The sequence below is a fragment of the Castanea sativa genome, chromosome 5, assembly GCF_040712315.1.
Source record: "Castanea sativa cultivar Marrone di Chiusa Pesio chromosome 5, ASM4071231v1".
Classification (NCBI taxonomy): Eukaryota; Viridiplantae; Streptophyta; class Magnoliopsida; order Fagales; family Fagaceae; genus Castanea; species Castanea sativa.
The window spans coordinates 80,741,182-80,802,129 of NC_134017.1; the positions used below are offsets into that span (position 1 = coordinate 80,741,182).

At 33.1% G+C, this 60,948-nt stretch overlaps 2 protein-coding genes and 2 pseudogenes across 2 annotated transcripts; all 4 read right to left on the reverse strand.

Moving 5' to 3' along the window:
- Positions 1–19,041: 19,041 nt before the first annotated feature.
- Positions 19,042–21,213, reverse strand: LOC142635918 (uncharacterized). Its single transcript, XM_075809965.1, has one exon. It carries the CDS (start codon positions 21,211–21,213, stop codon positions 19,042–19,044), a length of 2,172 nt encoding a protein of 723 aa, XP_075666080.1.
- Positions 21,214–30,172: 8,959 nt separating this feature from the next.
- On the reverse strand, positions 30,173–37,680 carry LOC142635919 (receptor-like protein EIX2; annotated as a pseudogene).
- A 1,599-nt stretch (positions 37,681–39,279) lies between these two features.
- On the reverse strand, positions 39,280–49,493 carry LOC142633740 (cycloartenol synthase-like; annotated as a pseudogene).
- An 8,267-nt stretch (positions 49,494–57,760) lies between these two features.
- Positions 57,761–59,905, reverse strand: LOC142635920 (uncharacterized). Its single transcript, XM_075809967.1, has one exon. It carries the CDS (start codon positions 59,903–59,905, stop codon positions 57,761–57,763), a length of 2,145 nt encoding a protein of 714 aa, XP_075666082.1.
- Between the last annotated feature and the right edge of the window lie 1,043 nt (positions 59,906–60,948).

Sequence of the window (60,948 nt, forward strand, 5' to 3'; positions counted from 1 at the left end):
TTTTTTTTTTTTTTTTTAAAAATTTAATTTTTGGGTTTGTGATCTTAGATCTGGGTTTGTCTTCTTGTTGTTCTTATTCAAGCACTCTTAGATATCAATTAATGTGATTTTTTGTTTTTAATTTTGTTTATTTAATTAAAATTATTTTTTTTTTTAATTTAGATGCTGACGTGGCAATTTTTTAATGCCAAAATAGATTTTTTTAATTATTATTTTACTGTGCCGTTTGCCACATCAGCAATTTCTGTTAAGTGAGTAACGATAATGACCAAAATGGAACGCGTTAATTGATTTAGGGACTAAAAGTGGTGAAATGAAAATGTAGGGACCAAAATAGAAATGACTCCAAAATGTAGGGACCAAAATTGCATTTATGTCTAAATGATTTATTTTACACTACATTTCATTCCTCAATCTAAATTATTTTCTTAAACATTCATTTGCATAGCTACAGTTATTGTGGAAATTTTCCTAATCAAGCCCAAAATACACTCACATCAGTTTATGTAGGGTAAACTACGTATTTAGTCCCTATTCTATACACCATATTTCAATTTGGTCCATAACATTTCAATTTTGTCACTAACCTTTTAATACTGTGTCAATTTAGTCCTAGGCATTATTTTGGGAAGAAAATTGATGACGTGTCTAATGGCAAAAATAAAAAATTAGCTTTCATTAATGTGAAAATAAACTAAAATTTTATTTTGGTCTTTTTCATATCATCAATTTTCATCCAACATATAACGACAAGAACTAAATTGACATAACACTGAAAGATTAGGGATCAAATAAACATAATTAAAAAGTTAGGGACCAAATTGAAATGTGGTGTAAAGGATAGGGACCAAATATGTAGTTTACCCGTTTATATATCATTATACTAAAATATATTTATGCTATAGTAATGTGTAAATTTGCAAAAATATATTTGTGCTACAGTAATTGTGTAAATTTACATAGTTACTGTAGCACGAATGTATTTTTCCATAATGATACATAGATTGATATGGGTGTATTTTAGGGTTGATTGGACAAATTTGGGGCCTTATATTATTTTAAAAATGATGCAAATGCTATTACAATAAAATCGATATAAAATTGTAGGGGAGGAGGGCCCAAAACTTTTGATAGATGGGGCCCAAATAGAAAATAGTAATATATATATATATATATATATATATATATATATATATATTTTTTTTTTTTTTTTTGTTCCCCCCCTTAAGACTAGGCAGAGCCGGGACCTCTTGGGCCCCATCTGATTCCATTCAAGCCGGGTATACATTAGTAAACCATTTTAGAATGCTTTTTATAAAAAAATGTAAAAGTAATTAACTTTTTTTTACAATTTTTTCAATTTCCTATAAAACTTTTCCTAAAATAAATGATTAATATATAACATAAATGCATACATTAACGGGACATTTCCAATAATGCTCCAGACACCATTTTTTGGAAAAGAATTGCTGATTAGTCCATGAAAGTGATGGACATAACTACCATAATGCTCCAGACACCATTCTTTAGATGTTAACAATATTTAGCCGAATCGGGTGATCACATCTCATCCGTTTCATTGTGTGCTGCATTTATTTATTTATTTTTTTTTGTGGATTGGTTGTTTCCTCTCTCTTTTTTTATTGGATATGATTTTTGTTAATTAATGTTTGCCCTCTTTTTTTCTTGTTTTAGTTGGCATAATTTTTTTAATAAGGAAATATGAGTCAATTTATATAATTTACTTTTTTTATTCCCTCACTTTTTTCTTTAACTAAACATTATAGTTTTTCATCCTCCCAACCAACTACACATAGGAGAAAATTAAATAATTTTTATCTCCTATTTATCCATCCTCCAACCAAATTAATTGAAACCTAAGGGTGGTTGATTCAGCAGATTACTAAGAGAGTAGTAATGCTATAGAAAAACTTTTCCACGGTAGATTTTACAATTATTAAGTTGTTCTCACATGAGTGAAGGAAAAAAAAAATTGGGTCCGTGAATGGTTGTTATGTCCATCACTTTCATGTACTAATCTGCAATTTAAAAAAGGGTCCGGTCAAAAAAAATTTCAAATCCTGATAGAAATTTTTCTAAAAATGATATATTATTGTGTGCCCTTAGGGCACACGTTAGTAAAATCTTTTAAAAAAATTTTGGTGTCTCGATCATTATTGGAAAGAGAGCAATGAAGACTTTTTTGTGTATTTTTAGTTAATTTCCATGGGACATGGTGTGACATGTGTAAGAGTGGAGGAAAATGACATGTGAATGGAAGAAAGAAAATTTGGGGTTTTTATTTTTTATTTTTTGTGTGAGTGTGTTTGTAAACTAAATCGAGGCATGATGTGATAAGTGATATGTTTAAGAGCATTAGCATTGATGGTGGTATAATAGTTAAATTTCTATTATAACACCCAAAACACTAAAAGGTAGGCCAGATTGATGGTGTTATAGTTAAAAAAATTGGTAAATTACGATTTTTTACATGTGGTTTGACTGAAATTTAAGTTGCTTATCTGTGATTTGAAATTTGACACTACACACATCAGGTTAGCTCAATTAGATTTTCTTTAACTCACATTTGTTAAAAACATGGCTAAAATGTAATTTTACTCCACTTTTATGTATTTCTCTCCTTCAAAAACACAAGAAACATAAAATACAAGATCAAATAAAATCGAAAAGAATTCAGTCAAACACTTGCATCGTGGGATTTCAAATCATAGGTAGGTAACTTTTGGTCAAATCATAAATGAGTAAGTTGTAATTTTGCCTTAAAAAATTTGCCAATGAGCTATAGTGAGCTGCCATCTTTGGCAGCTTAACATAGCCACAAGTTATTGAAAAAAAAAAACAATTTTTTATTCCAAAAGTATCTTGACTCTTGCTACATAGACAAGAATCTTGACTCTTGCTACAAAATTAAAAAAGATAAAGTAATAAAGAGTGAGAAAGAAAGGATAAAATAAATAAATAAATAAAGAATATTCAAATGAAGTGGTAAAAAAATAGAACCATTAATGTTGAGTGAATTGTAAAGTGAGGTGTTAAAATAAATAAAATAATTTTTTGGATTGCTAAAAACTAAAAATTTGAACTTCCAATGCTAATGCTCAAAGAGGCACCATTTCTGTTAATTTCAGATGTGCATTTTTCATTATCAGTTTGATGATTTATCCATTCTTTTACTTTTATTTTATTATTTTTATTTTTAATTTGATTCATCTGTCCTCTAATTTGATTGTTTTTTGCGTCGCTACAAAGATTGTATAGTGATTTTTTTATAATTCATTTTACAAGATGATTAGATAGTGATTCTAAAAGTGTTTATTTGTAAACAACTTGCATATTTTTTTACAAAAATTACTGTAAATAATAATTAAATCAAATATGTTTATTATTATTAGTTTTTTACTTATGAAAGTATTATAGAAAAAGAAGTAGAGTAGAATCGCAATCAAAGAAAACATAAAGTAGGACCGTAAATAGTATCTAGCAACTGGATTAGGATCCGGTGCAATACCTAGAGTATTACACCGAGTGCAATTCACCCTACTATGTCTCACAAAAAAATTTTACTTTTTACATTCTTAAGTTTTACTTTTTTCTTTATTTCAATTTTTTTATTAACTTTTTTAATCAATGGTTGAGATTGAATGTTCTTTTTTACAACTATCAATCTCAACCCTCCATAAAAATTGCCCTAGGTATTGCACTCGATCTCAATCTTAGCAACCACCAACTGTGTGAAAAAATAAGCTACTTTTAGCAACCAACCCACTGTGTGAAAAAATAAGCTACTTTTACGGGAATGGAAATTCTTTGTTGTAGGCCCACATGGGACCTACAATTAGTGAAAGATTTAAGCAAAGACTGGCTTTTAATTGGTATTTAAATGCACATTAAGTTTGGGTACTTTTAGTCATATATCAAAATACAAAAAAATAAAAAACAATATTAGTGCCTGTATAATATTTTTGATGATGATTTCATGACATCTTACTCATCCTATGCTCGATCATAGTTCATGAGCAAACGTTTTAAAGGAGATTTCACCCTTATCACCATTGCGTTCAAGAAAATGTTCAATTTACAAGCTAAGAAAATATTTAATAAGTGATAAATCGACAAGTATCAAAAAGATATCTAAACCTGCATATTTAATTTTTCTTGAGTAAAAACTGGCAATTTTTTACTATACCTAGAAAGCAAATTGTAATGATGCGCTTTCTAACTACCATAATTTCACTGACTAGCAAATTGTAATGATGGGTTTTCTAACTACCATAATTTCACTGACCATAATACGGTGTATAACCAAGGTTTTAGTAAAAACAAAAACTATAATATTTTTTTATTTAAATAAATTATGAAAAAAAAATTCTTTAAGTTTTTGGCATATAGTTTTAATTTGAGAAATTAAAAAAAAAAATCTCTTTGAACTTAGGTAGTGGATTGTACGTAGACCCTAGAGGAAATTATGTTAATTAAACATATCTAATGATGAAAGCACATCATAAGACGAGCAATACTTAGGGGCTGATTGGTTTTTTGAAAACAATCACTCATTACTCCTCACTCAATTTTCTTCACTCATCACTCATTACTCATTACTCATCACTTAAAATACCCTAATTTCCTATACCCACTTGTTTGGCACATTTTTCAGTTCACATCACTCAAATATTTTAACCTTTTTGTGGGACTCATACCTGACTCCTCACTCATATATTTCCAATACCCAGACACAACTCTCTCTTCCTCTCCGCCCATCCACTCCCTTCTTTTCAATTTGACCCGTAGCTAGTGTATGTGTTTGGTGGAAGACTTGGAAAGTTTTCGCAACAAATACTTATTTTTGTTGCCCACTCATAATTGCAAAAGATAAGAACAATTAAACATCACTTTTTATTATAAAAAAAAAAAAGATGTTTAACCTATTAAAAATCTTAACTTTTTTTTTAAATGGTGTTTCATCTATTAAAAATCCTGAAAGAAATTTCCAGTAACTTTTGGCCGCGATTCTTGTGTATATATGTGTTACCCTCAGGGAAGATACAAGACTAATGGTTTGGCCTTGAGATTTATTACTTACAGAGAATTGAAAAAAGTGTTACACTAATAATATTTTTACAACAAATTATAAATGGTACTTTGTTATTGGTTATAATTTAAATCCACAACTTAAATTGTTTTTTTGTCCACTCATAACAACTAATATCAAACTATCACTTAGAATTTGTTACGAAAGTGTTGTAAAAATGTTATGAAAAGCAATTTACATACTTTAGAGAGTATTTCACATATACTGTACACCATTATAATATGAGCAAAGGGCAATAATATAATATACAAATATATTTGGGAAAACTAAACCAAAAATCACAAATATTAAAAATAAGTACATCTTATTAAGATTCTAAATAAATTTATTACCAAAATTCATCACCTACTATATTTTTCATAATCAAATTCATCACCAATATATGATAACAAACAACTATAGAGTTTATAAATTAATAGAGGTTGAAACTACTTATCACTAGAAAATACAGACTGGCTGTGCTAGTAATGTCATTATACAAAAGGAAATGTACTATGCTTGATAGCTGTCAATGGGTGAAAACGAGGGACCAAGAAAACTTACTTTCAAGATTCTTAGGAGGACCCGGATGAATTGTTATTATTGATGCTGACTGATTATCTCTGCAACTGCATTCAGCAAAAAAAGGATAGATTTTGCTAATATACGCCATACCCAATAATTAATTATTTTTAAAAATATTTTCTCAATTCTCAAAAAAATATTTTAAAAAATGATTGGGTTAATGGAACCAAAAAAGATTATCTCTACAACTGTAATACAAAAAAATGTGGCCCTACTCCTTTGGACAAATGTGAAATAATTAGGCACACATTGACTAGACCAAAATAAATTATCTCTGCAACTGTAATACAAAAAAATGTCCCCCTACTCCTTTGGACAAATGTGAAATAATTCAAAAATAGACCGATGATGTGACAAGACTGGAAAAGTACGTAACAAAAGTCCACAACTTGACGAAAGGCATTCCCCACAGATGGTGAAGGACCAATAATTAACCCATTAATATTCTTATCGCCTTGAGCTCAGTTATTGTAATGGATAACCTTATTGCCTAACTAGTCATATACTAGTGCTGGAACCATTGAATCTAGGTAGAGCAGCCACGACTATTCGCTTTTACATGTAATATAAAAGTGAAATATTTGACTTTTTGTTGATGACTTCTTATTGTGTCATGTGACTACATAATTTAATGCCATATATATATATTTAAAAACATTGAAAAGTTGTGCCTTTTTTATTTTTATTTTCGATTAATAGGCAACTTTTCATTCAATAAGTACATTTTCATTCAAGAGGTGTATTTTCATCGAATAGACATATTTTTGGTTAATAGATATCTTTTGATATATCCAATATGAAGGGTTATGACTTTTCAATAGATACCTTTTGGTATATCAAATTTGAAGAGTTATGACATTTCAAAGGGCACCTTTTGACATATATATTACAAACTTTTTTTTTATGCAAGATAAAATTTCTACTCTAACTTAATCTAAGTGTATATGTGTGTGAAACTTCATCTGAAAACTTATTCCATTGGCTACTCTTTTATAATTCACAATATCATATACTATTTTTTATTTTTGCCATTTTAAGGCAAAGTCACGAGACTAACATGTCACAACATTTTGTATAATTAATTTAGTTCTTAAAGTTAACTTAGTTCCTAAAATAATTGAGAAAAATAACTAACTTGCCTAACAATTTTAAGGGAATAAATTAGCTTTAAGAACTAAATTAATAAGTTTTGAAAAATCTTAAACTTAATTAGCGTTAGTCTAAACCTCAAGATTTGTAAAAGAAATTTACCTTTTTTTTTTATTATTCACAATAAAATTTAAAAACCTACAAATTTCAAGGGCAGAGTTGGTCCACGCAACGTTGGCTGATATTAATTGAAAGCACCTGCCAGCCACTACTTTAAAAAAAAAAAAAAAAAAAAAAAGTAAAACGCGCGACAAGTCCTTGCGATTGTCTGTGGTACTGGTAATAATGAAGTCCATAGAATGGGCCTTAAAATAATTGAAGGTCATTATATTTATGTAGAGGAAATTTGTCGTGCCCGGCTGTTTCCAAATTCCAACCCAGCAAAAAAATAAAATTCCAACCCAACGAGTTGCAAGTTGGCTTTAATTGATTGAAAGCCCTATGCCATTTTTTTTTTTTTTGGGTTCCTCCCCAGTCACCTAACTAACCAATTAGGGTTCATAAAATTTATAAAAAAATAAAAAAAAAATACCAACGAGTGAAACAAGTCTTCGAGAACGGTGGTTCAAGAACAAATCTAGTAACAAAGCCAAATCTCATTATAATTTTATAATATTTTTTATTTGAGTTGTAGTGTATATCAATATAATTTTATTTTATTTTAGATTGACACTTCACTTACTATAAAAATGCTATAACATTTTGTTATGGTCGTTTGAGAACTCTTCTCTTAAAGCCGTCTGATATGATCAACTCTAGTTTAATTCATTTGTCAATTATTTTTAAATTAATAAGTCGCAAATTCATATAATTATTAGAAGGTTTACCAATTGAGCTGTCTGTAATCCACAAAATCTTTTCTAAGCTACTAAGTGGTCAAGTGGTAACATGTCGAAACATTTTAAATTACTGGCACTTAATGAAAACAAATACTTTGTACTATCTTTTGTGTTCCAAACTTCCAATACATTTTTTTATGTTCCAATTTATATTCTACAAATTATAATATGTCCGGTATTTATTTGACTTTTTTTATAACATAGTTAACGATCAGGTTGTAATATGGTAATAGGTGCATGCCCCAATAATGTGGTTCAATGTATACTTAAATAAAAACTAAAATTGAATTTATATTTTAAATCCTAGTCCTTCTAGCTTCGGGTTTATGCCAAGATGGACACTAAAATTCAGTTCCACCATAGTCCTTGTAGCTTCCTCAGTGAAATTGTTTTCGTTTCTTTCCTTTTTTTTTTTTTTTTGATAGAAGATATAAGAAATTCAATACTTAAATTAAGACATGTTACAGTTCTTAAAAAAGAAAAAAAAGAAAAGAAAAAAGAAAGTAAAGATCAGTAGAGGATAATAAATATATACTTACAACCATCTTATTTATAGGACCCATCAAGTGGAACTTCTTACTTTATTTGAGTTGTGATGGTCCTGATGTGCTTTCTTGAGGGATGTGCGACTTAGCAGGATTGCTTCTCCCTTTGTTCATTCACAATCCACTTCCCTTATGGGCACACAAGTCCTTGCTTATGGGTCTCACACTTCTGATTGGGACATAGCTTTGATACCATTTGTAATGACCACACCTTAACTGTGTAGATATTGTCTGGAGGTCTAACAAAAGCTAAGTTCCATATCGCTTAAGTGAGTGTCCTAAGCTTGGTTCGTAAGGAGGGATGCTACTCTTCATTGTAACAAGGTGTTTTTCCTTCCTTTGTGCTAAAGGGGAGAAGAAAAGCCATAGGGTCTAATGAAGCCAAAACGGACAATACCGCATAGTTGGTGTGGAGTTGTTACAATAAATCTTGTGTAAAAAACTGTTATTAGTGGATACAAAATAATATTAGTATTTAGCTTAATTAGAATCTATAATAGCTTACCAGTTGTGAAATTATTGTGAAAATGTTGTGAATATAGTAACATTACTCTTGTTTTTGTTGGATCCAAATTTTTGCTATTCTCAAGTCAAAGTGTTCAAAATTTTTATTAGGATAGTCACAATAGGTTAGTTTAGCATATAATTTTTTTTTTGGACAAGTATATATATACATTTTTTTGCCTGTCAAGGTGGTCTTGCGACCATCCTGGCTTGCATGTAGAGTTGCTACTGACTAAGACTTAGCCCAACTTAGCTCCAATACCAATTGATAAGGCCAAACACTTATCCTCTACACCAAAAGTTATGGTTGATGGTAATGGTGCAAATTTATTCCCTTAAAGAGTGGCAACCGAGCGTCAATGGATTGATTGAGACTTGTTCGAACACAGTCAATTATTTTTCTTTGTTCAATCTTATTCTAGGAAAAGTGGTCGCATGGTAACATGTTCAAACATTAAACCAAATAGCTTAATTGTTCCAATTATGTTCAAGGTTTGATAGTATGATCTTGCATAATTTATATATTTATTACATAAAAGTAAAAGCGTAGCATTTAAGGTTGCTAATTTGTTATATTTATACTTAGCATTGTACAAAGTTGAAGAGCATTAATTTTTATGAACGTAGAGAAAGCAGCAGGTCCACCATCCACACAGGAACAAGGAATGAAGCAGGACCAACAAACAACACTTCAATTTCAGTTGCACTAGTCATTTAATTTAAGCTATGATGATTTGGTTACAGGTCCGGACAAACATGAGAACTTAAAATATTGAAACAACTGCTTCTCAAAGTGAACTTATTGATATTATGATATATATTAAGCAAACAGTTACTGGAAGAAGATTATTAACACTTGGAAAATATTATCTTATAAGCCATCTGCTTATACATAATTTTTTCTCTAACCCAAGCAATTTACGTACTTTTGAAATCACTTTAACATATACGATACACCGTTATTACTTATTATAAGCAAAGGGTAATATAAAATATACAAATCATGTCCTTCATAAAAGGATTGTGCATATTCATAATTTTAGCTATCAAATATAGGGGAACTAAACTGAAGTAGTCTTGGTGTTTATAATCTTGTGGGTTTGAGTTTTTTTTTTTTTTTTTTTTTTAATATATATTATATAAAAATTATGTAAACACAATAAATCGCAAATCTTGTAAATAAGAACTTCTTATAAAGATTCCAATCAAATTAATTACCGAAATTCATCACCTGTAATAACAAACAATTATAGATTTTTTAATGAAGGGCATGACCAAAATCAGTAGCAGACTACCAAAGAGGAAACAGGAGCTGGACCTTCAACTGGTTCTATAAAAACCATAAAACCTAGTGTTTTAACAGTAAAAACCGTCGGTTCAAATAGTAAAATATAAATATTAGACTTTTTTCAATATTTTAATCATTTAAGTTTTTAAAACCATCTAACTTATTGATGAAAGGAGAAACCACAAACATACTAGAAAATGCAGATTGGCTGTGCTACTAAAGTACATGAGTAATCTATGGACGGCCTTAGAGCATGCACAACAGTGGAGCTAAAATTTTAGCAATTTAGCTTCACAAAAAGTTACTTTATCTATTTTACCTACTCACTTTACAAAACATGCTGCAGCAGTGGATCTATTTTAGCTTTCAACCCAATAAAATAATATAAACATCACAATAAAATAATACATCCCACAAAACAAAAAAACACCACAAACCGATCCACCACTACTGCCAACCAATCAAGATCAACTGCCCACAACCATCCAACAACAACTAGCAAGCCAACAACCACTGCCAAAAATCCAAATTAGCCAAAAACCACCACACAAATCACAGAGAAACCCACACCAACAAACCCACACAAATCACAGAGAAAAACCACCACAAACTACCACACCAACACAGCAGAAACCCATGAAATCCAGCCACAGTCACGCCACGAAATCCGTGGCACTCTTGAGTTCGATGAAGGCAGTGTCGGTGGAGCTTGGATCGGCAATGGAGCTTGGATCGGCGGTGAGATGGAGGACTGGGCGAGATGGGTCGGCGGCATGGGATGGTGACGTGGGCGATGAAGATGAGGATCGGCGGTGAAATGGAGGACTGGGCGAGATGGGTCGGCGATGAAGATCGACGATCCAGAACAAGTCGGCGATGAAGATTGACGATCCAGAACAAGTCGGCGATGAAGATCGACGATCCAGAACAAATCGGCGACGAAGCAGAGAGTAAATGAGGGAGAGAAAAAAAAAAAGAAAAAAGAAAAAAAAAGAGAGAGACAGAAGGAAAAACGATGAAAGAAGAGAAGCCGAAGAGAATGTGAAAAAGAAAGAAAGAGAAAATATTTTTTAAATGAAAGAGAGAGAGAAATTTAATAAAATAATATATATATATATATATATATATATATATATATATATATATTTTACCTTTGAGCTATAGTGCACATCTATCTTTAGATGTGCACTGTAGCTAGAAGCAAAAATTTTTTTGCTATAGCTCCGCTGTTGGAGCATCATTTTTTGTGTTTCAGAAGTTAAAAAATACCAATATATCTATATAGCACCACTGCTGTAAGTGCATCAAGTCATGCAAAAAGTAGAGTAAAAAACGAAAGTACCAATGATGGTTTGGATTTAGAAAATCTTTTCTCAGTAAAAAGTATCATATTTTATGTGTTTTTTTGTACGCTAAGGTAAAAATTTTATTCACAATAATTGAAGGCCATTATGTAGTGAAAATTTGTCGTGGCTAGCTGCTTCCAAATTCCAAGCCAATGAGTTGCACGTTGGCTTTAATTGATTAAAAGCTCTATGCCATTTTTTTTTTTTGGTTCCTTGCCACTTGTGGACTCACATAACTAACCAATTAGTAAAACAAGTCTTCACCAGGAAATCTAGTAATACAACAAAATCTCATTATATGTTTAGCAAAAAATAATCTCATTATATTTTTAAAATATTTTTGTTTTGAGTTGTGGTGTATCTCAATATAATCTTATTTTATTTTATGTTGATCTATGGTAGATTGACACTTCACATGTTATCTACCATCTTTTCTGAAATTAAAAGTGAAACCACTTAGGGGCAACTCATCATTGAAGTTAGGGTGGTCATAGGACAACCTTGAAAAGTTATTAATATATAAAAAATTATTATATATAAAATTTAAAAAATTTATGATTTTGTGACCTTAAAAAAAATATGAACACTCTAAATTTTTTCAAGCCCAACATAATTAAACTTTAGCCAAAGTTTAGCAACAAATTTAGTTGTAGACTAAAGTTATAACTCCACTTAATACTTTTTATTGGATGTGAATTTTGACAAACCATTGGATTACATTAGCAAAATTTCAATAAGATCAAAGATTAATAGTTTTGTCATCAATCAATTGTTTAAATTTCGAATTTTTGCAATCTAAAATTATACATAAAAATAAGTTTATGAATTTAATAGTAAATAAAATCTTATTGGCATGAAATTAGATGTGTGTTTTAAAAACATAAAAAAAACATACAATTCATTGGTTAAATTTTCAAAATATATAGTCATATTAATTTGTTTAGTCAAAGTTGTAGCTTTAGGCTAAAGCTAAGTGTATAGCTAAATTTTGCCCTTAAAAATTTGGTCTCGTAGAAAATATATTAGACTCTTATAAACAAAAAGGAAAAGCCCAAGACTGTTCACGGGACCCGCAAGTAAGAAAAAAATACAAATTTAACTTTAAAACTTGGTCTCACGGCACTATTCACACTTTTAAAAATTATTTTGCTACAGTGTTTTCAGTTTTTAGTTTCCTGTTTTCAGCAATAAGCGGTATCCAAACAATCAAGATTCTTGTCTGCGTAGCAAGAGTCAAGATACTTTTGGATTTTTTTTTATTTTTATTTTTTTCCTGTTTTATAACTTGTTGCTACATTGAGCTGCCAAAGATGGCAACTCACTGTAGCTCATTGGCAAATTTTTTAAGGAAAAATTACAACTTACTCACTTATGATTTGACCAAAATTTAAGTTACCTACCTATGATTTGAAATCCCACGATGCAAGTATTCGATTGAATTCTTTTTTATTTTATTTGATTTTGTATTTTTATGTTTCTTTTGTTTTTGAAGAAGAGAGACATAAAAGTGAAGTAAAATTACATATTTAACCATGTTTTTAACAAATGTGAGTTAAAGAAATCTAATTGAGCTAACCTCATGTAGATAAAGTGTCAAATTTCAGACCATAGGTAAGCAACTTAAATTTCAGTCAAACCACATGTAAGAAAGTCATAATTTGCCCTTTTTTTAATTATACCACCATCAATGTGGCCTACCTTTAGTGTTTTGAGTGTTATAATAGAAATTTAACTATTACTCCACCATCAATACTAATGCTCTTAAACATATCACATCATGCCTCATTTTAGTTTATTACACCAAAAAAAAAAAAACCCTAATTTTCTTTCTTCTATTCACATGTCATTTTCCCCCACTCTTACACATGTCACACCATGTCCCATGGTAATTAACTAAAAATACACAAACAAGTCTTCATTGCTCTCTTTCCAATAATGATCCAGACACTAGTATTTTTTTAAATTGCAGATTAGTACATGAAAGTGATGGACATAACTACCATTCATGGACCCAATAATTTTTTTCCATCACTCAAAAAGAGAAAAACTTAATAATTGTAAAATCTACAGTGGAAAAGTTTGTCCATAGCATTACTACTCTTTTAGTATGTGTTTGGATACCGCTTATTTTGCTAAAAACTGAAAACTTATTGTTGAAAACAATAAAAAAAAAATTTTGGGTTACTGTTCACTGCTGAAAACACTATTTAGCACTGTAACTTTGCCTTAATGCACTATTCATGTCCCATGAATAGTACAAGAGGCTCTGGTAAAAAAAAACAAAAAGGCAAAACGCAGAAACACGAACACCAAAACGTGATCCAAACGGAGCTTTAGTAATCTACTGAATCACCCACCCTTAGGTTTCAATTAATTTGGTTGGAGGATGGATAAACAGGAGATAATGTGTTTGGATGGGAGAATGAAAAACTATTTTGTTTAGTTAAAGAGAAAAGTGAGGGAATAAAAATGGTAAATTATATGAATTGACTCATATTTCATTATTAAAAAATTATGCCAACTAAAACAAGAAAAAAAAAGGGCAAACATTAATCAACAAAAAACCAATCACACCAAGATTATTAAAACAAAAATCATATCCTATTAAAAAAACAAAAAAGGAAACAACCAATCCAAAAAAAAAAAAAAAAGCAGCACATAATGAAACAGATGAGAGGAGAGCTGGAAGATAAGACACGATTATGGCGCTAAAATGGTTTATTAATATATGCCCTAATCCTTTCAAAAATAAATAAATAAATAAACCATCAATTAAAAAAATGCCCAAAGCCTCAAACTTTTTGTTCAAATATTTTTAAAGACATTTTCCAGAAAGCATTGAGATGGAAATATAAAAAACAAGTTATCAATCAACTGTAAGGTACCAAATAATGGTATTTGGAATAATTTTATTTAATCATAACAATATATATATATATATATATATATATATGTATGTATGTATATGAGTCCTAAACTATCAATTAATCCGTTTAAAAAATAAATAAATAAACCATCAATTAAAGAATGTTCAAAGCCTCAAGCTCTTCATCCAATTATTTTTAAAGACATTTGTCAAAAAGAATTGAAATGGAAATGTAGAAAACATTTCATCAACCATGTGTAAGTCTCAATATATTTTTTTTTCCTGGTTGTGCAAATTTATAGAGAACTTCAATCAAATTTGCTGAGTACAATAATAAACATAAACTAGAAGATATTAGCAACAATCTAGAAGTAAGATGTTGATTTTCTTACATGGAAAACTCATTAATGAGAAGAGAAAATCAATTTAACAATTTTTAAAAAAATTTCCATTTTAAAATGATGCTTTTATAATAATGTTTTTGTAATGGAAGGCAAGATATGGTTTAGTATTTAATGAGTTTTGGTTTGTGGGAAGAAAAATGAGAGATTCAAACTAATGACTTAATCATATGAAGGTTTCTCCCCAGTAACTTTTGTTACACAAATTCTTCAAAAAAAAAAAAAAGCTTGTGTTACTTAAGAAGAATTCAAATAAGTCTAATGCCACACACACACACACACAAAAAAAAAAAAATCACAACTATTAAAAAGACAATTTATTTTAATAATTTGATAAGTAAAAACATGATATTAATGATATGCTCAAATAAGAATCAATAAAATTTGTCCAATCAGCTATTGTGAAAACTATCGTGTTTATAATATTCCACATACAATTATTGTCTTTAAAAATGAAAGACTTGCATTTGACAGTGGAAGACATCTTTCTTTGTAGTGGAAGACTAAGCAAAAAGGGTTTATGTTCTATGACTTGTGAGAAAGATGATTGTGGTTGCTTTCCGTAGTCTAAACTTTATGCACAAAGATCATGAATTGATGGGAAATTTTGAATGCTTTCAATAAGATAAAGTTATTATTATTATTATTATATATTTAGTGGAAGACAAGCCTTTTGTTTTATTTTATTTTTAATAAAAAATGTTTGGCCTCAGGAAGAGAAAATGACAGATCAACTAACTCCCCATTAGTTGTATTAGACAATGCCAAAAAGTAATTTTTTTTTACCAAAAAATAATAATAAACTTTTCTTTTCAGAAAAAAGGAAAGACAACTTTTTATAGTGGTAGACTTAAGGAGACTTGCTTTTATATATATATACACTCTAGGTAGGGCACATGTTTGCCGTGGAAAAATAGTAATTAAGGTCAATTTTAAATTTTATTTATATTATAAAACAAGGATATAAATCATTTGATTTTTAAAATATATAGAGATTTACATTAATCAAAAGGTACATTAATTTTATAAATTTTGATAATTATGTCAAAAAAAATATTCTCATTCGTATAAGAATTTTGATTAACCACAAAGTTAGGGTAGCTATTTAACAGATAAATATCTATTTTACTATAATAGTTTTAGTACCTATTTGCTAAAAGAAATATATCTACTTACTAAAAATTTCTAAGAATGGTAGCGAATATCATTATCTTCCAAGAATAAACAACTGAGTTTTGTTAAGAAAAAAAAAATATAAAATAACAAAAGGAATGTGTCATTGAATTTTCTATTAAATAAATTATAAGTTTCGAAAATTTAAACCTAGAAAATTAATATTCTTTAGATGACAAATAAAACACTTTATATCACCATTCTAACTTTCCAAGAATTACTACCATCTAAAACTCAAAATATGTGAAGAAAATTTTTTGAACGTCAAAATTTAGTTGGAGTGTTTTAGACATTACATAATAAATATTTTAAGAATCATAAGTTTTCATTAGGGTTTAATTAAGAGAATAACAATATGACATTTTTTCTATTTTCCAAAATATTGAGGAAAAAATTGATTGATTTTAAAGTTAAAGCAGGAATGAAAAGTATTTTAAAATGGTATGTAAAGAAAAAAAAATATAAAAAGTCAAACCCAGGAAATTGTATGTGAAATAATAAATTTTAGCTCAATAAAGTTGACTAACCTAACAAAAAATTTCTAAAAACACAACAGAATGACACAACATTTTCATAATACCTTTATAATTTTGTTATATTTTATTTTGACTTGTAATAAATTGATAGCTCAACAATTTTGAAAATATTGTGAAGACAACAAGGTGTTTTAACATTTTTACAAAAGAAATGCTATGTCTATGACATTTTCACAACAAATCATAAGTAGTAGGTTGTTGCAAGTTATTATTGGTGAGTAAAAAAATAGTTTCATTGGTAAGTTTAAATTAGATTCAATAAAAATTTACCACTTATGATTTGTTATGAAAGTGTTGTGAAAAATATTATATAAATAGCACTTTATTTTTAGTTGTGGTTGGTTGCAGTATGATATTTTATGACTTTATTTCGATCTATAAAGAATTAACACTTCAACAATTGTAAGAATATTTTGCCAATTTATTGTATTAATATTTTATTATAATGTGAAACAGTACAAATTAGACAAACCAAAAATAATATAGCAAATCTATTGTAGCTTTACCTATTCACAAAAAAAAAAAAAAAAGTGGCCAGCGAAGCAATGAAAATTGAACAAATCAAAACTATTGTAGCAAAGCTACAAATGCTTTTCCAAACCACTCTTTTTATATATAGATATATAAAGTGTTGTGAAAATTGATTTTAATGTATCATTTTTTTTTCTTCACAATATCGTTAGTTGTATTTAGTTTTGGTAGGGTATTTTATTTTGACTTATAAAGAATTAATATCTCAGTAATTATGAAAATATTGTGACAATTTATTGTGTTACTAACTTAATATATATAAATCGAGTAACTAACCGTTTATACTTCATATGTCTAATTTTTTTTTTTTTTAAGTTCAAATGACGATATTACAAGGAAAAAGAAAAAAAAAAAAAAAAAAAGGGCCAGCAAACAATGCGAGTTGAATAAACTAAAAACACTATAATTACAAGAATGGGCTCTTTTTATATATAGAAGATTTGACTAAATTTTGTCACATCATTTTCTAATAGATATCCAATCAATGATATTTAACATTTAAATGTCCATAAAATAAAAATTTTAATCCACTCATTTCACAGTAGATTGATAAAATTTTAAGAACTTGAAAAGTTTTCTAAACCAAGTTAAATTCCATTCTTATTCCTTTAGAGAGGATTGACGACGTTTTCGTTATTCTAGTTCTAGAAAATTAGCATAAAAATAAAGAATAGTAATTGTCCGAAATTTTTTAAGAGATACTGTAGTCTAATGATGAAACTAAAATTGGGAGTTGATGTAATTTTTATATATATATATATATATATATATATATATATATATATATATATATTATTCTTTACTCATTGGAGAATCAAATACAATAACTTTGCAATCAACAAATACATAATAACCAGACGAATGAACTATAGCTCAACTGACATTTTGTTCTTCTTTAAGACTTACTTGGTGGAAGGGTGATAGTAACTGATATTAATTAGCATATTATGATTTAAAATGTTTGCTCTTAGAGTAATTTTAGTACCTCATAAAAAAATCACAATTTTTACCATAATTATTTTACGTGACAAACCATGATTGATTACCTATTATTATTATATAAACCCTTATAAACAATATTGTGGTAAGAATTGTGCATTTTTTTTTTTATGGTACTAGATTTTTTGTTGCTCAGTAATGACTTATTTATAAGAAGAGATTCAAGCTAGGGTAATAGCCAGGGAAAGGTGCAAACTTGGCAAAATTCTATTAATTGCATGGCACGTTCTCCCATCAAGGACACAACCACACTAAACTTAAAAGCATTCACATCATGCTTAATAAGTTTATAGTTATATAAAATTTTACAACTGTATAAGTAAAGTTTTAATTTGTGAATAAAAAGTGGTGTTAATGATAGACTCAAATGAAAATAAAGAAAAAATTTATTATCTCAATTATTGTGAAAAATATTGCAACAATATTACATACACAACCATTCTTACACCAAATTTCATAACCTACCAACTTTTACGATTATTAGTATTTAATGATAAGTGGTGGGTTCATATCGGCAGAAATTGTCCACCATTCATAGTTACCAAAAAAAAAAAAAAAAAAAAAAAAAAGAGAGAGCAAATAGTGAAATTAGGTATGCAATTGGGTGTCCTCAAAAAAAAAAAAAAAAAAAAGTATGCAATTGGGCGTATATTTAGAATTATTGAAATTATTGTGCGTATAGCATTATTTGTTTCATAGTAGTCTTATTGATAACCCACCCACTGAGGGTGAGTTAGGCTACATCTTTTTACTTTTTAATTTTGTCAGTTTTAATTTAAATAATTTAACTTCAAATTTATTTTTTGAAAATAAGCTTAATTATCTTTTAGCTTTTTATCAAATCCGAATGTACTCTAAATCAGGAAAATAGTAAATGTCTTCTCTACATAAATCGGAAAATAGATACTCTAATGAATTTGAAACACGTTAAGCAATGCCAAGGTTAAAGAAATCAAATCGAAAAAAATAACAGAAGATCAAACACTAATCAAACCAAATATACAACACGCGTTACAATACAACCACAGCGACACATCTTCTTTTTTTTTTTTTTCTTTTTTTTTTTTTCTTTTTTTTTTTTAATGAGGCACACATCTATCTATTTTACATACTCGGAATGGAAATGCATGAGAAATCACACAATATCATACAATCATAAGGAAAACACATAGGGACAACTGCAATATTAGTCAAACATCTTGAGCTGAATCTCGCGTGAGTATATCTTGAGCTGAATCTCGCGTGAGTATACCAGCATGAGAGAGTAATGCCCACAAGTGAGTCACAAACTCTCCTCCCATGGCTAGGTGTTCTGCATGGGCAGTTTCATCATCGGAGGGAGCCACAAACAACATCAACTCTGCCCATAATTCAGCCAGAATTTTCCATCTCAGCCCATTGTCTTTTATTATTTTTAGCAGATCCTTCGCAAGAACAGCACCCTTTTCAATAATCTCTACGATTTCTTCATCATCCTTTCGGTCTGAAGTCAACATCTCTTTGGAAATTCTTTTCTTGCGATCATCTTTGCATAAAGTAAACATCTTTTGGCAAATACTTTTCTTGCATCCCTTGAGTTTTTCCCTGGCTTCAACAACTACTTGATCAAAAATAAATTCTGTAATATACGGATGATCAGGTAAAAGTCTTGGAGCAAAAGCCACCAAATAGGCACAGTATTTAGACAAGTTAGTTGCCACAATGAAGTCTTCGCTTTCCCTTTGTTTGTTGACCTCCCTTGTGACAATAACTTGTGATGATAAATTGAGCTCGCAAAGACTGGTGGCTATATGCCAGACCATGATAACATGCGTCTGTGTCTCAAGTCTACATGCCCAAGAGAATTCATTCTCAACTCCGTTTCTCTTCAGAGAAGCTACCCCATTTGTCAATCGCTGCCCATTGGTCTTTAGAGAGTAAATAATTGCTTTCTTCACTCCCATCGGCAATTTGACGTGAGCACTTTGTTTTAGACCATTTCTCGGCTTACCTATATAAGGAGAAGTCCAACGATTGTAGAGCAATATGGAAGGGTTATGACTAAAAGATTCAAGAAGAGAATATTGGGCAAGTTTTCTATCCCAAGGTTTTAACAATTTCCTATGACATATTGCTCGTATGATCATCTCCATGCATTTATTATGCCACAAGGGTTTTTCAACATAATAGCAAAGCCACTGTACCTTAGCCCAATCGGAGAAGTTGAGAACCAAAAATTGCACAATTTCCATGAAAAGTATAGCGACTAAAACTACTCCTGTGAGAAGAGCATCAAGGTTACGTCCACTTGCTGTCATGAGGCCGACATTATCAGAACCTGTGTTTCTTTTATCGTAGTCTTTTAGAGTGGGAACCACAACCCAACAACCAATTATGACAATAATGAACTCAAAATTTCTTAATAATGGAAATCCATTGGCAAATAAGACGGGATATTTTGTGTAAAAGAGATCATAAAGAAATCCGAGCTCCAGCTCAATGACTCTGAATGCTCTCTCATGATCACCTTCTTTGGAAAGAAGCCCATATCGAACAAATTTCCATGTCTTAGGGTGGGAGCTTTCAGGGAATGAATATTTTGCAAATCTACGACAAAGAAGCCTATACAATGCATAGGAAAGGCAGATATCTTTGAGTCGCCCGTCTGGATCTCCGGTGGAGCTTAAGAGTCTCCCTTTGCATTGCCAGATCATATCAATGGTAATGACTTTACGATCATCTGTCGTCTCAAACTGCATATGGTAGTATGGTGCTTTAACTTTCACCTTTGCCTTCTTTTCGCCTTTTACCAAATACTTGTAGCCTTTCATGCAAGTAGGATCTGCTTCATCGTCTCCTTTGTTGCTCTCATCTTCCATGAAGTCTGCAACCAATTTGGTGTTTCTCACCAAACCATATGATTTGCTTGCTGACTCCAAAGCTTTGGCTCTGCCTCCTGTCCTTCTCAAAGACAAGAAATAGAGGAGATAGAGTGGAATCATAAATTCGTGTTTGTGAGTATGCACAACTATCAGCCAGCCCAGCCAAAAATACAGGACAAAAAGTTCCAAGTTATATCTCTTCCGATTCTCATTGTCTGCAAGGCTGTAGGCAGAGATGCAATCAGCGCTTCCAAGAAAAATAATCAAAAACGTCGCCCAAACAGAAAACAATTCATTACGGAACGTTGCTGACTTCATCAGGCCCATGGTGTAGTTTATCAGGTACGTAGACAGAAGGTAAGATGCCCATATCGAATATTTGAGCTTCAAACTGTGGCTTCGTCGCCTCCATGATCCGAAGACCGTAAGAAAGGCTATCAGGAGCGTTGTCAAAAGGACATATGATTCAACATACAATAGCGTTTCCAGAACTGTTTTCATTTTGTTCCAGTACGCTCCTAATACCAAAATATATGAATGGATACTTGTAGAAGCCCTATGTTCTTAAATTTGCCCTATTTTTATCAAGAGACAAGAGGAAATAGTGGGAAGAAAAATGACCTTTCAAGATAGCCACAACTCTATAGAGTAGCCAGAGTTCCACCAACTATAAAAGAAAAACAAAAGTATAAACAGTAATCAGGAAAATAAAGATAAAGAGCTAAAGGAGAAAAGAGAGGAAAAGGAACGGAGATTAAGTCTAGTATGAATTCTAAGGTGAAGAGATCGTGTAGTAGAAATTAGCCGCAGCCGGGGATAATAAAAATGTGTTTGGATAGAGCGTTTTGGCGTCTGCGTTCAGCCCAAGCACGTTTTGTATATTTTTTTTTTTTCCATTTTTTTTCCAGCCACACTTGTTGACTTTTCTGCGTTTCACCTTTTTTTTTTTTTACTGCAGCACGCGTTTCAGGGGACAAACGGCTACTGTTTATGAACAGTAACGATATATTTCTGACTTTTCAGTCACTTTTTTCTGTGAATAGTGCATTCGTACACGGTTCACGGATTTACAAATTTCATTTTCAGCCATTTTTTTTTAAAAAATGGGTCCTATAATACTGTTAACACATTTAAAAATTATTTTGCTACAGTATTTTTAGTTTTCAATTTTCAACAATAAAAGGAGGGAGAGATTATTTTTTATTTTGGTCTGTGTGCTGTGTGAAAGGGAAATACTCATGAACGTGATCCATAAGTATATTTGTGTTTGTCTGAAAGGTGGAAGACAAGACTAGTACTGTGAAAGTAACCAATGCCTGAAGTGAAGTTGAGGGAATTCAAATCCTCTAAATTTTTTGGGTTATTTCACAAAATAGATTTTCTTAAATTTTAACCATTCTTTAATAATTTAATAGTCTAGATTTTACCATGTTAGCATTCCACTAAAAATAATCTTAATTATTTTGTTTACAATATTATTTTATTATTTTAAGAATATTATTAGTGGAATGCTGATGTGGGGAGTAAAAGGACCCAAGTGGGCATGTAGGCCTTTGGACTCTAGTAAAGAGGGCTGATCTGTTCATAAGCTAGGGATTTGTTAGTACTGTGAATCGGCCCATATGCCGAGGGTCCGAGGATACAGCCGAGAGTGAGTTCCTCCTCGGACCGTTCCAAGAGAACTCAGAGATTCACTATAAAGGTCAAGGTAGAATTCTGGAAAGACTGTTGGTTAAAAGAGGGAGACCCTGAACCTTCTAGATGCACCAGTGTTAAAGAAAATATCAAGAGCAAAGGCTGCCACCTCCGCATTAAAGACTCTGCACCTACCTCCCTGGCTGCATTAATGGGGAAGTGATCCCTGAACAGTAGGGCTGAAACTTCTAGTCACTGTCAAAAAAGTATTAGCGAATGAAGTATTTAAGGGGGGTGAAGGCCAAAGAGTGGAGGGGGGTCAGTAATTAAGAAAGAAATTAAGAATTGTAATATTTAAGGAAGAGAGAGAAATAGTAAAGAAATAGTCCTCGGCTCAAGTCCGAGGAGACCCATTTGCAATTATCGTTCATTATTTACAGGTGTTTGCATATAAAAGCCTGTTATCAAGTTTTCAGTACCTTTAATTTAGATTTCAAACCCACGCTCTACAAGTTTTCATTGTTTAAGGCTCATTGGGCCTGAGCTCATAATCTTCTTTGGGTCTAGGTGCAATTGTGTACTTACAGCTGACATAACAGAATCTTGACCATTAAATCATTAAAGAGTGGTTAGAATTAAAAAATATCTACTAATAGAGTACATTTTTGTGTGAATAGTGATGCATGAGTACCTCAGAAATTTAAAAAATCTGAATCCAGTATGAAGGTGATGCATGAGTATATTTTTGTGTGAATGGTGGGATCAATGCACGTTATGCAAGACTAATGCTGTAAGAGTGACCAATGCCTTATCAAAACAAACAACCTACAGACGCTTTACGTCTAATCTTTTTGAATTACGTCCAATTTTTTAGTATAAAACTTGACTAATGCCTTATAAAAGAGAAAGGAAAAAAAAAAAAAAAAAAAGACCAATGCCAGATGAGTGAAAGAGGATGGAGCTGCCGACAATATATCAAAACAATATTTTGAGGGATCATACTCTGTTTCAAATCCAATTAAAACAATATTTTGAGGGATCATATTTTGGTAGTAATTCTTGGAAAGGTAGATTGATGATATAAAGTTTTTTATTTGTTATCTAAAGAATATTAATTTTTTAGATTTAAATTTTCGAAACTTATAATTTATCTATTAGAAAATTCAATGACACATTCCTTTTGTTATCTTTTTTTTTTTTTTTTTTTTAACAAAACTCAATTGTTTATTCTTGGAAGATAATGATATTCGCTACCATTCTTAGAAATTTTTAGTAAGTAGATATATTTCTTTTAGCAAATAGGTACTAAAACTATTATAGTAAAATAGATATTTATCTGTTAAATAGCTACCCTAATTTTGTGGTTAATCAAAATTCTTATACGAATAAGAGTATTTTTTTGACATAATTATCAAAATTTATAAAATTAATGTCTCTTTTGATTAATGTAAATCTCTATGTATTTTAAAAATCAAATGATTTATTTTCACAACAAATAGAGAAATGCTAAATTTACAATATTTTCACAACAAATCTTAAGTGGTAGGTTGTTATGAATAGAGAAATGCTAAATTTACAATATTTTCACAACAAATCTTAAGTGGTAGGTTGTTACAAACTGTTACCAGTGAATAAAAAAAAGTAATTTTAGTAGTAGATTCAAATTAGAACTAATTATAACTTATCTCCTAGTATTTGTTGTGAAAATGTAATGAAAATATTATGAATATAACATTTCTCACATATATACAGAAACTAGACACTATCAAAAAATTGTGGTAAAGCATGTTAGATAGCCATGAAAAATTCCTAGCCTAAGAAATCAGTGAGCGTGGATTAACATTAACAAATCACTTGACCCTTGTGCCTTGCTTTAGTGGTAAAAGGGAAGAGGTTTTAGTGGTAAAAGGGAGAGGTGAAATATAAGACATACGTCTTAACGTTCAACTATTCATTTAGCATTGAATGATTTTAGTAAATTTTGATTTGCAGAACTACTCTAAAAGGTTCAAATCCTTTTTACCACCACACAAACAGACTCCTACTCCCACTCCCACTCTAACCATTGCCAATATTATGAGACAAGTTGTATTATATTTGAGAAAATGAACAGAAATTTAGTTAGATTTGAGATGACTAAGGTCCTATATGGATTTTTTTTTCATCACTCATCAATCTTCACTCAATTTTCATTACTCATCACTTAAAATACCCCAATTTTCTATACCCACCCGTTTGGCACACTTCACTCACCTTCTCATTACTCAATTTTACTACTTTTTTGTGGGACCCATTTCTATAAAGTGGTTAGACCCTTCTATTAACAAAATCAGCTTCAACCAAAAAAAGAAAAAAAGAAAAGAAAAAAGAAAACAGTAACAACAACAACAACAACAATAATGGCAGCAACAACATCCATCTCTCCCAAAACACAAACTCGAACCCATAAAAATTTCAGAAGCTCCCTTGCCTCGTCAGGATCGTCATTGGTGAACAACTCCCATTTCTCCGACGTGTACGACGGCATGATGGGGTGGGTTTTTTTTTGAAATCGGCTGGTTTTTTTTTTTTTTGTGGAGCCAATTATTGACTTTGCTCAAGTTAACAGTACTCATGCGAAGGAATTCTAAAGAAGAAAGTTGAGGGAGCCACTGTATGTTTTCAAGTTTATTAAAATTATTCCAGCCAAGATCAAGGTACTGCAAGTTGGAAAGATTTCCAAGCTAAAAAGGTATATTTCCTCCAAAATTAGCATAATAAAGGTCAAGGTGTATTAAGTTGGAGAGAGAACCAATGAATTCTGGGACACGTGTCTAGTGGAAGTTTCCACTAGACACGTTGGATTGCGGACACATGTCCACTCTTGAAGACGTGTTCAAATCCTAACGTGTCCAGTGGAAACTTCCATAGGACACAAGCCCTTCCTGTTTAGCTATATATGAGTTCGAATTTCATTGTCCGATGCAGTGGTTGCTGGTTTTATTTTCTGGAAAGATGGGACATAAATGCATATAAGATGCTCCAATAGTACAATAAAGTATTAAAAAATATATAAATAAATCCTTGAATCAATCAGATTTCTGCTCTTGCACCAATCTTCAGTCCACAATGGTCAATGGGGGTGGATAGCCAACACGGCAAGTTGTTGATAGAAAAAGAGTAAAAATCATAGGCACTAGTCTTTGTTTAATCACTGATGTCTCCCTCTAAACTCTTGTATCTTCCCAGAAGGTAGCACATATATAGACTTCACTTGGTTGGTCTGGTTGGTTTATGCAATTTTGGTCCCATGCCTCTTTTTTTACTATAACTTTGGTCTTAGACGGTATTCTTTTTTATTATTACTATTATTATTTATTATCTACTTCATTGTTCAATTTTAATTATATTATTGATGTGTTTTTGTAATTCACTAATTTGCATATAACTTTTTTGGCCATAGTCATCAATAAGGTCTTGTTCAATCTTGAGAAGAGCTTGTCTCTCATGCTCTTTGGTTTCATGCACAACAAAAGGAGAATTAAAGTGAGGAGAAATTGGAGGGAACTTGTTTTTATTAATTAGAGGATCAAGAATGTGATTAAGATAAGAGCATCGACATATCAAATGTGCAATGTTTCAAGAATGATTTTATTAGCCTAAAATATGTCTTAATTATTAATACCTGTGTTAAGTATAAATTATTAGCAGCAAATGGTAAAATGAAAGAAGACTTAAAGTCACTGGAAATTTCGTTTAATAGAGTGTACACCATTGTATTATTGCCAACTTTTTTAGTTGCGAATTTTCCGAGTCTTCCAACTCTTAATAAAAAAAAGTACATTCACTAAATAATGTTGTTTTCACACTGCACTCTTCTCTCACATACGTATTTCATTACCTGCTTCGATATTAATATGCTTTGTATATTGTTCAGGTTTGATAAAAGTTAAAGCGAGGTGACTGAGGAGAATATTGTATTATTGCAAAATGTCTTACGCGCCAATGAAAAAAACTGAACTCCGTTCAAACTAAAAAGTCAAGTTATAGAAAGATACTATTTTCACAATAAAAAAGTTACGACTAATGTTAGAATAACAATTTTTACCACAATTTTTATTACAACTTACTTACGTGATAAATCAAAAGTGGTGAAGTTGTAGATTCACCACTCACAATTTACCACGTGAACAAGTTGTTGTCCTATTATTTTCCAAAAGTTATAAAAGATTTTTCATATTGTATTCTCCTCTCAAAATGTTCTTCTTTATGCGCAAAGAGAGTCATAGCACAAAATTTGCTGAAAACTTTAACACTGGAATGATGTAGTAAATAAAAAATTGATGTTATTGTTAAATTTAGATAATAATTAATAAAATTTTGTCATCTCAATAATTGTAAAAAAAAATTATAACATATTTTACCACATAGGCATTGCTCACACAGCCCTAAGAGAGTAAATGTGAAATTCAAGCAATGACTCATTATAATTTCGTTTTTAGACACAAGAGAAGGGGAATATGCCTTGCCAACTTAATTGTGTTGCGTCTTAAGGTTTTGGACATAAAATGCTGATTGTACATGGCCGTTAAAAGATTGTTGTCATGTGGGCCTTGGTGATCCATCTATCTGAAATAATAGGTATGGAGCCCATTTCATCATTTATTTCAAATTTGGTTCCTTAAAACCCAAGCCCTTCAAAGACTATCTGACTTCGGCCCTATTGATGCTGAATTTTTTGTGGGCTTTTAAATGATAAATAGCTGCTGCGTAGCCTAAAAGTTGGGTCTCAACAAACACCACTAGAACGTAGGTCTTTTGAGTTTTGGGTTTTATGAAAATACTGGGACGTACAAGTTTAATCGAGATTGCTTGAACTTCTTAAGAGAAATACACGATTAGACCATATCACCATATCATATCTCAATTATATGAACAACCAAGTGACTAAAAAAAGTTTTTGTTTCAAACACATTATTTTTTTTTTTAATAAGTTTCTTTTTATTCGTATTGAATACAACCATTTTTTTTATACGAATTGAATACGAATTATTTATCCTATTTTGAGTGTTCTACTTTATATTTTACTAATTCCAGTCTATCACATGCGCCTTTTTTATTTACATTGTCTTAAAATCAAAGTAGACCATAAAATCCAACGTAAATAAGGTGACACGGAATTTTTTTTTAAAATCCTGCTAGACATATGTAGCTAAACTGAATAGTCCATTTCTCCATCTGACAATTTATAATGTTTTAAAGTCATTGCCTAGAGTAAAGAATCCAGACATTGTCATGGAACTCATTATAAGTATATTAAAATTATTAACATAGTTTACTTGGAATTATTAACATAGTTTTTTTTTTTTTTTTTTTTTTTTTTTTGAGAATCATTATAAACATAGTTTATTTGAAAGAATTACATAAAAATCCATATTTGATGTAACTATTTAATTATCAACCAAAAAAAAAAAACTGTATGTTTAGTATTTTTTAGAAGAAGCCAAATCAGCTAAGACTACAATACTAAAATATAGAGAAACATCCTCTATCCATACTGAAAAACTACTAACATGTCTAATAACAACCACTTTCAAGTCATTCACTAAAGGCTTGTATTGAACCTACCCAATGAACCAAAAGTAAAATGTAATAGTTCAAAAAAAACGAGAACTATTGTTATTTAAAATGTTATTTATATGTACTCCACATATTTTAATACCAAATATGACTTATTTCCTGTCATATTCTCTCACATAATTATCTTACTATTTGAGAGAGAGTTTAGAAGTAACTTGTAGCAGGATTTGTGGTTTATGATACTCCTCCCATATAGATAGATCAATTTTACTTTAGGATTATGTTGGTTTGTATCATGAGAGGTGTTGCAATAACTCGTACTCTGTTCCTTAGTTTTTTATATTAGATTCCATTTTACACAACCCCTCCCCCCACGCTCCCCAAAATAAAAATAAAATAAAATTGTGTGAATAACCAATACTTCTAAATTAGCCTACTACCTTACAGATGAGCTCACCACAATTTGTTATTTAGTTTTTTTTTTTTTTAAAAAAAAAATCACTTATGTGTGTGGTGGTAATCTAATTTATGAATGTTGTGAAATGACTGTGAACTTTTGTGGACCTGCGTTCCTAAAAAGACTCACCACAATAAGGTGTTGTGTATATTGAAGTTATTAACATAATTTTTTTTGTTTAAATGACATTAGTTATTGTCCCATGTGTATGTTTAGAACCCCACCCTCTAACCTCCACTGTCTACCTACTAAAAAAAATTATTAGCGTAATTTGCTTGAAGTGAAACATTTTGCTAGATTTTTAATGAGCTTAAAAAATTATTCAAATTGACCAAAGGTTTATAGAAATTTTAAGAGTGGTGCCCCATCCCATGTCTATGTAATTTTTTTAATTTTTTTTTTTTTATTTTGAGAATCCATGTTTATGTATCCATAGGTGCCCGCTATATAGATACATTAAAATTATTAACATTATATTTAAAAATAAATAAATAATAGTTCCAAAGTTTAAAGAAATTTATTTAGAGTATTGTACTGATTAAAAATATATGCCAAAATTCTTAAGAAATTTAGAAAGAGCATCATTATTTATTTTATCGTTTGAGGTTGGTCAAGTTTGGGGAACAGTACTAATCGGGTGTAATTCATTTGGGGTAGGACTTTGTCCAGTGCTGTAGGTGTGTCCTTATGAAATGGTAGACTTGAGGACTAACTACGTGCCCTTATGAATTGGTATTGTGTTGTAGTTTGAGTAAAAGAAGAAGGTCGGTTTCTGAGGACAATTCAGTGGAGTTTATTATGGAACCAAATTCCAAATTGCTGTCTGTTCCACAGAGAAAGGCATTGTTGAGTTGTGGGGTAAATAACATAGAAAAGGTGATGTTTTTTTTGGTATAAGCATTGTGGTAGAGTACTAATGTCTCTGGATGTATATATAAAATTGGTTGCAGCTAAGTGTAGACGACTAAATTCTTAGTTCGAAATAAAAATAACTATTTAAATTCTCAAATGCTGCATGCAGTTTTGGTGTTGGCATGTGAATGTATTCCCTTATTTCATCCTCCTTCCCCTATATATGTGTGTGTGTATGTGTGTTTCTCAAAAAAAAAATTCTCAAATGCTTTTATTCTTAATAATTATTTTTAAAAGAGCTTAATCCATAATAATATGTTTTATATTTTATCTTAATTGCTTAAATGATAAGGAAAAATGGTTAAAATTGTTAATTTATAAAAAATACAATTGCTTTTAAGCTTGAGAATCTAGATTCACACCTGTTTTAAAAGGAATCCACATTCCTACTGGGAGGGGTTTAAGGGGGGGAATCTAAATTCTCCTAGCATCTAATTCCCTAGTGTGATTTGCAACCAAACATGAGAATCTTTAAACATTCTTGGGAATCCTAAAACATTACCCCGTACCAAACGCCGCATAAGACACTTAAGACGTAACGCATCTTAAGAGTGCTTTGGAGAATTTCGATTTTGATAACTAGGAACTATATTTAATAGCATGGTGTAATTTATTAGTAGTTGTTTAAAAGGATTGAAAGTTTGTAACTTAACTGAAAGGCTGTGAAGTAGAGGATCTATGATGTGTTTTGGCAAAGCAGAGTTCATGAAGGACAGAGACATGTTCATAAAGTTAGGACTAATAATGAAGGTATTAATACTACTTTACTTGTCAAGAAAAAAAAATGATGAATGTAAAAAGAATAAAACAGAAAAATAATAATAGTATTTAGAATTAGAATGATGTTCATGATAGTGATAGTGATTAACATAGTAGAGAAACAATTAGTATTACCAATTATCTTTGAAGCCGTTTCTGTAATTTAACCATATTCATTGCTCCTGTCACATACATCTTATCTTTGACAATGTCCAAGAACTTGAAATTGGAGAATCGCCATGACTTGTTTAGTAGTATTGTGCCAAAAACCAACAACTCCAAAGGCCATACTAACATAAAACCCCATTGTTATAAACCCATCTTCCTCCTCTTGAATGCCAGCATGTTCACTACTTCTATTCTCAACTGAGTTTTGAGTCATTTCTTCTCTTGAACATTTGTTTGGAAGTGGAAATCCACAAAGATTTGGGTTCACTTCATATGAAGTGGCATTGAAGGTACTAAGTTGAGGGCCAGTTGGAATTTTACCTGACAAGTTATTGTTCGACAAGTTCAAGAAACTTAGAAAATTAATTCGAGAAATGCTTGAAGGAATTCCACCACACAATTGGTTCTTCGATAGATCTAGGGAATTTAATGACTCTAACAAACCAATCTCTGAAGGGATTCTTCCAGTTAAAAGATTCTTGAGAGATTCAAAGAAATCAATCCATTGAGTTCCATAATTTCTCTAGGAATTTCCCCGGTCAATTTATTGCTTGAAAGATCAAATCTTTTTACTAGTCCAAGAATACTTTTGTACTTATACTCTCTTCCTTTCTAGATCCAAATCGCTTGATCATCATAGCTACTAGAGAAAATATAGCAAGGGGAGATGAAATAATGATATGAGTGAGTGATGGTTGAATTTGGAGTCCATTTTTGAGTCAAAGCAATAATATTTTGAGGCAAATTGGTATACTTCCTGAGATTTGGTTTAACGCAAGGTCTAAAACTTGAAGATGTGTTAGATGGCAGAGATGTGAAGGAATGCTTCCAAAGAAGCCATTAGATCGAAGTAAGAGGACAACTAAATTTGGATGGTTGCTCCCTAACCATATCGGCATCTCTCCTAACAAGTTGTTATCTTGAAGACTAATAAATCCCATCTTTGTGCAATTCTTCAATGACAGAGGAAGTTCCCCACTAAAACTATTGTTGCTTAAATCCAATGTTTCAATCACATTTAAAGAGCCTACTGAGCTTGAGATTTTCCCATGAAAATGATTGTTTGCTAAATTAAGAATTTTCAATCCCTCAAAACTGAACCAACAGTCAGGGAACTCTCTTGATAATTGGTTATTGGAAAGATCTAAAATGTTCAAGTTTTCTTTAGTGATTGCACATAGGGATTGGACTTGCTTTGAAACATGTTGTTCGAAAGATCCAAATGTACTGCTTTAAAAAAAATCTTGGTATTTCGCCTTCCAGTTTATTGGAACTTAAGTCTATCATGGGTGTAGGTTGAATTTAATCAATCATGTGTTGGCTTTATTCCGTGCCAAATTTGCTTGTATTTCAGCATGTAGAAACCCTGTATTTAGGTGGGAATTATGTAAGGGCAGTGTGTGAGAGTGTGTGAAGAAAACTCAAGATATGTGCACTCAAGAAGAGTCTCGCAACTCTTCTTGCGACTGGCTTGAGACTGGCAAGTCACCAAAGGTGACACACATGTGAAGCATGTAGGGGAGCTGAAGGATCACGACAACTTGAGCACTACAAGACAAAAGGTACAGTCTGGCCTGGAAGTTATCTCGCAACTCGTTCCAATCGCGAGGCTAAGTCGCCAGAATGCCCTATTTGGATGAACACTGACTTTTCACATTCCTCACGTACTTTACTATAAACACCATTATACTCATGAAATGTAGGGGTGGCTATTCAGAGAGAAAAACCTTAAGAGAGGTTTGTACAACACACCTACCCTATTAAAGAGAGCTACTCATTCTTAGAGAAAATTTTTTGTAGTTTCTTTTCATTCCCTCTCCCATTATTATACCCATTGAGAGGAGATTTGTACCCAAACACTACCTACACCCATTTAGAATGTTGAGTGTTTTTGGAGCTTAGGAAGCATTGGAAGATGCCAAGGATGGCGGATGTAATGGGCTTATTGCAGGATCCGGTAAGCTAGAGAAGACAAGGTTCGACGTAACCTTGTTGGAGCAAGAAACTTGGAGGGCTTAGGTGCACTGGCTAGATTAGGCTTGGAGAGTCTATTGCTATTCATGTATCTCAACTTCATTCTCTAGTGGATTATTTGACCGCTTGGAGGGCAAGGGAGAGGTTTTACGCTGAGTACTTCGGTTTCCTCTTCGATAACACATCGCCATGTTGTCTTTATGTTTGCATCTCTCTTCCCTTACTCTTTACCTTTTAATTACTGCTGTGTTAGTGATTAATTTTGGTTTAGATTGTTTTACCAATTTGGGTTTAGTTTATATTCATTATTCCGCAAATATATTTTTTGTGTATAAGCTTGAGTTGGTAATTTTGTATTTGGGGATCTAAATGTTCATTGGTGTTTTACATGCTATTTGAACTTTCAATTGGTATCAGAGCGGGTACACTTATTTTAGTTTAAATAACTTAGTGTGATCCTTGACCCCTTATGTTATTTGCCATGGATAGTCTTTTGTATGCTTCGATGCATGTTTTAGATGTTGTTGAATGTAACATGCCACGTGTTTGTGAAAATGCCTCTATGAGTGATAATCCCCATGATTGTGTTGCTATGTTACGTGAATCTTTGGGTGTTGTTGATATTCCTAACATCAAACTCTTTAAGAAAAATGCTAAGAGGTTTAATAACAATTTGAGCAAGTTATTTTGTGAAAATGATGATTTGATTGCTAAGCTTAATGAATCCAACAAATTGGTTGAAAAATATAAGAAACCTGCTGAAAATTCTCTTGAAAAGCTGAAAGAGTTTGAATATGAACTTGGATGCTAAATTTTTTTTGTCTAACAAACTTGTTGATAAGCTAAAATGTGAAAATGAATCTCTTAAGATGCATGTCAAATGTTTGATTGTTGAACCTATTGCTAAAAATAATGAAAATATTTGTTGCAATCATGTTGTGATACCCGATTTTGTGTCTATTGTGTGTTCTACCTCAAAGGACGAATCGGTGTACATTCCTCCACATAAAAGAAATCAAAATGTGAAGATAAAGGCTATTAAGTCAAACCTTCGTTTAGGTCTTATACTAAGATTTTGGATGGATCTAAGTATGTTCCAACTTGCCACTATTGTGATGTGATTAGTCATATAAAACCTCAATGTTGTAAGTTGAAGAGAGAACAAAATCATATGGCTAGATCCCTTTCCAAAAAACCTAGTGGACCTAAATACATTGTTTGTCACCATTATGGTGTTTTTGGTCATTTAAGACCTCATTGCTCTAAGTTTCACGCTTTTAAAAGAATCAAAAGAAAAGAGAAATCTGAGCTTCTTGGAAGTTGTGCTAATAAGGGTAAACCGGTTTTAAGTGAAAATAGCATGTTGTTAAAGAAAATGTTTAATGCTCTTAACTCCTTATCTATGTGCATCTCCAGTTCTCATTCTTCCAACCCCCGTCTCACTTCTCATGAGGCACTCATTCCAAACAATCGTTCTATTTGGATGATGAAGGGTCCCTATGGTTGAGCTTTTGCTCTTTTGGTTCTTGATCTAATTCTTTCGATCTTTGTAGAACCCTTCATGCATTAGATGCTATATATTCATACATTTATGCATCTTGCATTTCTTTATATGCATTTTTGTTATCTTACTTTATTGCTTTTGTTTTGTGTGAGTAAAAATCCAAAACCATATAAAAAGTGAAAAATTCAAAAATTTTAATCGTATATGTTTTAGCACATATCACATGTGAGTTTGGCCTAGTACCTTCATATTAATGGCATAGTGCAAAAAATTTAATCGTAAAAAGTGAAAAATTCAAAAATTTTAATCGTACAAGCTTAGTTCGTTTTTAATGCACATCTATCTTTGTGGGAAAAATCTTGACATCTATGTGTGATTCTTGTAAATCGATCTTTAAGCTTGCCATGAATAATTAGTCAATAGTCATGTTGGTTTTAATACATGCGTAGACTTATGCCTATATATTTTCCCACTCTTTTATATTTTTGCATAAAGAGTTTGACCAATGTTAAATCTCGAAAAGAGATAATGAGCTACAAAAGTCGTCGCACATATTAATATTCGACTAGGAAAAAGGAAAAGCGACTTATAATGAAAATGTATGATAACCCAAAAAGCCAAAGGCTTGTTCATCAAATTGAAATATCAAAAATTCCTAGCATCGATCTCAAAATGAGATGTATTGATTCAAAATGATCAAATGTTATGATGTATATGAAGCCAAATGAAAAGTTTCAAAGATATGTAATCGTTTTCTTGTGGGAGGTCATATATGTTCATTTCTATAATTGAGATAGACCACTTGCTTAGTACTAGCTGTGTATGACTTGATTGAATTGATCATTGAAGTTTCATTCTAGATTAAGGACTATTCCACATTTAATACACACACACAACACACATGCCTAATATTCAATGAATGCCTTATTCATTTGTTCAATTGTACTTGTTTAAATGTGATGGGTGTGTGCTCAACTATATATGGGTCAATCTGAAAAGATTTTTGATCATTTTATATGTATTTGGAAGTAATTTTATCACTCTTTGTGTTCATGTTAGTGCTTACTTTGTTTTTCATTGTTTAAACATGTTCTGTGTTGAAAAACAGGTATCAGAGTTTTTCGCGACTCACTTGCGACTCGCGAAAATTTTCGCGACTTATCTCGCGACTCACTAGTCGCGAAACGCCTAAAAACAGCTTTTTAAAGTGATTTTCGTGAGAATCCTGTTTTAAACCTCCCCCATCCTCTCTTAAACCCCTCTTTCAATATTTTTACATCAAAACCTAATAAATTTGAATGGTTTTTCATTCCATTAACATCTCTAAGGTAATTCTAAACTCTTTTTATTGTTTTTGATCCCTAGATTATGTTTTGGAGAGTTTTGTGCTCTTGGTTGGGATTTTCATCATAGGGGTTGGGAAAACTTAATTTTTGTCAAATTTTTGTATGGGATTGGTTTCTTTTGATGATTTACTTTGGATGTTGGCCACTTGTGGCAAAAAGAACATGTATTAAGGGTGGATTTCATAATGTTCATGCATTGTTTCACATTGTTGTTCATAGTGTGCACGCTAGGTGTTTGATAAAATGTCTCTTAGACATTTTTCGTGCTTGTTTGGACTCCAATGAGTACCAAACTTTGGGGTTTCTCATATTTCCTCATTGAGAACATGTTTGGATCATTGGTTGTGTATTTAATACACCTTGCTCCACATGTGCATTTTCCAAGCTTTGGTCATGCATTGCACATAGCCACCTCTTGTACACACCTTTGCTACCCTTGTCATGCATTGGTTTATACCTTGTTTCTTCATTCTAGAATGTCATGTTTACCTTATGATTTGTAGCATTTTGTTTTGTCTTAGGATTGAGCTTCATTTTCTCATTCATCTCGCACCCCTCATGCATTATTATCATTGTTCGTATCTTCATCTTTTGCCCTCGTTTCTCCTTGACCCTTTGTCTATTCGTGACAAAAAGGGAGATAGTACACTCTAGAGAGTATACCGGAGAGTTTTGTCATTTCTATATGACTCTTGTGCACATCCTTAGGGGGAGAAATTCTATCTCATGCACATTCGTGGGGGGAGAGATTTCCATAGGGGAGATGCATATACCAAGGGGAAGGAAACATTGTGTTAATAAGAAAACTTTGTTTTGTTTGTGTTTTTAATGTTTGTTTTCTTGTTTGCTTTGTAGTACTTTTAGTTAATGTTTTTGCATTTTCTTTAGTACTTTTGTGCCTTTGTTGGATCTTGTATCCTTGATGCAATTACCTTAGTGTTCTTGCATCGGTTGTGTGTTGGACATGCATACTTCCTTATGTTATTGTGCTTCATTGAATGCATGTTAGGATGATCATTTGTTTTGTTATGTGATCATTGTAGTCATTTCTTTATGACTGTTTTGGTGTATGATCAAGTTGCTCATATGTTTCACATCATATTTACTTGATCGCAATTTACTTGTTACATTATACTTGTCCTTCTATTACTTGCTTTACCTTGAGGGTCTAATGTGTTTTGTGCAAGTGTTTCAGGTTTCAGGTATATATGTTCCAAGTGCATCACAGTTTCTAGATTTAAGTGTGAGTGAGTTTTGCCATTGTTCACAAACTCACGTTTAAGTCTAGAGTTTGTTTTAGGGTGTTTTGTCACAGAATAGCCAAAGGGGGAGATTGTAAGGTTGAATTTAATCAACCATGTGTTGGCTTTATTCTATGCCAAATTTGCTTGTATTTCAGCATGTAGAAACCCTGTATTTAGGTGGGAATTATGTAAGGTAGTGTGTGAGAAAGCATGAAGAAAACTCAAGATGTGTGCACTTAAGAAGAGTCTTACGACTAGATCTCGCGACTAGCAAGTCGCCAAAGGTGACACACGTGTGAAGCATGTAGGGGAGCTGAAGGGTCACAACAACTAGAGCACTACAAGACAAAAAGTACAATCTGACTTGGAAGTTATCTTGTGACTCAAACTCGCGACTCGTTCCTATCACGAGGCCAAGTCGCCAGAATGCCCTGTTTGGATGAAAACTGACTTTTCACATTCCTCACGTACTCTACTATAAATACCCTTATACCCACGAAATGTAGGGGTGGCTATTCAGAGAGAAAAACCTTAAGAGAGGTTTCTACAACACACCCACCCTATTAGAGAGAGCTACTCATTCTTAGAGAAAAATCTTTGTAGTCTATTCTCAGTCCCTCTCCCATTGTTATATCCATTGAGAGGAGATTTGTACCTAAACACTAACCACATCCATTTAGAGTGTTGAATGTTTTTGGAGTTTGGGAAGATGTCAAGGATGGCGGATGCAATGGGCTTATTGCGAGATCCGGTAAGCTAGAAAAGACAAGGTTCGGCGTAACCCTGTTGGAGTAAGAAGCTTGGAGGGCTTAGATGCACTGGGTAGATTAGGCTTGGAGGGTCTATTACTATTCATGTATCCCAACTTCATTCTCTAGTGGATTATTTGATCGCTTGGAGGGCAGGGAAAAGGTTTTACGCCGAGTACTTCGATTTCCTCTTCAATAACACATCGCCGTGTTATCTTTGTGTTTGCATCTCTCTTCCCTTACTCTTTACCTTTTAATTACTGCTATATTTGTGATTAATTTTGGTTTAGAGTGTTTTACCAATTTGGGTTTAGCTTATATTCATCATTCCACACATATATTGTTTGTGTATAAACTTGAGTTGGTAATTTTGTATTTGGGGGTCTAAACGTTCATTGGCATTTTACATGCTATTTGAACTTTCAATGGGGAAAGAGGAGAACTCCCATGACAAATTTGGGACATGGCCACTAATTTTGCTGTGAGATAGATTCATATACCAAAATTGACTTGAGAAGATCCAATTTGAATTGGAAAGAGTATCCGAAATTTTAGAATTAGAAATATCAAGCCAGTATAAATTTTTCTGAGTTTGAAACCATTTTGGGAATTGAGGGCCTAGTGGGCAAGACCCTAGCCCTATTGTTTTTAATTGGAAGGAGGGAGTGGGAAGTCAAGACTTACAATAATAGCACTTATAAAAACTTACATAAGGATCTGACTATTGTAAGTACTAGCGACACTTATAAATCGAAAACTTACTCACTATTCACTAAATGACCGATATGGTATTTTAAACCACTTATCTTTTAAAATATATATATAAACAAAAGACACAAGGAATGGGAAATGAGAGTGAAAACTAAAAAGACAAGATTTACAACATTATCACTTACAAAATAGCTTAACCTTAAACATCATAGTTATAAACATAAAAAAAAGTACCAGTTAATTTTAATGGTCTTCTAAGTCTATATATAATGAAATTACCAAAAAAACCTAATCAGATACTTCTATCAGCCATGAGATCAACTTCCATTTTAAGTTTTTAATCAACGTTGAATTTTTTTTTTTACCAAACGTTGAGTGTTAAAGATACATGAGAGCTATGTGATATAGAGACGTTTACTTTCATACATACTTAGGGTTAGTAAGATCAAAATTGATGTTAAGAGCTTAGTGATCATTTCAGTTGCTACAAAAAAAAACATCCAAGAAGATCAAGATTCACAAGTAGGAGAACTTGTGGTTGTGGATCAAGAAAAAGAAATAGTCTGTGAACTCGGAACTGTCACGTGATCATGGTAGTAAGTTTTTTACTCGAGGTAACAATAGGATGAAAGTGGCCTAAGTTCTTTTGTATAAACTTCAATTCTTTCATAGTGAATCTGTTTTACTTTGAGAATAGTTAGGTTAAATCCACCCCATATTTTTTACTGATTTGGTTTTTCTAGATCATCAGATCTTTGTGTTCTTTATATTTTCCGCATTATATTTTTTTTACACATTGATTTAATCTAATGTTAATTAACGAACTTATTAATCAACTTGGCTTAATATTAGGTTAATCAAATTGTGTTAAGGGGTCTAAATCTTTACAAGAACAAAGTCATATGGTGTTTAATAAGAAAACAAATAGGAAAAATCCAAAATCTACCAATTTAATATCAGACGATTATTGCTGTGTTAGAATTAAAGGAAAAGAAAAAAAAAATCCTTTTGCTTTCCAAAACAAAGAAAAAGTCTGAAAAAACAACTGTTGAAAATGCAAATGAAAAAAAAAAAATCTTCCCCTTTTCAAATTGAGATTACCCAATACTACTATTTTTTTTAATTGCAAACAATTAGTTGATATGTACATCCAAATTGATCTATATTTTATTTTATTTATTTTAAAATCAGATAGATTGCATGTCAATAAAGTAAGCATCGTTGTTTCTCTAAGGAATGGCTACATTACTGATGTGATGTTATGGAAACATCTAATAAGCACCAAGTGTTGCGTTCAAGTTTTAACAAAACACTTTCAAAATAACAGCATATTGAAGTAAGTCAAAACAACCTGAAGTGAAAGTAAATTCTTTATCCAGGCTATATAATTTCCAAATGAAAAATCCTGTTGGTTGAAATCAAGACACTATTAGCTTCCTGGAAAACAAAAGATCCAAATTATCTTTCATAACATAAATATCAAACTAAATATCAATTAAAAAAAGAGAATAAGATTAAACAAATAGAGAAATAGAAGACATAATTACTTCAGAGTGGTAGGAGAACCCTTTGGCACAACGGATTCAGTGGCCAAGACACTGGAAAAGCAACAAAAATCAGTACCAATGGGGCTCTAAGAAAGATGGACCCAACAGGTTGCTTTCATGTAATTCATAAGGAAATCACCACGCCTGCTTCAAAGAAAATGAGAATGGTCAGCTATCCCTGGTAAAAATATGCTAAGAATATTTCTAAGTTTTACATGTTTTTATCTTGGTGTGGTTTATTTTATAGTCAAATTTATATAATAGGAGACTGCATTTTTAAAGCCATTGAAACGGACTGTTGGCCTGTTCCTGTCTTTCCTCAGAACATAATACAATTGCACATTCAAGAAATATTTCGCTTTGATGGGAAAGAAAAATGGAGAAACAATGCCTGGGTTTACCTCTTGTGGAAAATCTCCATTCTCCATTTGAGAATTTATTAATATCCTTGCTGCACAATGCAACGGTGTTGAATCTCTCTCAGCCTTTCAGAAGAGAAAAAAAAAATCAATTATTAATATTGAGACTAGAAAAATTATACAGTAGGTGATATAAATTTCTGTAGGGAAGAAAAAGTACACAACCAGCTTGATCTCTTTTTGCCTGTCCTTATTTTCTGGTTTTTATTACGTTTTTTTTATTTAAATGAAACTGGGAATGCGATCAACCAAAACTGATAGTCACTTTAATTTTCAAATTATGAGAAATATGGTGATGAATGTGTTTTTCATACAAGACACGATTGGTGAAATTAACACAAATATTACCTCTGTGTATCAAAGTATTAATTATATATTGTATGGATTTTTAAACATTACTGTTCAAAAATCCCATTAGTTTTCACAAAAGTGAATTTCCACTCTCTCTTTCGTTTAATGTATTGCGTACAATCAAACACAGAAAACTGATTATCAGAACCTATTTTCTGTGGCTAAATGTCATTGAGTGCAGGTTATGTATGGAACTGATATTTCGTTACCAATATGACGTTGAAACTTTTCCTTCATGATTCTTAAGTAGGCATGCATGATAATTTTCTAGTTGTAATAACCTTATTGCGAGGAATGCATGATTATCAGAAGCTATTTTCTGTGGCCAAATGTCATCGAGTGCAGGAAATGTATGGAATTGATATTTCATTACCAATATGATGTTGAAACTTTTCCTTCATGACTCTTAAGTAGGAATGCATGATAATTCTCTATTTTAATAACCCTACTGCAAGGAACTTTAGACAGATGGGAAGGCGAATTCATATTAGCAACCAAATGCTAAAATGAATTTGAAAGGTTGATTTGCACCAAAGCCAAAAAATAAAAAAGGGAGAGGGGGGAGTATCCAAATGATTCTTCACCAAATGTACCTGCCCAGCGTTGATGAGGGCTAACATAACCCATCCAGTAAAGACAATATGTGGCCTATTGTCCTCGAGATTGGTATACACTTGTTCAAGAAAAGAATAAGATGGCCTGCATATGGGAGTTACAGAAGAATATAAGAATTAAATATAGTACCGACCTTGTTCTGACATGATAGGTAACTTTCTCCCCAGCCACCTGAAGCAACCTCTTTGGACAACAGATAATTGCTTGCTTTTCGGATGCTAGAGCAATTCTTATACGTCCTTCCAGCAGCTACCAACCCCTTTATCCCAAACCACCCTCCATAGGTGAAGCAGACTCCCCAGGATCCATACCTATTTAAATATTTTTGATTAATTGGGTGCAAGTAATTTCATAACTGTTCAGAGTTCAAACAATTCCAAGATATACAAGTGACTAATTAGGTTAAGCTCAGGCACTGATACAAAATTAAAGTGGGAGAGAAATTAGTGACCAATAATAACAAAGACATTCAAGCAAATATGCAGAATATAAATAGAAAAGTAATGTGAAAGCAAACCAGGAGCCATCTGAAGCTTGTATTTTTTCAATGAACTCTGCAGCTTTAGCAATACAATTTTCTATTTCTTCCCCTCCTATGCTCAGGATATAATTTCTTGAATAATGTCAGTGCTTGAATTGCTGCTGACGTACACTCAACATATCTACATAATCACTTCATTTAACATCATATTAGAATTTTTCAATAAAAGTAAATAGAATTACAAAATGAAGTGTGATGAAATCTTACGGATAATCAATCACAATATCACCAAAGGTTTCAGCAGGATTGATTAACTGAAAATTGATGGAGACAACAGACATTGCAAATATAATCTCAGCATCATTCCAATAAACCTGCAGCATAGGATAAAATGAACTATACAGCCAATTACAAGATAAGAACATGGAGTTTAGGATAACATAACTTGACCACTGTTGCAAAGTCACCACTTAAAAGCCAGATAGGCATAGTAAAGTATCTTCATTTCACACATCATCTCCTTATCCCCCGCTCAAACCTGAAGAAAGGCAAAGAAGAGGGAATAAACAAATGAATATGGATTACAAAGAACTAGATTTTAATTTCTAGTGAATTTCCAACTGACTGCCCTATAAAGGGTTAGAAACACCTACTGTGTGTGGATAAATTACTAACTGATATGATTACTTTACCACATTCCCTATATCTAAAAAGAGCTCATCAAATCATAATTAAATACAACCATAAAATCATTAGAAATTGATACGGAGTTGCCAATGACCTCTAGCTCAAAAGGCACCTCTTTCCCCATAAGAAAGGGCAAAGGGTAAGGCCATAGTTTCAAAACCCACTTAAGTGCACATGCAAACTTAACAATCAAAAAAGAATCTTATATAGAGTGAATCATCACATTGACCCTAAATTTCCCAGGTCAAAACACCATTGCTCTATATCAACTTCCTACAATCCTTTTTTTTTAGATTGATAAGTCTACACAAACACCCAGTGAGTTTTAAACCTACAGTGTTACCCTCCAGCATTTCTTATGGGGGTGATATGGCATTGGTAGAGCGCTCATTGACCTCAATTCCCTACAATCCCCTATCAATGTCATATAATTCTCAATCAACGTAGGAAAGTATAGACTATGCAAAACACACCCACACAGGCATCTATATAGGAAGTCATCTGGGCAATCAGTGATTACCAACCAGAGCTAACATAGGAGCCATGAGCTGAGTCCCATGACATGTAAGAAAGTCTTTTACTCTGGAAACAAGTATCATTGGTAGACTGTAAGGATGCCAGTAAAAATTCAGTTTTTTTTAAGTTTCTGAATCAAGGTTAGTTTTCTGAACTAAAAATCCCTAATGTATTTTAGCCATCTCAATTCAAGGGGTTTCCATACAATGAAATTCAAGGTGGAATAGGTTCTAAAGTGTCATTCCAAACACTGATGGTTTTCTTCCAATGGATTAGTATGAATCACAATATTGGTGCAGCCAAAAGTCAAAAAAGATTCTAGGGCTGAGTTATATAATATATGTCTAAGAACATGAATGAGGAAAAACAATTCTCAAGTAATTTATAATTTTTTTCTAAGTGAAGGCTAAGCCTAAACATTCATTGTATTTGAGTTCAAATATCACTGGAAGAACAGGGCCAGCTGAGTCATGAAGCTCTTAATAAGGGGGTACTTGGCAATAATTCAAACTTTCAAGACATAGCAAATTCATGGTCAGAAGAATTATTTAAAACTAAAGGTAAAAGTAAAAGAAAGAAGCCTTAAGAAGTTATAATAGTTACCTCCAACCACTGGTAGGATCTAGTTAATTCATAAGTTGCAAAGCCACCATTAGAATTCTGCAGTGATCTAAGAACATCCATTAGAATGTTTATAACTCACTAGCTACTGAATTGCATACTAATCTGCTAACAATACCAGAGACAAGCAAACTAAACAAAAATATATATCACAACAAAATGGAAGAACAATAAAGTCAGGTGCACATATCATGCAGAAATGTTCGTATACAGAACTCTTTTCTTTTAAGAATTGCATAAAACTTCAAAGCTTCAAAGTGCCACATTCTATTCTATGTTTACTTCACACCTTCAGATGTATGATTCTGGAAAGAGTAATAAAACATTAAAACAAAAAACAAAAAAAAAACCCAACATGCTTATAACCAAATTTAATACTCTGCATATCATCTAATCCAATCAACCAAGACTCTTTAAGGCATTCATGACATTAAGATATATGTACAAAAAGCTAAAGAGTAGACAAACTACATCCTTTGTTGGAGGAATTTCTTTTCCTCTTCCACTATTATCTTCTGAAGATATCTATCCGAATAAAAAAGAACAACCAGAGGTATGAGAATTATGAACTTCAGAGTAATGTCTACATTTTTCAGAGAAAAAAAGACAATAAATGTTCAGGTTAATACTTTCATCATTTGTGAATAAATGATAAATCCTTGGATGTTCAGAGTTCAGTACTGCCAACACCTACATTCTTTTAATACTTAAATATTTAAGCAAGCCCAAGCTGAAGGCACAATTTGCTGCCATCAGTGAGGGAAATGTACATATTATAAATTACTCTAGTCACTTCTACCCAGATGAACAAAGCCTTGAGTTAAACGGCTGACTTAAGTCAATTACAAGAATCATGAGAGTAAACTATTATGTCTTTTCTCAATCTGTTAACATTTTTTTTTAAACTCGCTATGTCAGACTCCAACTTTGAGCTTCTAAAAATGCAACATATCTAACAATCACCTGTAAGGAAGGAGAACATTTACAGCATCATATAACCGCTTCAAATCTAACAACTTCCCAACTGTTTCTGATGGGAATGTTGATAGTAATAAAACAGCCTGCACAAAGAAATAGACATCAGAAATTTTTTACATTATATAGTATGGAACTGTTTGTTCTAACTTTACCTTCAATCCTTCTGCAGTGCAATCAGAAATAGGCCATCCATGATCTGCAGTTGAGAATGGCCAAGCACCTTTTGAAATGTGACGATACCAAAAATTTAGATCTCCAGGACAATCTTCTAAGACCTTCAAAGCAAACCACAATTGGTCATGAAAAAATGAAAAGAATAATTTTAAGATATAATAATAAAAAAATTCTGCAAAAGGAGAATCTGCGTATCCTTTATGTAGTCATGTGCTTTTCTTAAAGTTGCTCCATATTCTTCAGCAATGTTAGTTGATATAATTGCTTGAATAGCAAAAGAAGTATCCCATGATTGACTCCCATTATAACCCTACATCAAAATCAATACAAACACACTACGTATAATTCTCAATATTTGAGGTAGTGAAACATAATCATGGGCTCTATATACTTCATTGAACAATTAAAAAAATACTAAGAAGGTCTTCCCCCCACAGAGAGGAAGAAGGGGGGGGGGGGGGGGGGGAATACTGAGAGAGAGAGAGAGAGAGAAATGCTTGTTAAGTCAGTTAAAAACTGTTTAACAGTAAATGTCTGAACCTGCATTTTCATGCCATCTTCAGCAATCCACAAATAATCAAAGATTCTTGGAAGATGTAATTTGAAAGCCTCTAAGTTTGGATCCTCCGCCCAACAACAAAGCATATTCAACACCTGCATCATCCACAAAATACAAGGCCAATAGCTCAATGGAACTACCAACAAGTACAGTGAGTGCCTTTGAGTGAAGGTGTAGAGCTAAAGAAGCTAATTAATCTAACTCTTCAATTGATATTATGTTTGAATAACTATCAACAATTTTTCCTCATAGCTTCAAATTAAAATTTTCCAGTGTCAAACCTTGCTCTCTAGTTCTCTCTCACCTCTTAAAAAAAAAAATTACCTTATTGACAGGCCCTATGCATATATACCAAGTATTTTCATCTTCATAGTGGATATGCTGCATTACAGTTTGTAGAGCCTTCTCCCTCAATCTTTTTGCAGGCCAACGCATAAAAACAGGTTCATAGGCATAGTATAGAGATCCCCAGAGGATATCCTGAACCAGTGGATGGGGGTAGTATAGATCTTCCTAACAATATTTGTAAAGCAACCCATGTAAGCATCAACAGAGACCACAAACATGACAGAAGTTGCATATTAAATCTTATTTTGAATCAGATGTTCTATTGCATTTTAATGTATCTATGAACTCAAATTAGCTCATTGTCTAATTCAGTTGTTTTTTTCAGACCAATTCAGAGGGTATGTTAGTAAAACTTAAGAGCAATAGTTATATAGTTAGCTTACATTCACATAGCCCCAAAAAATATGTTGGCTTATATTCAATAGACAACAAACCTAAGATATGATTTTTTTTTTAATTAAAAAATAAATAAAACCTTGATGGTGTTGGAAAGTGCTAAAAGCTAGCAAATTGTAGTAAGCAATAATGATACTCTGGGTACCATAGGGTTTTATGCATATCTGTAATTGATGTGACATTTTTTGTTTATGAATTCCGCATTTTTTGATACTATGGATAATGGTTTTGAATAGGAAATCATGATACAATTTGAGTTTGGGACAGAAATGGGTTTGAAGTTTGACCCTCTGGGAGCCTGACCAAACTCTGCAGTATTAATTAATATCTTATTACAATTCTAAATCTTGACGCAATCATTATTACTTATACAATTTCAATTAATCCAATACAGCTGCTATTTTGAAGTATCTGTGCTTCCTATTTTGAAGTGTCTTTGAAACCTACTATTTGAATTATTTTTCTGTGCAACGGCAAGAGCTTGAAAAAAGAATAAAAAATATTATAGTGTGGAAGGGTAAAATTTAAATGTAGAAAACTTAAAGGAGAAGAAAAGGTATAATTTTTACCTACCTTCGCACAAAGATTGCGAGCCTCATTCCAATCTATCTCATGATAGGGAACCGTATTAAGCTCCTTTCTCAACGATCGGATTGTGGACGGGATAGGACCGACAAATCTTTTCCCATATAAATAAGACATGGGCAAATAAACCATTCAGCAATAACACGACATCCTTCCTATTAATAGAAAACATGGAAATTCATAACCAAGAAACTGAGGACAAAGCCATTCTACTGCAATTAGCAACCCTCTTAATTGACACTCATGAATCAAAGTTCTTCCTCACAAATTTTAACAGAGAATATGCAGACTGAAAAAATTTTAAGCGATATATGACATTTTCCCAATGTTTTCTAAACCATGTTAGTAAGATTTTTAAACCATAAGCAATACATGATACTTTTTCCTTGACAAAACTGAACATACATTGTGTTAATGGTATAAGAAAGAGCAGTCAAATAGAGACCTGGATGACAAGGAAAGAAGGTAAGGGAAGAGCCATATTTCTGGCGGCAGTGGATTATTCCCAGACCATTCATACACTCCAAGTACCTGAAACCAGAGAAAATCAACCACAAGTCAGTTGATATTTTCAAGGTATTAACTTCTTTGGCAATATCTTACAAAAAATAACAATGAGTTCATACTGAAAGCCACATTTTCCGCCATGAAGTGATTGCAGTGGCACCACCATGATCCAAGACCCATTTCTGTGCTTGTTCCATTGCCTCTAATCCATCCTCAGCTCCTTCACCAAGCAATCTCAAAGTAACATAATTTAGTGCAGTACCAAACATGGTGCTTGGGCCCTCAATATGTAGACCCCAACCCCCATCTTTATTCTGCAATTAGAAGAGTCACCATTTCAAGTTCTTTTTTTCATTAACAATATTAATACTACCACACCCAAAGTAATTAGAAGTTTAGAACAAAGCTCTATTGAGTTTAATTCATAATGTTTTCATCAATCATATATGCAATTTACCAGAGTATGAGGAATAAAATCATTAAAAAGGTTTCCACAAAATTGAAGACAAAAAAAATAAATTATTAGTAAGGCAGTTATCCCTTTGTTAACAGTGTGACTAAAAGTGAAATTCAAAGTGGAAAAGGAGCATTATATATAAAACTTTCTATGCTGCAAGAAAATATTCTTGCATGATGATTGTACAGATATCCGCAGATGTCCCGTATATGTTCTTTTGATAAGAAGGTATTGAGTGCTCCAGTAATTGAAAGAGTAATCACCTATTGCAATTTATAAGAAGGATCACACTTCAGGTCAGCTCAAGATAACTTTAGAGGAAAAATTCAAGAAGTGAAAGAACTTCATTTTTCTTCTGTTTTTTGTTTTTTTTTACCCATTCCTTGCTAAGCCTTACCAGACCTCTACCAGATCATTTTGCAAATCCAACAAATTTTCAAATCAAATATGCTAATCTTATAACATGAAACTGTGTGCTTTCAAATTCAACCACAATACATAGATTAGTTCACTTTTACTACACAAAATTATGAGATCGCTTTCTTTTTCCCCACTCTTACAGAAAAAATTCCGTTTTGTAGGTTTCATCCTTACCAAACCAGGAATTAGAAACATGGGACCCCCATAATCCCCCGGCCAGTGACCATCACATGCCTGAATTGTTGAGTAGAAATTGATGGCCCTTTGTAATGTGATTCACGTGCCTGAATTGTTGGTTTGAAATTGATGGCCCTTTGTAATGTGATTGTAACTGCCTCCATTGTGAGTTCTTCTGTATCTTGTACTTGGATTTGTGGTACAGTAGAAACAGATGGATTCTCCTTTGCAAACTAAATTTGAGAGGAAAAAGTAAAGCAACATACTGTGAATCAATTAGTACAGATAGAAAAATAGAAAAAACCAAGTCAATTACAAATTTCAATATGTTCCCAGCAAAAAGTAATTGCCTAAGGATAATATGACCTTAAGTTAATTCACAATATATACATTAAGACAAACATACCCAGTGCATCTAAATTCTGATTAAAAAAAATGTAAAATTGCGTATCCTTTCTTAAGCATTAGTTTCCAGAAAATTGATAAATGCCACTAACAAAAAATTTAAATACTATAAATCATTTCATACACAGTCTACATTTTCTTTTCTTGATGATTACAGACCCACTTAATATATCATAGAATCCACAAAGATTTATAATTGTTATCAAACAGAAGATGTTCCATGAGCTCAGAAGAAGAATATGATCCCACCTCAATTCTCAATTTCTCAGTATATACACATATACAAACACACCCAATCCATCGAAATCTGAATTGAAATTTAAAAGTATATACAACCATTAGCTTCAATTAATGTAGGAATCATAAATTACTCTATGACCAAATTTCTGGATTAAAGGACCTTCAGGGTGCCAATTGTCATACCACAAGTAGATTTCAGTACCAGGCCCCACTAGGAACTTGAGATGAGGCCTGAATAAGTCTCTTGAGTTTTAGAATTTTTCACCACCCTACTTTGGCCCTTAAGTTGATACAATTCTATCCAAGGAGGTAAGGGACTTAGACAAGGTGATTTCTTATCTCCTTATCTTTTTGCGCTTGGAATGGAAGTATTCTCTTGAATTCTACAATGCAAAATCCAGGAAGCAGTGGCCTTTAAATTTCATCCAAAATGTGAAAACCCCACTTCACAACTGGTGGTCAGAATATGATAATCACAGACACCACATCATGATCTCGATTCAATTGTCAACACATACATCATTACAAACACACTCCAATTCATCCAAATCTAGCAGAAAACTAAAGCTTCATATAACCATTAGATTCAATCAAACTGAGAAATGTCACAAACAAAAAAGTTAACCAACAAAAAAAGAAAAAGTGAAAACCCCACTCTTATCTTGGTAATCACAGACCCCATATCATGATCTCAAATACAAAACTTCATATAACCATTAGATTCAACAAAATTGAGAAATGGCACTAACAAGTAAGTCAACAAACAAAAGTGAAAACGACCCATTTCACCATATTCACCATAGAACTAAAACAAGCAAGAAAGAAAGAAAAATTGAACAGATTTAGGATAGTGGGTACATGGGACCAGACCTGAATGCGCATGAGAAGGTCAGAGCTGTGGCGTTTCTCGAACCGCCGATCGGAGAAGCCGCGTCGAGCATCTTCGATCTGCTGAAGCTCTTCTGGGGTGCCTAGTTCTGGGTGGAACTCCCAAACTTGACGTCCCAAGTGACCGTTCAAAGCTCTCAGCCACGTTTCACTGCCAGTGCTGCCACCACTTTCATCATCATTGTTACGTTCTTCTCTCACTGTCTCTGCACCGTTCTTGAGCTTCCACATTCCACAGTTGCTTTGAGTTTGCTTAGCGTTTCAGTGGATCGAATGAGATAACTTGGAGAGAGAGAGAGAGAGAGAGAGAGAGAGAGAGAAGAGGTTGACAATGGAGACTGCAGAGTGGACACCAGACAGGACAGCCTGTTTTCCCTCGCTTCTTCCACTTCAACAGTTTGCACGCAAAAGGATATAAAAAATGTTATAACAAATCCTAAATTCTAAAAGGAAAAAAATTTATTTAAATTAAAACTAATAAAAACTTAAATTTATTATTTTTTTAAAAAAAAATTTACCACTTATTATTTATTGTAAAAATATTATAAAAATGTTATATACATCCATTTTTATTACCTGCAGAACTTAGATACTTAGTTGCCCCCTTTTTTTCTTAAAAAATAGTTTTTCTTTTTAGTTCTTTTTTTTTCTCAATATATATTTGTAATTGTTATAGTGTTCCCAAAAAAGTAATTAAATTTTGAATTAATTTTAAAAATTATAATAATTTACCATCAATTATTTACTATAAAAGTATTATAATATTTGTTGTAAAAATATTATAAAGGTAATAAATTTTAAAAATAATATTATTAATTTATTATATATTGAGAGATTTCAATTACGTGCAGAACTTTGTATACATAGAGTCTATTTGGATACTGCTTATTTTATTGAAACAAAAAACTTATTACTGAAAGTACTATAGATAAAGATAAAAGTTAATTAAAATAATACAGTGAAACTCATAAATAGTATCAAAAAGTGCAATGAGACCCATAAATAGTAGTAAAAATAAGCTGAATAGTGAAATAATTTATAATTTTCATTGCTTCTCAAACGCACACATAGCTGTCCTTTCCCTTTTTCCCAAAAAAAAATAATTTTTCTTTTTTGTCGTGTCCTTTATCAAAGTAATATACATGTGCAGTGGTTCATTATTTTATAATTTTTTTGTGGATAAGAAGTGTATAAAAAGAAGAAATTGGTAAAGTATTTTGTCTTTACCTAAGATATTTGAGACAAGTTTGGACAATATTTACACAAAAATATATATTAATGTTTTGACATGATAATAAATAACAGTTATCAAATTTGCATATAAAGAAAAAAAAAAGTCAAATTTTGAATCACACAATTGTCACAGTTTTCTCCTAATTTTTGTTTGGGGATTTTTATTTCAAGCCTTATTTAAGATTAAAATCATCATTTAATTCTATAAATTATCTAAAAGCCACAAGAGAATCCACGGCCTCTAGTTTAAATAGAGAGAAAAGGGCATTGGACACTCTGCAATCTACATAAACTATGTCAAATTTCTAGTCACCCAAACATGGTAGCCACAAAACTTTCTATCAAAAAAAAAAAAACCCTCATTTCTAAAATCACATACAATAACCCAATACCAATTAAAAGCCCAAGTAAGCTCCAAGTCCAAGCCTAGCTAGTAGAAACCCAAAGTTCAAACCCACTTAAAAATTAAAATACCCAAACCTAAACTCACTTTACATTAAGCCCAATATTAAAAACCCAGATTGAAGTCCATAGTAACCACACCGATGCTAACTGCTTTGTTTTATCTTTTATGAACACCATCGAGAGGTTTTGGGAGTTCACATAATTTTAATTTGACAGAATATCTTTCATTTATCTTTACTTCTCAGAACTGTTAATTGGGAAAAAATGGTATAAAAAATAAAATTGTCAATCATTAATTAATGTAATTTGTAAGCAATTTAAAGAAAAATAATGTTACCACTTCATCAATTATCATAGCACATGAAAAACTAATTATTTTAGGGTAAACAAGTTGTAAGTGCACAATTGCACTTGGATCCAAAGACAATTACGAGCTCAGGCCCAATGAGCCTTAAACAATGAAATTTGTAGAGTGTGGGCTTGAAATCTAGATTAGAAGTACTGAAAACTTGATAACAGGCTAAAAATTACAAACACTTGTAAATAACAAATGATAATTGCAAATAGACCTCCTCGAACGTAAGCCGAAGACTACTTCTATATTATTTCTCTTTCTCTCTTAGAAGTTACAATTCTTAATTTCTTTCTTTGTTACCGACCCCCCTTTCTCTGGCGTTCATCCCCCTTAAATACTTCTTTTTCTGACGCTTTATCCACGTGTTGCTCCATCCCACTCCCTCCTAGATATTTCCTTTCTTAGTGCCTTTGAATAGTGACCAGAAGTTTCAGTTCTACTGTTCAGGGGTCACTTCCCCATTAATGCGGCCAGAGAGGTAGATGCAGAGTCTTTAATGTGGAGGTGGCAGCCTTTGCTTTTGGTATCTTTCTAATACCGGTGTACCTCGAAGGTTCAGGGTTTCCCCCCCTTTAACCAACAGTCTTTCCGGAATATTGCCTTGACCTTCATGGTGAAGTTTCGAGTTCTCCTGGGTCTATCCGAGGAGAAACTTACCCTCGGATGTGTCCTCGGACCCTCGGCGTATGGACCGATTTGCAGTACTAACAGATCCTTAGCTTAAGAGCAGGTCGGCCCTCCTTGCTACAGCCCAAAGGCCCATATGCCCACCTGGGTCTTTTTACTCCCCACAATAGCCCCTCAAAACTCTATTTTTCACCATCCGAGGAGAAAAATAGGGTTTTGATCCAACGAGAACTTTCCCCACACGTTTTGTAAATAACCGCGCGTGTGAAGACCGTTTCGCGTTCCAGAGGATGCCACTTGGCGGTTTTATTTTCAAAAACGCGCGTATTTATTACCGTAAGTTACACCTTGTCCCCCACGTTCAACGATGAAATGAGCATCCAACGGCCCTTGTTACTCCATGAAAATTTGGGCGGGACAAGTGCAATTTCGAGGCCGCTTCCCGCACGTCGTGACGCTTCGGGAACCTGCGCCTTCATTTATTTCTTCAGAGGCTAATCCCATCAAAACATCAGTAATCACCTTTTGTCTGCACAAATCCGTGGAAATTCGCACAACTTCAAATTTGTAAGTGATTATTCCTCTTTCTTTAACCCATTCTCCTCGGATCCTGTCATCGGCTCCCCTTCTAACCGTTTTCCCTCTTAGAACTTAGTCTTTCGTTCCTTTCTGATGGGAAAGTTTATGTGTCTAATTGATACCGCCGCTGGGATGGAAGGCTTTAGGACCAAGTATCGCATTCCCAGCGACGTAGGTTTAAAATACTGCCCGGCGGAAGCCGTGGCCGGTTCTAGGAAAACCGGAGAGGTCATCATCCCAATGGTCGCTTTCGTAGAAGGTGGGATGAGTCTCCCAATGAAACCCGTAACCAAGGAGTACCTCCGCAACCACCGGTTGTGTCCCGATCAATGCGCTCCCAACGTTTTTAGAGTTTTGGGTAGCGTCGACGCTCTAAACGAGCAGATGGGTCTCAACCTTACCTGGCACGACGTTGTTTTCATGTACGAGTGCCATAAACTTACCAATGTAGGTTATTACATCAAATCCCGTTCCAGCGTAGTTAGGTTAATCTCCTGTTTGCCCAAGTCTAATAAAGGCATGAAGGATGACTATCTCATCGTCTTAGGCAACTGGCACGACAGCCCCCACTGCCCAGTTGAGTGGGGAGATCCAAGTGCGACACCTTAGGATTTAACTTCCCACCCTATAACTCCCTCAATCATTTAGGAATGTGCATTTGCATTTACTTGAGCGTCTAACTTTGATTTATTACATGTTCTACAAATCTGACCATGTTTGTTTATTTGGAGGTCTTTCTTTGCAGATAAGCAAAACGTGCGCCCCCGCTTAAGCCACTGCAACGTTGCAGATTTGAATCGAGTGCTACGCTCCGAAGTGTTCGTCAACGAAGACTTACAACTTAGGGCGGCTCATTTGATTCTAGGGTACAAACCTATCTCCTCGGACTTTCAGGAGATCGAGAACGCAATAATTGCGGATGACCGGAGGCGAAGAAGGATTCACGTAGCCAGGCCGCACTTCTTAGCTGACCACGACCTTCCCGACGACCCCAACACCATTCTGTACAGCCGTCCTATCGCGGCAATCCCCCTCTCAACACACTCCCAAGCAACTGCTGTCCCGGAAGAGCAAGTGTCCTCTTCACACACACTAGACGACGAAATAGATAACTTTCAGCTCGAGGACGTCGAAAGACCCCGAGGAAACCAATTCGTCGTACTTTCTGACGAGGAAGAAGAGCCCACCGAGGCCTCCGGAATTGCAGGGTTCGTTGTTGCCCACCCCCTAGACAACTCCGAGGAGGACATGGACAGACTTCACGGCCTTCTGACCAAGAGAGGCGAAAAAGTCGCCCAGAAAAAGGCAGGAGGGTCCCAAGCTCTTCCATCCTTGCCACCTCCCCCTCCTCCAGCCGAACCTAAGCTTCCAGCTGAGGAGCCGAAAAAGAAAAGAAAGGGGGAGGCCGAGGAGACTGCTGACGAAAAACAAAAAAGGCCAAGACAACAGCCGTAGCCAACTCAGCAGCAGAAGCTAGACAAGGGCAAAGGTAGGGCCCGTTCAGTCGAGAGTGGGGAGATCAGAGATGTGGCCGAAGTGCGCCGAGCACCGGCCACCTGGTCTCCTGACCTAAGACTGGACGGTGCACCAATTTCCTGCCAGTCTAGTATCAGGGCAATCCAACAAGGCCACGCCCACCACCTGGCCGATGCGTTGGAGCGCCCTCTTCTGCTGCCCAAGGACATGGAAACCTTGGAGAGAATGAGCCAACCTCAACTATTCCTGTCTTTAAAAAGGGAATTAGCCCTGGTAAGTTTAATTTTTTATGAATATTTCCTTCTTCATAATACTGGATTATTAATGAGTGTCCTGCTATATCTAATTCTCTAACACTTTATGTAGGCCGTTCAAGAAGTCTTTGTAGCCGAGAAGTTTGTAGAGGACTCTCAGAAGAAGGCCAGACTGGAACTTGACATTCGAATGGAGACTGAGAAGTCCCTAGGCCAAGCCCTCGCAGAAAATGAGAAACTCGTCTCTCAGGTGGCTGATCTCAAAAGAGAAAGAGACGGTGTCGAGGCCAGCCTGAAAACTATGAAGACTCAAATAGAAGGGCAGCGCAAGCTTCTTCGTGAAAAAGATGACGAGCTGGCCCAAGCCCAAAGGGAGCGCTCGGATTTGGAGAAGGAGCTTGCGCGAATGAAGGAGGAAGCCGACGCATTCAAACGCTCTCTGGAGGCCGCCAAGCAGGCGAGTTATGAGGAAGGGGTAGCTACAACAAAGGAGCAGCTGACAGAGGCTTTCGCGGCCCTGTGCCGGGAGTACTGTCAGCAAGTCTGAGGGGAAGCTCTAAATGTAGCAGGGGTTCCTTCAGCCTCGGAGTTGAGGAAGTCCGAGAACGTTTGGCTTCCCCTGGACATACAGGAGATAGAAGAGACTCCTGCTGTTGCTCCTGCCCCTGAGGCAACTCTTCCTGCTCTTCCTCCTATGGCCCCAAAGCTCGTTCCAGATCCTACAGAACCTTCAGGTTCCAACAAAGAGATGGAAGGGGGTGGGGATGCCAAGAAAGGCTTGAGCCAGACTGTGGAGCCCAATGTCCCTCCAACAAATGCAGCAGACAAAGGGAAGCAAGTTCTGTCTTCCTTTGAGTTGGAGCTAAGAAACACCGAGGCAACCAGCACTTCTCAGCAAAACCCCCCTCCAAGAGTTTAGGGACCAGCCTAGGACTTCTCTTTCTTTGTAATCAGAACTTAGCATGTAATGTATGCCAGAATTATTAATGAAAGACAATTTTTGTACAACTTTCTTTTGTGTTGTATTTGTTTTACTTTATTATCTTTGGACTTGTCGTAAAAGTTCTCATGAATACATAGTTAAAGGTAGGTCAGAACAAACAAATCTAACTCCATATTTGGAATATAAAAAACAAGTTATCAATCAACTGTAAGGTACCAAATAATGGTATTTGGAATAATTTTATTTAATCATAACAATATATATATATATATATATATATGTATATGTATATGTATATGTATATGAGTCCTACACTATCAATTAATCCGTTTAAAAAATAAATAAATAAACCATCAATTAAAGAATGTTCAAAGCCTCAAGCTCTTCGTCCAATTATTTTTAAAGACATTTGTCAAAAAGAATTGAAATGGAAATGTAGAAAACATTTCATCAACCATGTGTAAGTCTCAATATATTTTTTTTTCCTGGTTGTGCAAATTTATAGAGAACTTCAATCAAATTTGCTGAGTACAATAATAAACATAAACTAGAAGATATTAGCAACAATCTAGAAGTAAGATGTTGATTTTCTTACATGGAAAACTCATTAATGAGAAGAGAAAATCAATTTAACAATTTAAAAAAAAAAATTCCAGTTTAAAATGATGCTTTTATAATAATGTTTTTGTAATGGAAGGCAAGATATGGTTTAGTATTTAATGAGTTTTGGTTTATGGGAAGAAAAATGAGAGATTCAAACTAATGACTTAATCATATGAAGGTTTCTCCCCTGTAACTTTTGTTACACAAATTCTTCAAAAAAAAAAAAAAAGCTTGTGTTACTTAAGAAGAATTCAAATAAGTCTAATGCCACACAAAAAAAAAAAAATCACAACTATTAAAAAGACAATTTATTTTAATAATTTGATAAGTAAAAACATGATATTAATGATATGCTCAAATAAGAATCGATAAAATTTGTCCAATCAGCTATTGTGAAAACTATCGTGTTTATAATATTCCACATGCAATTATTGTCTTTAAAAATGAAAGACTTGCATTTGATAGTGGAAGACATCTTTCTTTGTAGTGGAAGACTAAGCAAAAAGGGTTTATGTTCTATGACTTGTGAGAAAGATGATTGTGGTTGCTTTCCGTAGTCTAAACTTTATGCCGAAATTTTTTAAGAGATACTGTAGTCTAATGATGAAACTAAAATTGGGAGTTGATGTAATTTATATATATATATATATATATATATATATATATATATATATATATATATTATTCTTTACTCATTGGAGAATCAAATACAATAACTTTGCAATCAACAAATACATAATAACCAGACGAATGAACTATAGCTCAATTGACATTTTGTTCTTCTTTGAGACTTACTTGGTGGAAGGGTGATAGTAACTGATATTAATTAGCATATTATGATTTAAAATGTTTGCTCTTAGAGTAATTTTAGTACCTTATAAAAAAGTCACAATTTTTATCATAATTATTCTACGTGACAAACGATGATTGATTACCTATTATTATCATATAAACCCTTATAGACAATTGTGGTAAGAATTGTGCATTTTTTTTTATGGTACTAGATTTTTTATTGCTCAGTAATGACTTATTTATAAGAAGAGATTCAAGCTAGGGTAATAGCCAGGGAAAGGTGCAAACTTGGCAAAATTCTATTAATTGCATGGCACGTCCTCCCATTGAGGACACAACCACACTAAACTTAAAAGCATTCACATCATGCTTAATAAGTTTAGAGTTATATAAAATTTTACAACTGTATAAGTAAAGTTTTAATTTGTAGATAAAAAGTGGTGTTAATGATAGACTCAAATAAAAATAAAGAAAAAATTTATTATCTCAATTATTGTGAAAAATATTGCAACAATATTACATACACAACCATTCTTACACCAAATTTCATAACCTACCAACTTTTACGATTATTAGTATTTAATGATAAGTGGTGGGTTCATATGGGCAGAAATTGTCCACCATTCATAGTTACAAAAAAAAAAAAAAAGCAAATAGTGAAATTAGGTGTGCAATTGGGTGTCCTCAAAAAAAAAAAAAAGTATGCAATAGGGTGTATGTTTAGAATTATTGAAATTATTGTGCGTATAGCATTATTTGTTTCATAGTAGTTTTTTTTTTTTTTTTTCTCCCAAATTTAGTCAAAAAATCCCACTAGCTAAGGCTGAGGTAATTGGTGTCTTATTGATAACCCACCGACTGAGAGTGAGTTAGGCTACATCTTTTTACTTTTTACTTTTGTCAGTTTTAATTCAAATAATTTAACTTCAAATTTATTTTTTGAAAGTAAGCTTAATTATCTTTTAACTTCTTATCACATATTTAATATAAAATTTACCAAAAACTATTTTCCTGATTTAGAGTACATTCAAATCCGAATGTACTCTAAATCAGGAAAATTGAATGTACTCTAAATCAGGAAAATAGTAAATGTCTTCTCTACATAAATCGGAAAACAGATACTCTAATGAATTTGAAACACGTTAAGCAATGCCAAGGTTAAAGAAATCAAATCGAAAAAAATAACAGAAGATCAAACACTAATCAAACCAAATATACAACACGCGTTACAATACAACCACAGCGACACATCTTTTTTTCTTTTTTCTTTTTTCTTTTTTTTTAATGAGGCACACATCTATCTATTTTACATACTCGGAATGGAAATGCATGAGAAATCACACAATATCATACAATCATAAGGAAAACACATAGGGACAACTGCAATATTAGTCAAACATCTTGAGCTGAATCTCGCGTGAGTATACCAGCATGAGAGAGTAATACCCACAAGTGAGTCACAAACTCTCCTCCCATGGCTAGGTGTTCTGCATGGACAGTTTCATCATCGGAGGGAGCCACAAACAACATCATCTCTGCCCATAATTCAGCCAGAATTTTCCATCTCAGCCCATTGTCTTTTATTATTTTTAGCAGATCCTTCGCAAGAACAGCACCCTTTTCAATAATCTCTACGATTTCTTCATCATCCTTTCGGTCTGAAGTCAACATCTCTTTGGAAATTCTTTTCTTGCGATCATCTTTGCATAAAGTAAAAATCTTTTGGCAAATACCTTTCTTGCATCCCTTGAGTTTTTCCCTGGCTTCAACAACTACTTGATCAAAAATAAATTCTGTAATATACGGATGATCAGGTAAAAGTCTTGGAGCAAAAGCCACCAAATAGGCACAGTATTTAGACAAGTTAGTTGCCACAATGAAGTCTTCGCTTTCCCTTTGTTTGTTGACCTCCCTTGTGACAATAACTTGTGATGATAAATTGAGCTCGCAAAGACTGGTGGCTATATGCCAGACCATGATAACATGCGTCTGTGTCTCAAGTCTACATGCCCAAGAGAATTCATTCTCAACTCCGTTTCTCCTCAGAGAAGCTACCCCATTTGTCAATCGCTGCCCATTGGTCTTTAGAGAGTAAATAATTGCTTTCTTCACTCCCATCGGCAATTTGACGTGAGCACTTTGTTTTAGACCATTTCTCGGCTTACCTATATAAGGAGAAGTCCAACGATTGTAGAGCAATATGGAAGGGTTATGACTAAAAGATTCAAGAAGAGAATATTGGGCAAGTTTTCTATCCCAAGGTTTTAACAATTTCCTATGACATATAGCTCGTATGATCATCTCCATGCATTTATTATGCCACAAGGGTTTTTCAACATAATAGCAAAGCCACTGTACCTTAGCCCAATCGGAGAAGTTGAGAACCAAAAATTGCACAATTTCCATGAAAAGTATAGCGACTAAAACTACTCCTGTGAGAAGAGCATCAAGGTTACGTCCACTTGTTGTCATGAGGTGAACATCATCAGAATTTGTGTTTCTTTTATGGTAGTCGTTTAGAGTGGGAACCACAACCCAACAACCAATAATGACAATAATGAACTCAAAATTTCTTAATAATGGAAGTCCCTTGGCAAATAAAACGGGATATTTTGTGTAAAAGAGATCATAAAGAAATCCGAGCTCCAGCTCAATGACTCTGAATGCTCTCTCATGATCACCTTCTTTGGAAAGAAGCCCATATCGAACAAATTTCCATGTCTTAGGGTGGGAGCTTTCAGGGAAGGAATATTTTGCAAATCTACGACAGAGAAGCCTATACAATGCATAGGAAAGGCAGATATCTTTGAGTCGCCCGTCCGGATCTCCGGTGGAGCTTAAGAGTCTCCCTTTGCATTGCCAGATCATATCAATGGTAATGACTTTACGATCATCTGTCGTCTCAAACTGCATATGGTAGTATGGTGCTTTAACTTTCACCTTTGCCTTCTTTTCGCCTTTTACCAAATACTTGTAGCCTTTCATGCAAGTAGGATCTGCTTCATCGTCTCCTTTGTTGCTCTCATCTTCCATGAAGTCTGCAACCAATTTGGTGTTTCTCACCAAACCATATGATTTGCTTGCTGACTCCAAAGCTTTGGCTCTGCCTCCTGTCCTTCTCAAAGACAAGAAATAGAGGAGATAGAGTGGAATCATAAATTCGTGTTTGTGAGTATGCACAACTATCAGCCAGCCCAGCCAAAAATACAGGACAAAAAGTTCCAAGTTATATCTCTTCCGATTCTCATTGTCTGCAAGGCTGTAGGCAGAGATGCAATCAGCGCTTCCAAGAAAAATAATCAAAAACGTCGCCCAAACAGAAAACAATTCATTACGGAATGTTGCTGACTTCATCAGGCCCATGGTGTAGTTTATCAGGTACGTAGACAGAAGGTAAGATGCCCATATCGAATATTTGAGCTTCAAACTGTGGCTTCGTCGCCTCCATGATCCAAAGACCGTAAGAAAGGCTATCAGGAGCGTTGTCAAAAGGACATATGATTCAACATACAATAGCGTTTCCAGAACTGTTTTCATTTTGTTCCAGTACGCTCCTAATACCAAAATATATGAATGGATACTTGTAGAAGCCCTATGTTCTTAAATTTGCCCTATTTTCATCAAGAGACAAGAGGAGGAAATAGTGGGAAGAAAAATGACCTTTCAAGATAGCCACAACTCTATAGAGTAGCCAGAGTTCCACCAACTATAAAAGAAAAACAAAAGTATAAACAGTAATCAGGAAAATAAAGATAAAGAGCTAAAGGGGAAAAGAGAGGAAAAGGAACGGAGATTAAGTCTAGTATGAATTCTGAGGTGAAGAGATCGTGTAGTAGAAATTAGCCGCAGGCCGGGGGATAATAAAAAGGTGTTTGGATAGAGCATTTTGACGTCTGCGTTTAGCCCAATCGTGTTTTGCAGTTTTTTTTTTTTTTTTTTTTTTTTCATTTTTTTTCCAGCCGCACTTGTTGACTTTCTTGCGTTTTACCTTTTTTTTTTGCTGCAGCACGCGTTTTAGGGGACAAGCGGCTACTGTTTATGAACAGTAACGGTATATTTCTAACTTTTCAGTCACTTTTTTCCTTGAACAGTGCATTTGTACACGGTTCACGGATCTACAAATTTTATTTTCAGCCATTTTTTTAAAAAAAATGGGTCCTATAATACTGTTCACATATTTAAAAATTATTTTACTACAGTATTTTCAGTTTTCAATTTTCAACGATAAGAGAAAGGAGAGATTTTTTTTTTTTTTGGTCTGTGTGCTGTGTGAAAGGGAAATACTCGTGAACGTGATCCATGAGTATATTTGTGTTTGTCTGAAAGGTGGAAGACAAGACTAGTACTGTGAAAGTAACCAATGCCTGAAGTGAAGTTGAGGGAATTCAAATCCTCTAAATTTTTTGGGTTATTTCACAAAATAGGTTTTCTTAAATTTTAACTATTTTTTAATGATTTAATAGTCTGAATTTTGCTATGTTAGCATTTCACTAAAAATAATCTTAATTATTTTGTTTACAATATTATTTTATTATTTTAAGAATATTATTAGTGAAATGATGACATAATAAAATCTTGAC

Bases quoted from the DNA above. Each gene is read 5' to 3' on its own strand.
- LOC142635920 (XM_075809967.1), bottom strand. From the start codon at position 59,905: ATGAAAACAGTTCTGGAAACGCTATTGTATGTTGAATCATATGTCCTT.
- LOC142635918 (XM_075809965.1), bottom strand. From the start codon at position 21,213: ATGAAAACAGTTCTGGAAACGCTATTGTATGTTGAATCATATGTCCTT.